Source organism: Hirundo rustica, chromosome 7 (genome assembly GCF_015227805.2).
Source record: "Hirundo rustica isolate bHirRus1 chromosome 7, bHirRus1.pri.v3, whole genome shotgun sequence".
NCBI classification, from domain to species: Eukaryota; Metazoa; Chordata; class Aves; order Passeriformes; family Hirundinidae; genus Hirundo; species Hirundo rustica.
Window position 1 is genome coordinate 28849779 of NC_053456.1, and position 60948 is coordinate 28910726.

Below are 60948 nucleotides of genomic sequence, written 5' to 3' on the forward strand. Positions count from 1 at the left end.
TTCCTCAGCAGATTGAAGCTCCCGTTTGCTTCAGGGTACCAAAGAGCTGGCAGCAGGTACTGCACTAGAACACCAGTGTCCACAAACTCAGTCAAGTTTGATTTTTGCCTGGATTTCTCTGAGAAATGATGACCCAGAAATAGCTATGAAGATTTCCTCTGTCCAGTGAATATTCCCTGTTCCTGTGAATATGTATTTTAAAGTCAGAAGTTAATAGGAAACTTTACAGCATTTTCCCTAAATGATCTTGTCTTAAAACCTGAAAGAATGCTTCTCCATTCGAGATACATTGCAAAACCACAGGCTTTTGCATGACATTGAGCGTCCTTTTTACTATCTGCTTTTGGATGATGGCATTCAGCTGCTTTTCTTTATGACTACTAGAAGGTTCAGACATTTTATCACTTCACTCCCAGTCTAAGATCCCCTTTTTTTTTCAGCTCATAGTAATTGTGTGAAACGGCTTTCCATTCACTTTTATCAAGAGATGGAGCCCTGCTGGGGCAGTAGCAGATCAGCAGCATGAGTGATCTCTCTGGGCTGGTAGGATGCACTCCCTGCTCCTCATGCCCTCATTCCTCAACTCAGTGAAAGGGGGACTACAGAAAACGCCACTAATACACAAATGCAGCTTGTTTGTCTGGGGGAGGGGAGCTTGCTTGTGGTTTGTTGTTGTCGTTTTGAAAGGAAAAACAAAGCAACACAGCCTGAGGGAGCACCAGAATTCAAACGCAGAATTTCTGACAATTAGCTCCCCCTTGGAGCAATACACAGCGGCTTGTTCCTTTATTGATATCCTACTAGTTTTGAGGAATCTTAACTAAGAGGATGGCCTCATTTTTCTGTACCAACACACCCAGGAAGGAAAGTTGGATTGCAAATACAGTAGAGTGACACCTCATGAGTGACAAGGAGCCTAGACAATCAGAATCTCTTCGTGAGAGAGGGAAAGATGAAGAGAGGGAAACCCAAATTCACCCTGAGCCTGCAGAAAGCTGGCTATAAGCATAACCTAGATATGATGGTCAGACAAGTCTGTGCATAGGTAGACAAATTTGGGCAGAAAAATTAATATACTTAATCTAAAGAGCAGGAGCCCTTAAAGAGAACTAGATATCTTTATCAGGGAAGAAAAACCTTCCTGAAAATGTTCAATGGGCACATTGAGAGACTGGAGTTATAAAACATTTCTGACTAACTCACCAGGATATTGAGAAGAATTTGTATTCTGCAACACATCTCAGGACAATTTGTGCTACTTTCTTGTAACAAGACACCATAAAGAAAGAAATGGTAATTATGTGCACTTTCTTTATATGCAGCTGATAGATACCTTTAAGTACTGCAACAGCTTGCTAATGTACCCCTAGTATTTGAATAAATACCTGAAGTAAATACGTTGTTGAAACCTCTCATAAACTGCCAGGTGGGTAAGGGGCTGTTATGAAAGTACCATAACTTGTACCATAACTTGCTCGGTTTTGTCTTTGCACCAGCTGTTCCCGTGCAGGTCTGTAGGTGACCGGGTCAGAGAACACAGACAGACACGGGGGTTCAAGGAAAACTGCATTAGTTTCATGATGAAAATCCACACAGGCTGCACCAGAATAGAAGACCAAATAGGCCAAGGTAAGTTCCTGTGAGTTGCAATTTAGTTTTCAGTATTTAAACTGGGACTATGAAAACTATAACCTTTCTCATCAATTTTCTTAGAGGTCCCTTGAAGGCCAACCTTAAGAACTATTTGCTGCCAACTCAAATATCTAAATGTGAAAGTCTTACCATTCAGTTTTACATGATTATGTATTTTAAAAGATACTGCTATCAATTAGAGGACAAATTTAATAATTAAAAAAACCTACAGTGAAACCTATGAATTATTTGTAATCACGTGTAGTAATTCTCAGAGCACATAGCATGTTAGAGCCAGACTATGCTGTATTTCTCCTTCCTGTCTCCTAAACGAACCAGCACTGAATCGAGTACCTTTTGTATTCTAGGTTTCTCAGAAATTCAATAATGATCCCAATCTGATTTGTTTTCTTCCTCTCCTCTCTACTCCCCCTCCCATCCCACCTCCCCCAAACATCATAACAATCTTACAATTTGACATCTCAAAGTCTCATTATTCTTCTGAGAGAGTGACTATTTTCCCATGTCATGGCAGCTTATAAGGCTGATTGTTTCCTTGGAGCAGGCTGCACGGGGCCAGGCATTCAGCCTTGGCACACAACACGCTTAGGTAACTTTGTCAGTGACAGGGTGGCTGCAGGAGCAAGAACCACATGGCAGCACAGCTTCTCCTTCTCCTGATGTGCCATCTCCAAGGTCTTTTCCCGTGGAACCAGCCCCAGCATCCTAAATCTGAGAGAACAGTCAAGATATTACTCAGTTTTCTTTCAGAGACATGATTTTCATTCCTCATCTGCTGATCAAACATTTTCATTTTTTTAATGTTATTTATTTAAAGCACTTTTCCTTGGCACGAGATGTGTGTTTGTTATCTAAATGTACGTGAGGCTATGGATGCTCTCAAAAGAACACTGACCTTTAAGCATATGTACAACATCTGTAGGAAACAGCTGGAGAATCCATCACGTGCTTTCTTAGGTAAAAATGCAAAGTAGGGCTCCTGCAAAGCTTTTTCAAACCCCTTCTTTTCACATCCTGCATTACACAGCAGTGCTATTCATTAAAAGCTGAAAAAAAAAAAATCCTCTGTTGGCCTGAATATTCTAACACAGCATATAAGGTTCCCATAGGTGGAATTGGTAGTGCAAAAAAGAAAACACCCAGTGAACAATTTTTCCCTACTACTTTTAGCTTCCAAGCACTCCTCTGCTAAATAACCTCCTTTTTAGCACCATTTTTCTCCCTGCTAAATATGTGCTACTAAAATGACTCCACCTGGCTAATCATTCCTCAAGCATTTAAACACCTTAGCTAATTGGTTTACAGGGGTCAAAGCAAGTGGTTGGTAAACCTCAGTTAATGCTGGCAACATTCAAAGATTCAGATGATTATCCAAAATTTACCCAAATTCATCTCAGCCTCCTCTGGCTAAAAGCTCAGTGAGGGTTGCCATTTTTTATCATTTCAAGTTGCCCATAAAAAGCAGCAGGTCTTTTGCTCATGCTGCTGCCTTCCAGTTTTTCCTAAGACATTTTCTATATAGACAAATGCTTTTTTGTACATTTCAGATTATGTGGGTGAAGAATCTACCTAAATGAATGGCAAACTGAGAATGGCTTTGGGTCCTGGGTTTAGGGCATCATTTTCTGGACTTTCTTATGCAACTGTGCCATGTGGCCACGGCAAGGCACCCATGGGTGTGCACACTGTCACTGGGTCCTGATCCCTTGAGTGCAGCAACGGTGAGAGCATCCACTCAATGCTGGCGCCCAGGCTAATGGATATTTTCCTTGCAGGATACAGCTTGTAACACATGAGACCTGCGTGGGGACTAAACCAAACCAGTCTTAGGCCAGGGGAAAGTTCTAAAGATTTGACCAAAAGAACAAGCCCTGAGCCTCTCCAGCCCCCATTTCCTCTGGTATGTTCCTTTGGCCGGACTGAATATCCAGAAAATCGTTCCAAATGATGTTTTGCTTCCTGAGGCGATGCTTTCTCCTTGCCTTATGAGAGTTTGCTTTCACCTCAGCCGACACTGAGTAAAACTGAGCCCAGTTTCGTGGGCTACAGAGGCATTTCTCTGCTCTCTGGGGCTCTTTGCGCGCTCCCTCCCTCAGCCCTCAGGGTCACTGTGGCAAGCAGTCCCCTTTTCCTCCCCCAGGACAGCTTCCCGTGTGTCCAGGGCCAGGCTGGCTCCTGGGAGGAGGCGTGGGTTAGCCGAGGGCTAACCGGGCTCCTGGAGCAGGTGCAGCCCAGCAGGAGCCCTGTTGGAACAAGGGCAGGAGAAGGCAGTGCCTGCTGGCCGCGCTGGGCGAGCACGGCCCGAAGCACAGAGCCTCCGCGTCTTGCGCTCACACCCTTCGCCCCTGCTGCTCCAGTGAGGGCAGAAGACACGGCGGGATTTGACTGTCCCCTTTGGAAATGCCTGGGCACTCTCGCCCCTTCTCCTCTCCCTGAGCTCTGGGACGGTATTTCGCTATCTGAGTGATCATAGAAAGTTTAACCTGCGAAATTATGCGCTGTAAGTGACAACCATTTTACTCTCAAGGTGAAAGACTTGGAGACAAAGAGAAAGAAAGAAAAAGAGAGAGCCAGTTTCCATGACAACCCAATGAAACTTATACACCACAAGAAAATGTCATTTTCCGAAAAAGACAGGACTTCATGGACAAGAGATACAGTACATCTGAAAGGAAATTGCAGTTTTAAATGAAAAGCTCATTTGCATTTATGGTTTTGAGTTTCATTCTCTAGTTACAAGACCCAATTGCAGACAATTTAGTAGTGAAAATGATATTCAATATTTCAGGTGAATAATGTAGATTACGATCTAGTTCAGCCAGAGGTTCGTCGTGGCAGACTTGGGTTCAGAGAACACAGGTGTGGATGGATTCTGCTTTAGCTGGGTTTGTGCCGCAGCATCAGAGAAGTTACTGACATTTTGCGCCCTCTAAGAGACCTTGCAAAGTCAGGATCTGTCCGTAGCTGTTGAGATTCCTGCCGCAGCTTGCAATTTCAGGGCCTAAAGTTATACCTTCTGGATTCCATGTTACCTGTGCTACCGTCAATCACCATCCATTGTAAGCCACACTGCATAGGAGAGCATTTTATGATGAGCATTAGCGTCGTAATACAGCAAAGAGCATTGTTAATGAAGCATGGAAAAAGCATAAATTCAGCTAATGGGTATATGTGTCAAATTTCAATTAGGGGTATGTTGGAAAGTGAAAGAGAGCGACAAGCATACAAATTAAACCTTTGACCTTCAGAGTAAAGGGAGAAAAGCCTGAGAGAAAAAGGAGATGTTCAGAGATGTTTGCCTAACTGAATGCTGAAAAGTCTGAGTACAAACTCTGAAGTACCCTTTTCTCTTTAATTACCATTATTTAAGAAGTGACTCAGAAAAATTCTGTTTTGATTCAGCTGGTTCGTTGACAACTGTATTACCATATGTGCTCTTTGCTGCGTGGGGGAGAGATAAAGATTGGGAGCAGTTTATGGTGATGGCAGACAAAATCTCACCTTTGAAGACTGGGCAGAGGATATTAAAGCTTATCTTTCCTTGCCAGTAAAGTGCTACTGGAAAGAACCTCCTTCTCACTCCTCTTAGGCCTTCAAACAGGTCTCAGTTGAGTCAAAGTGTGTTCAAATACATAATCTGATGTGCATGGCTTTTGAATGCAAATAAACAGTGCTGGGGGTGTTGCAGCAGGAGCAAAACTGAGCAAGCTGCAAGGGTTGGACACGGCTCAAGGCACCTGGCAATTGGTAGCTCACATTTGCCGTGATAGTGAAGGGAGCAATAGTTCACACACACAGCAGTGGGTTCATACAGGTGCTACTGCAGCCCTTCACACGTGATTTAGCATCAACTGCTCTACTAAAGCAGTGTAGGACACATTCAGCTTGAGTTTAATAAGCAAAACTGCCATAACATGTACATATGTCAGGGTTTAATTCAACTCGTTTTTCTGCATGAGGAGTGAGGGTCTGTTTCACAGAGCACTGAGGCTTGTGTGGAAACTGCCGAGACCTGAACTCACGTCCACTGCCCTGGCAAAAGCCAATGTGCTGATGCTTTTCTGACTTTTGGACTGCTAGAGAAATTTTCCTGGGATTTCTGCTTGTGTATGAAGCACACCTGAGGACAGTGCTGGGACAAACACCTCTGCCTGTGCCCTGTCAGATTAAAAACCACAGGCAGGAAGCCATCTCTCATTGCCAGCCTAGCAAGGAAAGAAAAACCTACTTCTATTATTTCCCCACAATCAATTGATACAATTAATACTTCAAGGTTCCAAAAATAGTTGAACATTTGGCCAGGAGATCAACCCTTGATAGATCTCAAAGTGGTGCCAGTGTGATTCTCGAGTGGTTGCTGTGGGATTTCATTTCCCACAAAAGTCCATCATTTTGAGGATCTCCCTTATCTTTATTTTGCCCTTTTCTAATCACAAAAGGATCCTCTGGATCCTTGACAGTGCAAGTTTTTCCTCTCATCTCTAGACATCCCTCCTGCCGTCTCCCTGCTCTGTGGGTGTGTGCAGCCAGCTGCAGGCTTAAACACAGTGCAGAGCTCTAGTTTGTGTCAAATTCAGCACAGAAGGCAAGACTACAGTTACCTGCTGCGTAGTAAAAACCCTGAAAGGGAAAGGAATCTCTGTGTCTCAGGGACAGTTCTGTTTCAGGCAACCCCAGACTCACCAGGAGGAGCCCACGTGGGCCTGGAAAGACCTGGATGCCCACTAGTCAGGCCTTTCACCTGCACATTTGGTCTCATCTACAAACATAGAGCAGATTTTTTCCAACATCACTATCACTCTTTGCCAAGCGCTTTTTGAGTTGCTGGCAAGCATATGTAAATGACTGCTATCAAAAGCATATATTACATAGAAAACTGTGTTTTGCTTCTTCAAAAGCTCATGTAAAGACTAGAGAAATGTTGAATTTATCCATCGTTCAGAATTACCAACATTTTTCTTTGTAAGTTTTCAGCTATGACAGGTATCTCAGAAATATTGCATGATTATTCTTGGCATCTGATAATGGATGTATGGATAGCTAATTATCCTGTTAAATCATATGACATCACTTTTGTTTCATGACTGAATGATGTATGTCCCTGTATGTAGGTAATACAGGAGTATTTCCAAAGGACAAAATTTGCTTTGACAAATCCTGCAGCCTGAAATCTTAAATTCTCCTAATTCTCCTATAGCAGCACATATTTAAGACTGGTTTTCCATCTTTTGTATTTACTTTCAGTAGCTAGAAAGAAAATACTTTCAGAAGAGTATCTTCTCCAGTCTAATGAACATCTACATGTTTATTTATGACTATATTGATTGGTTTTAATAGCATAAATAGGTAACATTACTGTTATTGGATAAATAGTACTCTGTGGAAACGTATTTCCAGTCTTAATATTCTCATTTGCAGGTTAGAGAAGGAGGAATCTTCTGTGAGTTTCCTGCAATATTTGTTTTCATCTTCTGTTTAAGTCAAAATCCTAGCCAGAAAACACATCAATAAAATATTCAGGGAAGTTTTATTTGCTCTAGTGTATTGAACCATAGGAAAGTATAATCCTATTTTTGGACTTTTTAAAGAGCAGCCTCTCAGTGAAGAGGGGCTTTCTTTAAAAACAAACCCCCCACACAAACTGATTTTCTCCAGGCACTGCAATGCTCAGACCGCAAAGGAGGTCAGATATCTGTGGGCAGATACAGCAGGTTGGCACAGAGGAATGAGATCCTCCAGTGTCTCATCTGGACCCGACACACAGATGGATCAAGGAAAGCAGGTGAGGGATGCAGCACTGTATTAACTCAGTTTTAACTGCCTGAGTTGGTGTTATCTGGGGGTAATTTTTCCTGTTTTGGCAGATTTTTTCCAAATACTTTCAAGCTTCATATAACTGCTTTTCCTCTCCACAAGCAGCAGAGATTGTCAGCTGAGGGCCACAGGTCCTGTCAGGTGGATTGCCCACAACTACACCACTTGTTGGTAAAGTCAAGGCTGGATATCCTGACCCAAAGCTACAGCTCATTTCCCTCTTGCTAACGAGGATGGAGACCTGACCTACTTGCCAGCTATGGATTTCCTCACTGATTAGAAACAATATCTACTGCAATTTAAATCTGACACTGGGGTGGTGTCACCAGACACAGAGACATTCCTCCGTACATTAGTAGGAGGAGTTGGGTGAGTCAGAGAAGAAATTAGCCTGCTTTAATTTAGGGCTGGGTATGCACACTGCACCAACAGCTCAGTACACTCAGAGTCAAATAGATTAAATGCAGAAATTTATTGCCAAGATGAAGGATTTAAGCATGGTGGATATGTGTTTATGTTTTACACCTCTAACCTTGCCTCTGTTGTGCAGATTTTAAAATTGCACCAGTGAGAAGAGGATGAGTATGGCTGTCTTCAGGTATAAAAGGGAGCGCTTAGGAAAATTTAAAGAAAGAAGAAATTGAGAGTATGGAGAGTCCTTCTACCACTCAGGGAATTTTTCAGGACCTTTCTACTATTTGATGTAATATAGATTTCTACAATACATTGTTAAGAGAAAGTCATAAAACATAGATTAATGATTGGATTTTCATCCTTTTGATGTGCCATTTTATGAGGTGTACTCCCTTTCATACTCGACATCAAACAGACAACCGCTGGAATTCTTCACATATGCATCAAATAAGTTTTTGTTTTAAGAGGTATAATCATCTAGGCAAGAGAATGCTGATTTTATATCCACTGTTTTGCAGCGGATTTGATACAGACAATCTAGTACTAGTGTTTATTCACTAGAGTAATTGGAAGTGTATGTGAAAGTACTGCAGCTCAAGCCCACTCTGCTTCCTAACCCCAAATGAAAGGGAACAAGGTCTCCTTCTCTCTAAGTTAGATTAAGTTTGCAATTTAAAGAGCTTTTAATCATGCCCAGCATACTTTACAGAATTTGTAGCTTTCATTTTAATCAATATTCTTTTTAAAGGGTCCTACTTTTAACACTTCCAGCTTTTACGTTTGCCTATGAAGTGAATACGATTATTCTGAAAGCACTTGCTAGGTGGTATGTTCAAAAGATGTCCAGCTTTTCATAACAGTGGATTTGCTTCTGCAGGTAACTGATTTTTACAAAGCAATCACACCACGGGTATCCTGTGCAAGTTTGGGCTTGCAGGAAGAGTTATCTCCTAGAAAGACTGAATTACCTCCTAGATATACCAAATCTGGCTCTGCTTTTGAAATGATTTCGTTTCACCCAAAACCCATGAGTGTATTAGATTTTCAGTTCAGACAGGTTTTACAACTTTTATCACTGACTGTGCCCTTGTGCTGGTCCAGTCACCTATCACTGTTGGTAAGCCATGGAGAAACCTCCTTCCTTCAAAATCTTTGTTTCCATTGCCTTCAAGCAGCTTTTTAGGTGTTGTTTGGCTACAAGTGCAAGGTTTGATTTTTTACATAATTTACTGGTGGGGGGTCTGGTGCACAACCCTCTGCGGGGTCAGATCTCACCCATCCAGGCACAGCCTTGGACTTGTTGCCATGTTTGCTGCCATGACAGTTTTATTCCCTGCCATTTCTGAGGGCTTCAATGTGGTTTGAACAAGTGTCCCAGCAGATAGCAGTGTTGCATAGAAGTGCCGGGAATTTGTATGAAGAAAGCTTCCTACTATATATTCCTAAAATTTATGCTATACCTTAAGACTATTCATTCAAACACAATATGGGCAAATTGCAGGATGTCTCCCAAAATATAAGCTGTAACAAATATGGATTTCGACATTCATTCCTACACATTTCTGCATTTAAGCAACCTGCTCTTCCCTACGCCACCCAGTCATTTAGTGCTTAAGTTCTAAAGACATTTTGCAAGACCTGTGGAATTATTTTTTAAAATATAATGAGAGAGAAAGCCCTGTTTTGTTTCAGGAAAAAAAACACCCAAATTCAAATTACACTCCCTAGGTCTTTTTGTAATGATTGGATATGCAAAAGCTGGTTTTAAATTCTGTTACTCATCACCAGCAGCAGGCTCAGCTGAAGGAACACAGGAGAGTTCTATACAGTGTTTTGCAGATACATCATTTTTCTGAACTAAGGTGAAGGTTGGTTTGCATAGAGCTGCATGCAAGTGAATAAGCACAGCCACCACTACTGCTGTGCAATTTGTTCTTTCTCTTGTTCCAGGAGACAGCACAAATGCTTTCCATTTTTCTAAACAAATATTGGGATTATGTTAACACATGCCTACTTGTCCCTGACTATTCGCTCACTTCTGACCATACCAAATTAACTATTGCTTTCCCAAGGTGGTAATGAAAAGGTGGTATATGTCCAAAAAACATTTCATGTCTATTTATGAGCAAACCATATTCATAAATAAGGTAGAGAATTGTTTACTCGTTGCTTTGGGAAACGTTCCCCAATTTTCTTAAGTTTATTATCAACAAGTCCTCTTGCCATGACAATATCTACCTATCTATCTATCTGCATCTATTATATGGGTATATCTATTTATACCTCTTATATGTATATATCTATATATACACATAAGTGTATATATCTGTACATATATATAAATGTAGTATATGAAAACCTGAGATATTGCACTGAGAATTAATGCTATCCACATTGTCTGAAGATTTGAGCTAGAAGTCCATTCTTCCCACAGACCTTAGAGTGACAGGTGGCTTTGAATGAGTTTTTAAATATATCTTTGGAGATTCAAAAATAGTTTTATACCAGAAGGCAAATATACAGTAGCTTCTCCTGTGAAGCTTATCTTTCAATTGGCGGTAAATAGTGTATGGCTCAGGGATTTTTGATCTAGTTTGGCCTATCCATTCTGTTAGACCTGAATGGATTGCTTTAATATGCTATTGAGATGAGCTCCCACTCTGGAAGGTCATTAAATGGTAATGAATTACCAGCTTTCCTTATCCTGAGCTGGAGCCAGCAGCTCTCTCAGACTGCAGTGCCATCACCAGGGGTGTGCAGGGAGAGGCTGGGGGAAGCATTTCAGGTGAGGGCTGTGATCTGTGAGCATGGGCAGCCAGGGAACCTTCCCTTTATCAGCCAGGCCACCTCTTCATCACACAATGGACTGCAAGACCGTATCTTTTCCCTGTGACCTTCTAATGCTGACTTCATTGAGAAGGGTGACATTTAAGCTCTCACATCTTTGTCTATAATTTTGCTTGAGGTACTTTCCTTCCCACACTCTCAAAATTTTATTTACTTTTTATCAAGCACCCTATGTGAATACCACCTGGGTAAAAGTGATTTAAGAGAGAAACAGAGTTTTGCTTTGTTGCCTTTTTTCCCCCTAGAAGATTATATTATATAACAATCATAAAGGACAAACAAATATGGTTGTTCTAAGCTGTACATAATGGCCTCTAACTTGTGTATCCCATGTCTCCCTTTCTAAGTGTAAATGGATACTTAGTGAACAGGATGTCTGACTTGAACTGAAATGAAAATTAAGGTAAACCTTGGTGAGCTGGACCCTGTATTGTATATTGATTGAAGTATTTCATTATTTGATGAAGGCAAACTAGCTTCTATTTCAGGTTAAATATTTATCCAGAAAAACATAAAATTACATATTTATTTATTCTTCAGGGTAATATGTGTTCTGAAGAAGAGAGTCTGCGGTGTTAAGAAATGCCAGCTAAGAGATAGAATAGGAGACTAAAGGTGAACTACATGTGAATTTCTTTTACACAGAATACTTCAAATGCTGGCAGTAACACAATCATTCTGAAAAATAAGCCAAAGAGTAATTACTGAACACTGGGATGGTTAGCTACCACCTGAAGGCATAATTCCACAAGACAAATGCACATGGACTTTGACAACAGATAAGATTTCTGATTTCCTTCACAGCAAAAAACTCTCCCCACCTTGCCACTTTACAATAACATTACTTGTTTGATTATTATCATTCGTCTTTTGCATTATACAGAAAAGTAGTTCCAGTGGAGGCAAAATACCTTCAAAATCACCCACTCTTTCTTTTTTACAAGTAAAAGCTATTTGTCCTTATACTCTGCTCTCATACAAAATCCTTTCAGCCTGAGACATGGGCCACATCCCAGCTGAGCCATAGGGCTCACTTTCAAGTCCAAAGGAAATTTCTGTGGGTGATCTCTCTTATTGCAAGAGAGAAACTCAACTGGCTGCAGATATCTCACCAAAGCTGAAATTCATCAGGTTTCTTATGTTCTGAGTTAAGCTGCTCTATCTGATCTCGGAAATAAGCTAAAATCGTGTTTTGCTCATTCAGATATCACCTATAAATATAGTTAATTTTATACAGGTTAAGCATGGTTGTAGGGTGAGAGGAAAGTACATGATGCAGAAAACAGACCTTCCAGAAAATAATTCTACGCTAAATTGTACTTTTTCTTTTAATCAATCTATATATAAGCTATACAATGAGGCAAGTCACGCCCATATTGAACTGTTGAGTAGCATGCCAAACCTGCGATTATTACTTCATTTTTCTTGATTCCCTTATTTCCCACATATTTCCCTTGTTTTCTGCTTTAAAAATGTTATTTTCTCTGCAAATCTCATGAAGGTCAAGAAAAATATTGCTATCAGTATACAATGTGAATAGTCTGAACTTTTTATTTTGCTCTTTCTTTCTTTCTTACAGGGCAGGATCAAGTTTTCAAGATCCACAGATCTTGAAACTGAGAGCACCCATTAAAGGCTTGGTGTGATAAGCAGGTAGGTCTGCAGTTTCTCTTCTGCTTCCTCTCTAGTGGTGGTAACTTTTAAAAAACTTGAATATGGGGTTTGTTATCTAACCTAAGGGGGTGAATGCATTGACATTCTCTGTTTCCATTCTGTCCCATTGCATGAGAATGAGTGAGGCCTTAACAAAAGGAGAGGGGAAAGGGCTGGTCGTTGCAGCCCCTTTGCAGCTATTCCTGGTAAACTCTGCTCCTCCTGGCAGATAAAAGTTTCGTTTTCATAATGCCATGTGCCTGTTTACGTAGCAAAGATTAAAGGCACATTTTAACAGACATTAGCTTTCTAAACTTGCTTATTAAAAGGAAACAATGACTTCCACCCCCACCCCCCCCCCCTTGATATTTTAACATAATGGGAAGCATCACGGTGAGCAATCACTTTCTGAGCAGGTGCTTAGATTCATTACCCTGTATTAGGAAATGTAAAGACACAATATATAAAAATGAATCTCTGGTTTCACGATATCTCTAGTAAATGAAAAAAGCTCCCCTCCTGTCAATTAAGCTTAACCAACATTAAATTAGCACAAATGAGGTCATAATCAGGCCTAGAGATTATTTAATATATTGAAGAAGAGATAAGAAAGTGTTTAAGTTATCTATTAATTTTGTGTTTCCCCGAACTACTCTTACTGGCATCAAGTACACTGAATATATTTTAAATATAAATACCAAATTATGAACATAAGTACATTTCACCTCTGTAAGTCATGAGCTAGATCTTGCTTTCACTGCTAGGATGGGAATTAGGAAGGTATATTTAAATAAAGGAAAAATGATTATAGTATAGGGTGACTATAGAAAACAGTAGCAAATATGTGGAAGAATACGCAAAATATCTAGAACACCCTACATTACGGAAAGAGTGTACAAAAGCAACAGGTAAAAAACCCCAAGTAATTGTTGTCAGAACAATGCACATGCTGAAGGGATGTTCTCTATGTAACACTATAAATCCAAAACCAAACTATTTTCTTGCTAAATTACCTTCAAAGACAATAACTCTTAAAATAATTTTGATGTAAAAACCAATCATAAAGTAGTTTATACACTTAGATTTGATCTTAGCCACAGTGTGTCTGTAGGGATCTTCTTGATTATTGCTTGCTTGCATTTAAATTTCTAGTAAACACAAGGACATAGCTGACACACAAAATTCACATTTATAAATAGTTTCTTATTCCCACAAACTCCAACATTCTTTGGGAGAACTCTGTCCTCAAACTGCTAGCCATGCAATTAATTGTTTTACTGTGCTGATTGGAAGCCTCAACACATTTTGCTATTTTTAAATAAGGAACTGTTTCCAAATTAAGGATTCCTGCTCAGAATTTGTGCCTGCACTTCGTGCTTTCCAAGGCATTAATCTTAATAGGAAACAATCAAGTAAGTGTACATGCATTTCAAAATCCATGTTGTTTAGGAGCTGTGGAGATTTCTCATGTGAAAAGCTGCAGCTTAAATTAATTTGATACATAAAAATGTTTCCCACCACTTTCCCTGTCCAGAACTCTTTGGGCAAGATGGTGTGGACAGAACAACATTTCTCTTAAAATGAGGTTTTGACTGCATAGATACCAGGGCAGCCTCACACAAGGCTGTTTTTATCTTTTACTTTGATGACAAGGTGCTAGCCTGACTGCTGTAATGGGGGGTTCAACACATTTTAATATTGGAAATAGCATTCTTAGTACAAACCTTTACTTGGGGAAAAAAAAACCCCAAAAAACAACAACAACAAACATACCACACTAAGCTATAATTCTCAGAAGTTTGAAAGAGAACATTTTAAAACTGGCAGAACAGAGATAAATGAAAAGAAAACACTCTGAAAGTACATTTCAAGCAAAACAACAGAAAACCAATAGACTTGCATTACCACATTACTCCACAGTTGTAAACCTGTGCATATAATTTTTCTTAAAAAACAATCAACCTCCACTGGGGAGTCACCACCCAAGCAGTCTCAGTAGCAGCTGCTTGGGAGTTCAAAAGTTTAGGTGACAAATAAAGGAAATCCTGCAGCTGCTGATTCACTTCACACAAAGGTAATTGCAGATCATCTGAGCAAGATCCTGTCTTGAAAAAAATCAGGGAAAGTCACAGAAATGCACTGAGGCAGGGTCCGTTTCTCGGTGTGACAGCTGGTAGAACAAAGGGAACTATTGGTTTTTAAACCATTGGTGGAAGGAAGAGCGTCCAGCAAAATATGTGCACCTCCAGCCAATCAGAAGTGAGAAGATGGTATCTGGAAATATGAGAGAGCAAGTCTAAAGAACAGTCTGCAAGGTGGGTGGAGGAAACTCCTTTAATTAGGGCAGACATGCTGACTTTTGGGAAAAAAATGGTCAGGTCCTATTTTGTCCTCAAATGTTGTGTCACCCTGTGCAATGGCAAGACCTTACAAGGAGATCAGTCAGCAACACAGAGGCTGCTAGGTTGGGGAATCATAAATATTGCAAAAAGCATTGCCAGGGAGCATTTATTTTTCATATGTTCCTACAACAGATAGGGTTATCTTCTCCAAGCCTACTTTCACAGTTAAGCACTAGATGTTCAAGAACAGCAGAGGAAAAGCAGCATACTTCACAAGATACACCTTCAGATTCTAACTACCCTCACTGTAAAACTTCATACACGTTAAAGTGGCACCATGCAAGTTGAAATGACATCAGCCAGGAATTCATTCTTCTATTTACTTAGAGAAAAAAATGAATTCAAAAGAGCTAGTTCAGCTAGGGTACTAATTGGGTGTTTTGGAACCTTTGAAGTGATAATTTAAAACCATCAGAAAATACAGGCTTCCTCTAAGAAAATAGTAGGATCACAACAATGCTAATGGTTTGGGGACTTGATAGGGGCAAAAAATAGCTGGATTCTGTAGAGGAGTGTAATTGTTGTGTGCGTTTTCCAGAGACCCTCTATCTTAGGCAAATGTCTTTGCAAAATCAAAATGAAATTAGGATTTTCCACGGCAGTTTAGAAGTTCTTGGAGCTACTACTTCCATTAGCACACAAAAGCTGAAAAAAGTAAAAGCAAGGGGTATAGTAAAATATTTCATGAATCAGACAGTTGTAAGCATTGCACAGGTGCCCCTGATGTTGCTTTCCAAACCCAGTTGTCTGCACGTGGTCCGGAATGTTGCAAAATATAGAATCCCACAACCGCCTGGGTTGGAAGGCACCTTAAAGGACATCTAATTCCAGCTCCTCATCCCTGGGCAGGGACGCCACCTTCTAGACCAGGTTACTCAGGGCTCCATTCAACCTGGCTTTGAACAAGTATTTGTGTATTAACAGGTTGCTTCCTCTTCCACGTGCGGGGAAAGCAAGGTACAAATCTCATTTTTATGGATCTTAGTTGTCACAATATTGAGGGCAACATCTCGAAAAGTCTGCCGAGACTGATGTCAATTCCTGATTTCCCCAAGGTGAAGACACACTGCACCTAAGGTGTTTATTGAGACTTTTTGCCTCAGGGTAGGATTTCGTACGATCGCTTTAAGGTGAAGGCAACTACATCAAGGTACATTTCCTCCCAGATTTAGAACTAGCTTAATGAAGGGATTATTGATTACTGATGAAATGCTAATACCATGGTAAATGTAATTTATTCAAGAGGGAGATATGCTGATGATAATGAACAGAAACATTACTATGCCTGAAATTTACAGGATGATGTAAAAAGTAAAGCCTATGCCCAAGGTGGTTTTACAAGGTATTTGAAGATAATTTTATTCAAAAGAGTAGATGAAAATTCAGGGCTGCCATTTTTAACACTCTGTCGTTCCAAATTCATTACTTGGTTGGAATGCAGGAAAGAAGTAGCATGGCAAACAGGCTGTTTAGTGATCAGCCTGCTGTGGGGCCATCCACAGAGCCTGGGGCAGGGGCTGGGGCCAGAGAGGTTGGGTTTGCACCAGAGAGGGATGCGATGGGATAGGGATGGGATGGGGAGCCGAAATCCTGGGATGTGAGCTCTGCCAGGGGATTAAGCCGGCCTTGAAAGGGAGAGAAGAGCAGCTGACTTGCTGACAATGTGGTTTTCAGGGAAATATGTAGGTTTTGTGAGAGCCACAAAACAGTCAAACAGAGCTCAGAAAGGTCGAGGAACTTGAGGCAGCAAAGTCAATCATTTTCTGTGGTACTAAAACTTTACATGGAAATTTTTGCAGATGACTTTTACCTCTCTGAAAATAGAAGCTGATAATGAAACTGTGGACTTGAATTTGATGATCCTAGTGTGAAAGGGCACCTATAAAATGATTTCTCCTTTTGTTGGCTGCTTGTAACCAATAGTTTAGGAAAACATAAACAATTTACAGCAACAAAAGGCATTTTTTTCCCCTGACCTGAATGCAGTAATTGCTACATTTATTTTATAATTCTCTTTTTGGAAAGAAATAAAATAAAATCCATGATGAGCAGAGCAGAAAGCATTTGGAGCCAAGCAAGATAAGTGACAGATGGTCCCTGAATGACCACACAAAGTCATAACATCAGAGATCCTGGAAAGGACTCTGGTCCAGGCAACAAATAGCGTGGCATAGTTTCCTAAACTTAAATAGGTACTTTTGAAGCATAACTCTAACATCACTCTGAAGTATTTTTAAAACTCCTCAATACTGTGCCTGTGGGGGGAAGCTATTTTTTGTGCGTTGGCGATGATTTCAGGAGTGAATTTTGGCAAGCTCAGCTGAGATCCCTCACTGCACAGTATATAGTAATGTTCATTATGATTATATCAAATACTATCCATTTTGTGCAGAATTAAATTTGGTCTAATTTTGAAATGAATTCAAACTCCTAATACCCAGGTGCATCCTGGAATCAGATTTTTCTTGGTAATTAGCCCATGACTCCGTGATGGTTAATTTTTTAAATTTTGTAAAAAAAAAAAAATCTTATTGCATTTTACATTTCTGCTTTTTTGTATGGAAAATATTTAACAGGGCAACAAACGGGTCCTCTGTTCTACCTTTTCTGTTAGAGACCAAGAAACCACAACAATGGACCACAAAGATTCCCCAAGCTAGCTCAGTGCTTTGCTCCTGAAGAGGCAAAATACCTTTCCAATCTCCAGGGCTGAAGCTCTGGAGAGTTTTGAGTGTTAAAAGTTTATAATCTTTTATTCTGCTTCACTTATCTGGTAATACATATTCATGAGGAAGGTCATTATAGCAGCACCCAGTAGTGTGGCTCCAGTTTAGAGCAGTGGCACTCAGCGCTCAACAGCCAAACTCAGAAGCTCAGCAGTCAGGAAAAAGCAACATTCTGAAACCTAATGAAACCAAAAAAGTTTTCACCTATGTCATTGGGCTACCAGGGGGAAAAGAGCTTTCAAACTCATTTGTGTCTGTCTTCCTAGAGATTTATAAAAGGCATTTTGCCTTGGGAGTGCTCTGGCAGGTGCTGCATACCTGTATTTTTCAACTGCCAGTGGAGTGCTGCACAGGGCAAATGGGGACATGGGGACAGATGTCACAGATTCAAAGAGCCTGGTCACCAAATTCCAGAGAAGAGTGGGCTGAAAAACGGCACAAGGATCAGGTTTGCTCTTCTACAGCTGTGGTCTGTGACCACTCCAGATGTTGGTAACCAGCTTGATGATACAAAAAAACTTTTGGTGTAAGACAAAGTAGCACCTAAATGAGACTTGAGATGCAGAGCTGAGATTTTAGAGGAAGCTCCCTCAGACTCCCTCAAGCCACCTGAGCTTGCAGGAGCTCTGCATATTCTGGGGTTGCCCCAATCCTGTCCACTGGCCCTAAATGCAAGCACATACAAATGCAACATTACAGCATCCCTCCTGTGAATGGCACTTCTCAAACACCCCCAAAACCCAGCTACCTTTCAGTTCCCTGCCTCACATCACTCTATTTATACCCTCAGTGCAATGTAGAACAATTTTTTGAGTGATTTATAGTTTTATGATAGTAAACTCTGCAGAATACTTAATGACTAATATATGCTAGATGAAATGTTTCTAACATTCAAACAGGTGTACTTTTTAACATTTCAATTAAGCATTTAATTCAAATTACTTTACCATGACTTATGTCAATGTCAACACATTTCAATGTATATAACTGTAGGTGTGTTTGGATGAGTGGGTGGCAGTAAATGCATAACCAGTGTATTTCAATACCACAAACTGAATATTAATTTCTTATCAGTTGTTTTGCCAAAGCATTAGTTTGACTCATTAGATTCAAGTGCCTGTGAATGTATGAGAGTCAAAGGACAACACAGTGAGACAAATTAGGGCATTCCTATCCCCCAGAACAGAGGAGGAAAGCCACTTCCTCCCATTCTCACGTATTTGTTCCTCAACAGGAGGAATATGTAATGCTGCAATACATGTTCCTGCACGTGGCTACAGAAGCATGTGAAAAGGGAAAAGAAAAATGGCAGTGGGTTCCTTATATTCAGTCTGGGGCTGCTAGGGTGTGAGTAGAGATCTCATTCCCTCTGCCTTCGTAGGACCTGGCAGGTTCTGGAGGAATCCTGCCTTGTGTTGGTATCAATCTCTCATTTTGGAATGAGGGATCGAGTGCCCTGGGTTTTTTCCTCTCTTTATTGTCAGCTTTTATCTCCTCTGCTCTGTGGGGCTGGCTGCCCCTGCACTGCATTCAGGGTCCCCCCACCTTGTATTTCAGTGATTTCAAGGTAAGACTTCATCGTATCCCTATCACAGCTGTGGTCCTGGAGACAGTTTCTGTACCTTCCCTGACTTACCTGCATTCTGCCTGGGATATCGATCTGAAAGATTGTTCCTTCTCCTCTGCACATCACCCTCCCTGCTCTTGGCTGTGCCAAGAGACTGTCTGACACATCTGCCCTTGGCCTCTGAACCCATCCTGGGCGTTGCCCAGCTCACTGCAGGTTTACCTGAACTGCATCTGGAGCGTCCCTACCAGCCTTCTGGCAACTTAATTTTAGGTGTTCTTGAAGGAAGAAGTGAGTGATTTTCCATAGCTCAGACAGCTTTTATCAGAATATTCTTAATATTAAACAACTATGTCATTCAATGAGTTAAAACTGCCACCCTCTAGAGACTATTCGAAATTCAGTAACCTTGGCAACAAAACAAAAAGCAATTCTGATTTAGTTGTTTAAAACGGGGAAAATACACCCTTACATATGTGAACATATTGTTAACAGATTGTGTTAAATTGTTCTTATTTTCCTAATTGTATGGCTTCCTTAAATGTTCTGGTATTAGAAAATACCACATTTTATTAGTGTAAGACTTGTCCTACATTATGGAACACCTGATCAGGAAAAATAAACAAACACATCTCTCTGAAACAGAGTCAGAAAATGGTGCAGGAGCCTACAGACATTCTTGTCAACTGACTGTGAGCAGAAAATAGCAGTATGCACTCAGGTGATTTTTCAAGGCAAACTGAGTAGTCACTCATTATTATTTTCATATTTTATCTTTTGGAGAGTCTCTAAAATTCCTCTAGCCCCTGAAGAGGTGTGCATTTCAGGGTAGGAACCAAAACAGGAACATGCCCTTCAAAGCTGAAGCCTCATATAGCTCCAGTTAATGAGCTGTGTGCTAAGAGACAAGTTGATGATTCTGGACAATGCTGCTACACGTGGAAATATCCGGGACTATTGGAAAAGGCTGGGTGGCTCTGTGCCCCGGCACCCAGCACCACTGAGGTCCCTGGTGCTCTGCACCCTCCACAGGGCTTCAAAACTGAATTTGTCTGCCTGAGATTTTCTCTCTGCTTTTGCAAATTATACCAAAGTATTGCCCCCATTCACTTACGAGGCTTGAGGCAGTAAGCTCAGGCCATCTAACAGCAAACTGCTAAAAGTGCTGTACGTTTTCTTTTTTTAAGTTTTCAAAATAATTTGTTTCCCCAAGCTAGTGATAATATGGATTTGGAGCACAGCTTTCCCAGATTTATTTAATAAAGGGTCACCATTTTTCTTCTAGCAGAAACAATCAGAGAAAAGAAAGCTATTCTCCTCCACACAATGGAAAGCAGGATTATAGAATAAACGCAAGGGAGATAAGAAAGGTGAATCAATTTAAATGACCTTTACTCAGGCTTCATTGAAACAAATGAATAAGAGGATTTATCTACCAGAAAATAAAGCGGAAATAAGAAAATAATGGCTAAACAGCAAACTTAAGGAAAAATTCTAATTATATTGAAAGAGATTTGCCAGGGTTTCTTAGTTTAAAATTAAAACCAGCTTAGAGTATGTTAAACCATGTATAGATTAAAGCTGAGCAAACATAATAAACCCACTTGGACAGCTAAGCTAGGAGTAGGATAGAATGCAGCGCTTGCAGCTCAGGAAGCCTCTTTGCACCATTAACTTTCTAAAATTTAGTCCTCCTGCCTTATGGATTGGATCAACTGTTTTAGAGATTAATTGGCTTGCTAATACCCTAAAATCCTACTTTTTTATTTCTCACTTAGGCAGAAGCCTAAATAGCCCATTACAAATCTAGGGGAAAAAAGCATTTAAGTGGAATATTAATGGTGCCACAAGCAATACTGTGGGGCTGAAGGTGCCAAGTGTTGGCTAAGCCTGGTCCCGGTGCACAGGGCCCTCAGCCTGACATTGGCCTGGCTGTGCCAAGCAGAGGCATCCCTGGGACAGGGGCCAAGGTGCAAATCCTTGCTGTCCAGAGCTGGCGGGTGCCAGACAGCACCAACAGCCCAGCAGCTCCTGGAGCCCACCCCAGAGCCTTTGTTGCCCACAGCCAGCTCAACACTGCTGCTGAGCACCCTGAACAGCATCTGCCTTCCAATGCTGGGCAGAACCTTATGTAGGTTGCTTTTTTCCCCATAAATATTTTTTATTTTTTTTTTAAACACCTTAAATAAGCAAACTTCACATGCAGTTCTTCTGGTGCCTTTTTTTGTTTGTTTAGCTTAAACCTTAAATCTTTGCCTCCTTTGGATATGACAATCAACCAACTAAGACCATTAATTACATGGTGATAAATTTCTTTCAGTGCATAGATATCAGGGTAATAGGTTTAAGCAAAGTCATGGAATTTGGCAGCTTTCCTTTCCTAGCAAGATTATGTCAGTGCTCCTAAATCCATCGATCCAGTGAGACAGTAATTAGTTAATTTAATGAGAATCAAAGGATTTTAGCCTGCAGAATTTACAGTACTAACAAGACAGGTTATTTTTGGAAGCTATTTCCAATAAAAACACTTCAATCAGCCAGACAGAATATTGTCTCTTGATTAAAAAAATGGAGCATCGTTTATCGCTATTGCCACAGGGTTCAGCTAATGCTGGAAAATATCCGGTGTTTACACTGGTTTTGGCTAGAGAGTGCCTGCTTTGTTTTAAGAACATTACTATGAATCACCTTTGTGAACATCTTTTTAGGGTGCAGCCATGTGCATGGATGGTTCTGCTTCTTCTTGTTAATTATTTTGCCCCCAGAGAGGAGATTTCTGCTGGTGCCTGATTGCCATGGCTGCCAGGCGCAATATAGCGGGCAGGCAAAACAAGGCTCAACTGCATAAGGTAGACTTGCTTCACAGCACGATCTGCCCAAGAAATATTGGTTCCAGCTGAGGGGCTCCACACAAGCCAAACATGCAGGAAAACCGTGTTGAGCCTGCACGATCCTGGAGACTGCCGTTGCCATATCGCTAAAGCACAATTAATTGTTCAGAAGAGACATCCTAAGCCTGGCATTTAACTTAACTCCACAGAGCTGCAGCACTTCTGCTGTTAGCACAAACAAGCAAAGAAACCTAAACCGTTCCACAAAAGAGCACACCAAATAAAGCCAACCAGGAGTCAACTAAAGGAAAAATGCAGCCCACTGTTCATTCACCTGCGCTAAGCAAACCCAGGTATAAAAGCATCTGAGACAGACAGACAGCTGGACATCCCCCACATCCCCATTCCCTCACTCCCCTCCCAGGTTTTTGCTGTGCAAGGGACCTCTGGTAAGAATGCATATTCTGTGAAGTGACTCCTGCAACTGCAAGAAGTCAGGCATAAGGTAGTCTCCACAAAATGTGAATTATTGGAAAGGCATACCTTCGTTTTCATGGACCATGCTTGCAACACATGAGCCGTGCACAACGGTGCTGTGGAAAGTGGAGATATTGCTCATCTCTGGAACTGCTTCCAATTCTGGCTTTCACCACAAACTTCATGGCTCCTTTCATGGGTGATTTTGCTTATTCTTCAGCACACACATTGCAAACAGCCAGAACACTTCAGATGGCTCTAAGGAAGAAAGGTGAAGATGAGAAATATTTTGTGGCAAAACTTTCCCTACAATATAATTATTTAGAGGGGCATGAGTTCCTGAGGTGTTTATTTAAAAGCATCTTCAATTTACAGTCAGCTCCAGAATCACTGCATAATATTCCTATCGTGAACCAGTCACTTTACACACAAATATAACAATTTCATTCTCTTGTATTCCTCTTTGCTTACATAAAATAGACATTTGAGTATAAAAATATTGTGATTAAACAGGAGAATTTGTTGGCTGAGTACAAAAACAATTCCCTTTCCAGAGAAATAAGAACTGTTTAAATAAAAGAGTCCATGTCTTCTCTGAGGATGCTTTAAAAGATTATTTAAATCTTATAAATATTTAAAGACCTGCATAGAAGTTAATGGATTTTTAAAGAAAAACAAAACAACAGCGTGTTTATGAGCAACAGCATCTTATCTTCTACTAAACCAATTAAACAAAAGAGTAAATCCTACATTGTGATTGTATTTTGAAAATTACCTTGGTTGAACTAGATTGCATCTCTGTTGAGATGCACTCAGGATTTTGCTGAAAATGACACTGATGTTTTTCAGCTTAAACAGGTAAAGCTCCTGCTACAGGAACATCACATGGCCTTCAAGAATCAATGTGACCATGCAGGTTTCCCATCCTTCCCTTTCTCTGTTGTAAATAGCAGGCCCTGGCCTGTGTCTGATTCCCATGCTCATTTTACGTGCCTGAAGACCATACTTTCATAATGTAAAAGACATAATTTAAAAGCAATAACATTTCTGAGGGGGTTGAAAAAGAAACTAAATCAATTAACTTTGTAAATAAAACTACTCAGTGCAATCCCTTGATGGCAGTGACTGAGTATGTTGAATACATAAAAGTTTGTTTTTACACAGATCCTTGGGTGTTTGAAGGTGAGCGCATATTCAAGCCTGTGGAGTGGTGATCGGTTAGATGGAGCCTCACATGGTGTATCTCGGTCACTTGAGAGGAAAGAGAGTTTCTACAAAATCTCAGCTCTGACAGAAGGAAAGTAAACCCAAACAGCACCAACTTTTATCATTCAAAACCACGGATTACTGCTCTCTGTGCTAAATAAACATTTTCCACTTGGTAATTAAGATTGATCATGAAGACAAAAACATCATTTGCCCATATTTTTAAGACAAAATAGTGGTCTGACTTTGTTTGCTTCACCAAAAAGCTGGTGTACGCCATGTCTTAGAGAGAGGATACCAGAGGCCTTTTTACCACTACCCTTGAATCCGTAGAAAGTTAAAAGTGATGTGAATAATGGAGAGGGGAGGGGGGGGGTTGGTTTTATTTTTTTTCCAATGCTCTGCTTTATTCTCACTGAACACACTGACAAATGTTAGGATGAAACCTCAGCTGAAGGAAGTTCTGCAGAAATACTGGGCCCCTAGCAACACTGTTACTATGCACGAGGAGTACATAAAACCTTATTCCCCCTAAAAGACGGCTTTTGAGGAGGGAATAAAATTTTATTTTCTTTTAAAATAAAGATAAGGGGCTCGCAAATGTTTCACTTACCTCTAAATATACTGTAAGCACAATTTGAATAGAGGCAGGATTCACAATGTAAACTCAGAAAGACGACCGTGGTACGGAAGCAGATAACTGGTGGAAGCAGAGATACAGATCTTTTCTGTGAAAGGCATGTTTCCACCACTATGAGCCAGGAGAAGCAGAGCATTTGATTTTGAGTCCAGAGAAACAGAAGTAAAGAGGACTAAAGCATCCACCAAGGGGAGCTGCTATAATAAGGGAGGGCACGTGAATGGGGAAGGTTTTGGCAGCCTGGTTATCGCCATGGAGGGGCCTCGGCCTGCACGGAGAGGTCCTCCACAAAAGGCAGTCCCGCAAGAAAGCAAAGGGAACAGGAGAGGAAAATGAATCTTTTAACTGGCCAGATGAAGGATGTGCTCAGAACAATGTGCCTCCAGGAATAAATCCTCTTTCTCCTCTCTCAGCAGCTTACCCAGCAGCCAGAGCCCACAGAGCGCTAACGATTGCAGCCAGTTAATGAATATGTGCTGTAGCAGTGCAGCTTATGAAGCATCCAGGAATTTTTTAAAACTATGATTTATCCTCCAAACTCTTGCTAAGGAAGGATCTCTATACATCTCTAAGCAAATTCTTTGAATGTGTTGCTTTTGGTGATTGCATATTATCTCTTTGACCCAAGCTTTTGTGAGCTGGTGCACAGCGCAGTACAGTCTCACCATGCACGTGAGAACAGCTTCACTAAGATGCATAGGGTTGTGTCCTTATACATTTAGTCACCTGAAACAAGGGGGTTCTTTCTCTTCCAACAGCACAAATGCACACAGAAAGCAGACAGCTGCTGAGGACTTGACTAAGGGTGCTCCATGCTGATCTCCCAGGAACAAAGGCCCAAGTTCTGCTGCCCTCCATCACTGTGAAACTGGCAGGGCTCTGGCACTGACCAGCTGTAGGGCACAGTGAGTCATTTCGATATTCAGAAATGGTGATTTCGCACCAATATTTACCATGGAAGCAGAGGTCTGAGTCCCAAATACCTGTACTGTAGAACCCCAATGCTGCTGCCATCACCACCTGACAGGGACATGTGCCCCACAGGCTCACCAGCTTCTGCCACATCCTGGCAGAAGGAATATGAACAAGCCTTAGGCAAAATCTGGGATTTTTTTTTCCTCTCTAAAAAAGGCCTTTTCCAGAGGCAGGCTTTCGAGCTTGTTTAACTTTTCCATTTGAGCACAGCCTGTGCAGATGCAGCCTAAGGTAGTGCTTTTCATTTTGTACACCCACATTCACAAGCCTCTCTCATTGTTCGTGCTTTCGACAGAGGTTACCAATTATACCCTGTGTCGTACATGGCAACTGTTTACAATAAAATTACACTGTTTATATATTTTTCCTACAGTTAACAAATTATCTTAAATGTCAAGTTGCTTGATGCAGGAATAAGGGAGCCTACTGTATGCTTTAAAGCATTGCAATTGTTGGTAAATTGTACTCAGCACAGAATTAGAGACATCATTCGGAAGGAAAATGCTTTCCCAAGGGATCCATCTGACATCATAAACTATGAAAATGAAGGCTTACCCATTTATAAATGTCAGCAGAACAAAACCACCCCGTTTTTTGAGCACAATTAGTCACGTGCAGTTAACTGTTTAACACTTGCACTGTACTGCTATTGATCTCTGATTGCTTTCATGAAATTAATTTGACAGCTGTTCATTTATCATTAATTGTGCTGCGAGCTTCAGAGGGGATTGAGAGCATGAAGAAGGTTGGCTCACAGACTGGACCCAGTAGTTTTTGGCACAAAGAGTAAAAGTGAGGCACATCTCTCATTCTGCACATACGAACCATCTATCACAATCATGCTTGTCCTCACCACTGTTTTCTGTGTCACTCTGGAAGTAGTTTTTATCAGCTAGGGCCATTAGGCATTGAAAAAACCCACTGCTTTGTGTTTTAATCCCGAGGTGTTGCAGTCAGGGGCTGTGGCTGCCTCGCAGGTGCCGTTCAGGGCAGCAGTGAGCCAGCACCCACTCCTCTGCTCAGCCTGCGTGCTAGGAGCATCAGCACAGCAAGTCCAGCTCTCTCAGCTCCACAGGCAGGCTGGTGAATCCCAGCAGCTTCAGATAACACTTACCACCCCAGGAAGCTGTTGTTGGTACACTGGTTTTGCTGACCAGCGCCTTTCCACAATTCCCTGTTGGAAGATGTTGTGGCCCATCTTGAAACCTGCCATACTACATTGCTGTATGTAGGGCTGCCACCTGCCCTCACTCTCCTAATAGTCGTCCATAAAAAGTCCAGCTCTGGTGGGCAAAAGTGCCTCATTTTAATGCCCTTGTGTTTTCATCCTGGAATCCCCCTTGCTCACATAATATACATGAGAAGAGATGGTCTCCTGCTTCCACGCTTTTCTTTCAGACACTGCCCTGCTCCATGTCAGCAGATGGAGAGTAAGGCCTCTTCCGTAAAGTAACAACTTGCTGGTACTTCTGATATAAATCCTTGCTTTTTCCAGAGTTGCAACGACAAATTATAAATATTTGCTCTGGTCTTAATAATGAGTATCATTCTAACATTTCAGAAGAGCCTCAGTGCTCTTGCCTGTATTCACCCCATTTCAATGGAGTAGCAAATGGGATAGACAATTCACACAGAATTACTCTGGCAAACCATAACCCGTCCCTGTACCATGCTTTAGTGGTCTCTTTCTGTGCCTTTCCAGCAGCAGATCATCAGCCACCACTGATGAAGGAGCATTACTATTAATTATGATGGTAATGTAGTATGATTTGCACTTGCTTCATACATATTGCATATTTCAGACAGATAATAAGGGGAATAAGTGAAAATACCCGAAGAAAAGGCATAATAGGTTATAATACCTAGACAGGGATTCCAGAAAGAGAGAGAAAAATATATCTGTTGAAAGATATTTTGGGGAAATCTGAACCAAAGAGCCTTAACAAAACTGACTGCAGAAAAAGGAATTAGAACAGCCCCAAGAAGCACGTCATTTCCAAGTATTTCCTTTCAACTAACCTGTAATTTAGAAGAGGAGCATCCTATGCAGGCTGGCTTCAGAAATGAGATTAAATTGAAAGGAGAAAGGAGGGAAAAAGTTCAAAATGAAGGAAAGGTGAAAGAGATGCATGCATTAAAAGCAGTAAATTGTCACTCAAGACACAGTGACAGGACTGTGACAGGTAAATAGAATGATTTTTTTTTTCCCAGCAACAGAACCATTTCAAGAATGTTTCACTGTCTCTTCATATTTACATTAATATGTATTTGATCATTACAAACTATGAAAAATGACAGTAACAATGTTCTTCAGCTACAAGGACAGTCAGTGTTTATGAAGGAGGATTGGGCTACAGCATCCCAAAGTCCACAAACAGCGGATGACAATTAGATGGTCCCAGTTAAGCCCCTGCACTCATGTGTGCCTTTTCTACAAAGTAAAGATTGTATTTGTTATAGCTTCTTTTCTCTGAGCGCTTTATACGGGATACCAGCTCATATATCAGATCACATTTCATTATCTTTTATGGTAATGCTTAGGCCATATATCATATTCTCTAATAAATCTTAGCTTTGCCAGCCCAGCAGAGTATCATAATGTTACCTTTCAAAGTACTGCTTTCAGCAGTGGATACATAAGGCTGCATCTTTCACAGGTTTTTTGGGTTTTTTTTCAGTTTATCAAAATGAAACATGACATCGACTGTAAATGATATTCCCATTTGGTGCTTAATGATACATCTGCTTCCTCTCATCCACAAATTCCGATGGTTTGCTAAACAGATATTTTGTTTAGTGACAACCTGTATGCCAAACTGAGGGTTCATTATCTTCAGCCTATCAGCAATGGAAACTGATGCAATTATGAGTTGGGACAATGAGTTAAAATTGCTCAGGTATTGCAACAAAAAAAAAAAAAAATGGCTTGCAAATACTGGATTTAACACGATGCTGACATCCAGAAAAAAAGATTAGCTTTAAAACTTTGGGTACCATCAAGCACTGCTATCGTTTTCCAATATAACAGTTTAAAAAAAAAAAAAAAAAAAAGCGCTCTGCCAAAAATAACCTGACCAAGAAGCAACCATTATTGGCATAGAAAATATGAGAGAGAACATAATAATATCTTTCCATTAGCTTCTGGTGTACTTGAACAGCCATGTGGCACATTGAGAATTTCATGGGATTTGGGGGCAATAGAGCATAAAAATCCTGTTGCTGCAGCCCCAATCTGTGCCCTGTTCCACAGAGTCCCTGGGCTGGTATCACTCTCTGCTGTCCAATGGGCACCAGGCAGGGCTCAGCATCCAACATTTTAGGCAATACTTTCCAAGATTTTTGACAGGCAGAACATGCAATTTACAGTAGACCTACAGCAAGATGTACTTTTTGCAAGTTAAGCTAAAAAGGACTAAATACAGTTCATTAATTTCTGTCTAAAATAACTTTATATCTCATATTTTTGTTTTTCTCTTTGACTCTATAATTTTTCAAGGAAATTTTCTGAACTTTGATAAAATCAGTGGAGTTAATCAAGGAGTTAAATATACATGGTTTTATTGTCAGAAATACTCAATAAAAACCCCCCTACATTTATTTTGCTATGGTATCGTGACAGTACATCAATAATAAAGAAAAAAGCTCCACTTTCATCACTGGCTTTTGGCCAGGCTGGTGTGTGGGAAGTGGGCACAGCCTCCTTTGTCCATTCCACTGGCTCTGGAGGTCATCCTAGGGAGCAGATGGCTCTCTAGCCATCACTCACAAACCTCACTCACACACCTCTCTGACAATGCATTTAGCTGTTACAGGCTGACCATGATCCCAAGCATCCCAGGGACGTCGCCTTGTCAAAATAAAGCTGAATTCTGGATGACACTCCAAATATTAGGATATCTGAGGTGCTACTGGAGGAAGGCAGAAAGTTTATTTAATGTGAGCCTTTCACCTGAATTTCCAACCATTGCCATGCTGACACTTGGTTAAATGAAGGAAAAAAATCATTATTATTTATCTTACCTATCACTCAGTACATTTCCTCCTTAGAAAGCAGATAGGTCAAGAGTCACACCCTTAGAACAATGTTTGGCGCCTGTTCCAATGAAGAAAGTACCAATCCATTTTTTTGAAAGATTGTTTGATACTTAAAGAGAAATCAATCATTTTTAAAATATTACATCTTTTAAGTGAAAACTCTATGGCCACTTGAGAACCCTGTATCTATACCCTTATCCAGTCTCTAGCTCTGCTAAATTCTCTTTCTGCCAGGATGGTCTCTTCCTTCCTGGCACCCCAGGAAGGCCGGGAATGAGGTGGTCATGATGAGTGCAGCACATTTTCTACACATCCCATCCTAGACTGGGGACTGAAAGATGTATCCTCTCTCCTCTCCCACCCAGGCCACCAAAATGCTGCTCATTTCCCTGTGCTGTGGCTGCCTGTGTCTCCACTGTGACACCAGTGCTTTAGCTGCCACCTGCCCGAATGCCATCCCTCAGCCCTCTGCCACCACTCCAGCCCCACTGCTGTGTGCCAGGCCACAGAGATGCTTCTTGGAGCTCAGTCACCATGCTAACGTTGCCTTCATTTTCCACCTGCTGTTCTCCAAACTGGTTTTACTTCTATCCCCCCAGTTCAGCTGGCAAATGAAGGAAAAAAGGAATAAAAACATCCATTACCTCAGATTTCCCACGTAACTCCAGTTCTTTGCTCCATTCTCAGGCCCATCCTGGGACTGCGTGAAAACCTCTGCAGTTATTAGTGGAAATTCACTTCACAGGGACAAAAATCTCCAACTCAGCAGCAGAAACTACATTAAAAAGAGTTTGTCTGTGTAAAGCTCTTGATGAAAGGAAAATGTGACAGCCAAATTGCCTTCTCTCCTCTGTGTTCCTACTTGGCCTGGCACAGACTTCAGGAGGTGAATGGAAGGGCTCCCATTGATGTCAGTAGGCTAGAGATCCAGACCTTGACGTCTGTGCTTTGAGGTTCAAGAGAGCAAAAGGAGCACCTTTGTACTGCCTCTATCTAGGTAATTTTAATTGTGGCAGTGGAGTGAAACAGCATCTGTACCTAAAGGATAGAAAAGAGAATGTTAAAAAGGGGCTGAGAAGTGCTGCAAGACAGGAGGAACTGCTTGTCAGTGAAAATAACGAGACTAGGAAGTGTGTTTGGCATGGTTTTTAGAGAATGTTTAAAGAGCTGCTGGCTCTTCTCTGTGTAAGCGTGGTGTTGATTTTAGCTAATGAGTCCAGTGGACATGTATGTCCTTCCTCACTGAGATGGAGACATTTGCTCCTCCCCAGCTCTCCTCCTCGTTGGCCAGCAGCTTCTGCTGGACACAGCTCCCAACCTCCCTGCTCCCGAGAGCAGGACCTGATCACCATCCATCTGCCAGACACATCTTTCCTCCTCTGAAAGACCTCTCCTGCCTTCTCCATACTGAGAGGTTCCTAGGGATGCAAGGCAATTTCCCTCTTTCCGTCTCCTACAGCAATTGCCCCACATAAATTATCTGCAGGACCAGCCTGAACATGCTGCATATATCCCAGACAATACAGGGGGCACATGCCTAGAGGATTAGCAAGGGCTTCATGCCACAGGGAGCTGCAACTACTGCAATTTTCCCTCAGGGCAGGGGATAGGGGATCCAGTCTATCCTGCTGCTTGATCCTTAAAATAGCCTCTATACTTTCCTGCTCGCAAACTAGTTCAATTTTCTGAAGATTAAATTCTCTCTATGTTAATGATGAAGGAAATCAGCCTTCTTGCAAGACTTTCCTTTAACATCTCCCTCAGCCTCAAAAAAACGTAAGCTTGAGAAGCTGTCTTTTATAGCAGGGATTCCTGTGACTTGGAAATGCTCATACTCTTACTGGTATTACAGGTCACCGCCCTTCTCAGCACTTGCCAGAGCTGAAACACTAAATAGCTTGTAATTTCTGTTTAGAAATTTGTCTGTGCTTGCACCTGTTAGCAACACTAGTGTAGCAAGGAAAGATTAAACATTCAAGCAATTTAGCTTAGTTCCAGTTCATTTTCAATTAACAGGAGAAAATCCTCTGACATAATAGGCTACGTCTGGTTGGAGGTTAGTTTATTTGTCTGACTAAAGTAAGTATTTAGGCTTACAAGTTAAACTCACTAATGTTGTTACGAATGTAGTTTATTAAATAAAAAGCATTCAGGAAAAGCACAGAAAATTAAAACACTGATTTCAAATGTATTTTCCCTTTTCAGGAGGTTTTAAACTCGTAAATACCCTTAAATGAAATCCATACCTGCCATTTCAGGGAATAAATTGTAGTACTGTTTTACAAGGTTTTATTTCCAAACCTCTAACCTTTCTATATGTTCATTTGCTTTACTTAGAGCATAAAACCTGCTATGGACCAGTTCAGCTTGCTTTTTCTGATACCATGACAAGCTGGGAAGGTTTATTCCAATTCCCATTTTCCCTGACCTATTAGGCAAGATGATGTCTTCTGAAGACATCTTCCTGACTTTATAGGAAAGACCAGTCCAAGGAAATTAAGGAGGTTGGCGGGCCACTTTCCATTGAGGTCTAATATTGGGTCATCAAACAAAAGCCAGAAATGAATCACTTCAAAAACTGATGTTAATTTGCTAGGGAAGGCAAAAATTCATCTTCATGTGGCAGATGAAATCAAGCAGTTTCCAAATGTAGAAGATCAGAAAGCATAATAACGACGGAGAGGAGAGAAGTTGCACATGAGGATTTTTGAGTAAAATCTCATATAAATACATGAACTGGAAAATACACATATCTCTGTTTAACTGATTTTTCTCTTAAGGAATCCTTTCCAAATGACCTTTCCCCAAAGCCAAAAGAACTCGGACTGGAACTTCCTGCTTCACCTATTCCCAAGCTGCTAACTTTTATGCTTTTATGTGTTTCTTGTGGTTTTCCCTTTCTTTGAAAATTTATAAAATCATCCTTTAAATTTTTTTCCCATGGAATCATAATGTCTTCTGCAAAAGACAAAAGCCAATGATAGGCACATCACAATGCAGTGAGCTGCATTTAGAAAGGAGCAATGAAAAATGAAAAAAAGGTAAGAAAAAGCAGGAAAAATGCAGAAAGTCCCAGAGCATTTATAAGCTGATACATTTCTGATTTACACATCTGGCAAGAACACTGGCAAGAAGTAATGAGAAAGTTACAGAGGTACGAGGAATCAGCAATGCAGCCGATATTTTGCAACTGCGAGAAAAACAGGAAAAAATCCCATAATTCTCATTCAAGCTGTTTTGACAGAATTAAAATGGAATACCTTCACAAAACAAGAAAGCATCATAGTCACCTTTCCTCCAGCAGTTCTCACTGACCAAGCATTTCCTCTTGCCTGGTGACAGAAGGAAAAACTGCTTATCCATCTCCTCAGAGACACAATATGCTCCAATTCCAGGTCAACCTGTGCTTAGGAAATCAATTGAAATGAGAACGATAGGTATTAGAGATCACTGGGGAGCTAATGATCCTCTTACAGCCCAAAGACACCACAATTATAGCAATCTTTACACAAGACTGAGGGCTGCAGCTCCTGAGCACACATGTGGGGACCCTCCTACGGGGCTGAGCGCTCCCAACAAGCCAAGGCGACACCAGGGAGCTGTGTCAGAGAGAAATGTAGGACAGCCACTCTTCTGGGGTGAAGGCGAGATCTGGTTGGTGCCATGTTTGTGATAAACAGACACATCTTGTTGTCTGGAAGGTATTTTTGTTATTTCTGACTCACCTGTACATTACTTTGGCATCTTTGTACTTTGCCATCCCCACTACAAAATGGAAAGATGAGGAGACAGGAGAATAACCGCTCTGGGACATGGCTGGCTGCATCTTGCCACAAAACCTTGTTGTGGAGGGAAGATTTTCTCCTATAGAAAACTGCTTCTTGGTGGTGGGGTTTCCCATGCACAGCTCCCTTAGTGCCCCAAGACCCAGCCTCTGCCATCACCTCCCCATGCCTGGCCATTTCTCAGACTCTAGTAAGGAAATGCTGAAAAGGTTCAGATATGGAGCTGGCAGCCATAAGTCCCAGTCATGCTCTGCCTGCCAGAAAGCTTCAGAAACCCAAACATACTGAGATTTAAAGGGTTCCCAGTGACAGAAGTTTGATTTCTCTTTCCTTTAGCAAATCTATTTAGTCTTTCTTAGTTGTTCTGGATAGATAAACACCAGTTAGAATCACAGACTTTTGGATTCACACCTGAGTCAGAAACGTTGCTCTGGTTTTCTAATTTTATCCTCTTGTCCTGCTTAGCTTGTTTATCTTCTGTATTCTCCCAGCCCACTTCTGTTTGCTTCGTGATTTGTCTCTTAGCACACTGCTATCCCACCTTCCTAAAAATAAAAACTCTTAATTTTCTTATGGAGTGCTCTGCCACCCACCACTGCAATTTATAAAGAGCTGTCACCACATTCAAGTGCCAATCTTCCTCAGTGAACAAGTGCTATACATCCTTCTGAAACTTCAGATCCTGCACCAGGTCTGACAGACACAGGCTAGGATAAGAACATTTGGAAGTCAAAACTGGATGGATTGGAATCTCTTTCTGGCAGAATCCATACGTCCCTTGGACTGATTTTTCTATCTGTCTGCTGTCCCATAATCCACATTCACCTTTTATACAAGAATTCATCTCTGTTTTGCATCTGCAGAAACAAAGTGCTATAAATAATTTACCACTTCCCTGTTTGCAACTCAGCCTCTTTCTGGAAATTTGTGCTATCAAGAGACATTTATCAGGTGCTTGATATATGTTTTCCTCCTTATTCTCCTTGTTCAGAGTCCGCCTCCTCCCTCCCAAGCAAAACCAAAAAAACAAGTGACATACTTAGTCCAACAGGCGATTTCTATTATCTACTTCAAAGAGAATCTAATATGATTTTGGAGCCTGAATAGTAAGGTGGCCCATTCTTGATGAAAATATTTCACTTGAGTAACTGTTTTACAGAGTTATTCTAAAAGAAATTAGCCAAAGCTTCCTCTCCCTCCCCTCTCCTTCAATGCCCAGATACAGAATCTCAATTTATGCTTTCTTGAAGACCTCCCAGCCTTCAAACCAGAGGACTAAACGGGTAGTTAATAAACTATCTCAATGTTGAAACCACCTCTTTGCTTTAATTACTGACTGAATAAAGAGAAATTTGTAGAAAGAGTTCTCTGCAAATTGGCAATTGCATTTAATAACATTTATTACTCTTTAAATACACAGATCATAGAAACTCTGGTTAAAATTATGGTGTCATACCGCTTTTGTCTCTATTTCTAATATAAGTTAAGGTTTGCACAGTAAGTTATTTTAAGCAATGAGCAGACTCAAGTCAAAGCTGATGCAGTTTGTCTTTCCTAATCAAAAAACCTCGCAAAAAATCCAATGACAATCACCACTGCAAAACCCCAGCACTACGCTTGTGAAAGGAAACCAAATGACTTCTCAGAAAAGAAGATGGGCATCTCGGCAGAACCATTTTAATCTGAAGAGTAGCAAATTGCGTGACTGAGTGATTCGACTCCAAAGCAAAATTTATGCAGTCAGGACTTCTGGAAACAGCTGGGAAATGCTCAGTCCAGAGCCCAACTACTGGGACTGAGGCAGTTTTTCCCCTTAGAGATTCTTTTGAAAAAAACACAAACCACTCCTCAATCTGAGATAGAAATCCTAATTTTTCATTTGTAAGAGGATTTTCTACAATTTTATGATTGGTTTTCTCAACTTTAACCTTGCTGTAGAGAATTTCCATCCTTTGACCTCTGTTATATTTTACACATGGGGTTTTCTTTATTGTAACTTTAAAATATTGAAATTCATGATGAATATTAGAAGAGGAGACTTGAAGTTTCCTTTTACGAAGTAAAAACTTTGAGATAGAAAGTTTCTCTGACTCAACCAGAGCTCTTTTACATGTGAAGAATTTGAGTCTGATATTACTCTCATGCTGGAGAAAGTGTAGCCTTTGAAGTCACTCCATCAAAGTCAAAAACTACACAGCAATAAAGAAAAAAAAGGGCTGTTTATGTCTTTTTGTTTGTTTGTTTCTTGCCTTAATCTGAAAAAAATAATAAAAACCACCTGATTTGTGTTTGTTCTTTGCACATATAAGGCATGACAAATACATTCAAATATGCAGACCAAATACAGTTCTGATAAAAAATTCAGGATTCTTTCCTTTCATTTTCATGGACTGAGTTTCAGCTTTCATTTTGATTTTTTTTTTTTTTTAATCCACATTTTCCAGTGTGGTCCTCTTTATCTGGTTTATTAATATTTCTCATGTCTTGAACAGAAATGACAAGTTCTCTTGCACTTTTGACACTGAGAATCAGAAACATATCTTGAATCAAAGTAAATGAAACACATGAATTTCTTTCCATCCTGTATCTTATGACATAAATGTGAGTCACAGCTTTGAAGCAATCTTGAAATTTGATGCAGAGACTGTAAGAAACACATAAATAAAGGGGGAAAATTAAACTCTGAAGAGGACTGAATTAACAAAAATGAATTAACAATTTTCCAAGAAATTAGATTAAATTAATTTTTACAGAAAGCATTGGCAAGTGCCTTGAAGTGTATAAATACAGTGGTAAAAGTGGAATATTGGTGTTTTACTCTAGGATGTTGATTCACTGGGAAAAAATCAGAGCATTTAAAATCTGAGTGTTTTGGTTTGATTTTTTTTTTAATTGTGTAAAATTAAATTACAATGATTATGTTGAGAAAAACAAGGAGATGAACAAGGCACACATTTTTGCAGGGGCTGAATGTAGCTGTGCCAAATTTTTCTGCACAGAAAGATCATACAAGCAAATTTTCAACTGAGAAAAATCGTTAGAGTGGGCTGCACGGGTCACCATGAACTTTGTTTCTCCTCACTTCGGGTTTGAGGCTCGGGCTGGCCTTTCCTTGCTTTGCTCTGTTATTTCTATGCTCACAGTTAAGCGTGCAGAAAGCACCTGGAATACTTGTCAGTGACTTCTGATGTTTTTGTGGAGGGTTCCCCAAACTTCCACTGGCTGAACCCAAATTTCCTTCCTCATGCTGTCCTGGAGACTTCCCTACCTTGCAGGGCTGGTTTAAGTTTTTAAATGTACCACCAGCAGCAAATTACCCTCAACACGTTGTTTTCAAGGCCTCATGGATGAAGGCATGTGTTTTCATTAACAAAGTGTCTTTCTCTGCAGAAGAGAGGCGTTCCAGGTACCCTGGGAGTTCAAATATGCACTGAGCAAGTGGTTTCCCATGGCCTCTCACACCTTTTGACCCTTATATGATGCCCTTGAGAGCAGCTTTCCCATTTCTGCCATGGCAGAGCACCAGCAAGGACACAAAAGTGCCGGCAGGAAGGTTACTGCAGCTGTACCCAGAGCAGCCAGGGACCTCATTTCATCCGCCTGCACAGCAGGAGAGCTGGCACCAGCCAAACACCAAGTGCCCGGGCTGTGCCTGGACTCAGGGCTGGTTTTGGGACATCAAGAGCAGCTGTGCAGCCAATGTGATGGAGGAAGGGTTGAGAGAGACTTACCCTGATTCAAATAGAAAAAATATTATTCATCTGAACAAACAGTAATTATACTCCTAGAGAAAGCATGGGGAAAAGTATCAGCTACACACCAGCTGTGTGCTCACAAGAAGAGAAGCAATGGAAACTGCGGTAGGCGATGTAATGGTTAAAATCATGAGGCACAAGCCGGTGGGATACCAGTAAGAACATTTACAGTGGACATACCTTCATTTCTGAGGAATCTGTCCCTCCTAAGGGCTCAGCAACACTTTAGAGTGCTTGGCATGCTGACCTAAATCAAACTGACTAGAGAAGTCAATTTGCTTTCATTTGGGTAGGGAGAAAGGACATGTTTTCATATTCCAAATCTCTCTGGGGACCCGAATTATCTTTTCTTCCTTGCAGTCTGAAGAGATATGTGTTCATTTCCTATGCCTGTGCGTGGTTAGTGGGTCCTGGGGGAAGGGAAAAGATGTTCTCCTTGTTGCCTGGCTAGCATTTGAGGAGTCCCCAGGGGTGTTGCACTCCTGTGCATCCTCAGGAGGGCAACTGGTGCTTGCAAGCACGAGCAGATCAGTGAAAAACGCTGTTCAGAGGGAGGGGAGCTCCGTAAATGATCTCTCATCATCACACACAGGACCTAGAGCTGCTTTTGCCAGCAAGATGCAAGCAGCGCGACTTCTGGAAGGCAACAGTCACGAAGCAGCCGTGCTGAAGACAAACACACCAGCCCGGCAATAGGGGTGGTGGCACAGCAGGAGCAGGAGGAAAAGTGCAGGTTTCATTACTTCTTCTAAAGCAATATTTAAAAGAAAAATAAGAGGCAGAAATGTCAAAGAAGTGCCTTTTAGTTATGATAGGCAAAAGGATTGTAGCTATATCAGCATGGAAGGTGTAAAACCTATTTTGCAAAAGTGATTATTAAAAATCTGACTTCATGTACAAAAACGCTAAAAAGCCTCTCCCATTTCAAGATTTTCTAAAAATAAGCTGAGAGGAAGCTTTGTTTAAGAGCATAAGGCTTAAGTGCAATATAATTGAAAGAAGATTTGATTGCTGAGACTATAAATGATAACCAAAACGGAAGAAAATCTAACAATCTTTTAACCCCAAACAGACTTAATAATTTCAAAATGTATCTTCCTACATCACCATTCTGGCCCATCCTCCAGTTCTGATATCAGTGGCATATTTGCAAAGGCTATGGAGGCTTCAGTGAAATTACTCCTCTGATCAAAACAAAGGTTTCCCACCCTTCCCATGTCTTGCTCCATCCATGGTGGTAAACAGACAATATAAATAGGCTGATCCCTTTCACTCTCCTCTCACTGAATAAAATGCAATCAATACCTCATCATCCTTTCTCGTGCACAGCAGCACACAGGTTATTTAGCTTCTAAACACAATTATTGAGAATGTCAGCATCAAAAGAAATGGCAGGATTGTCCTGCACTAATGTGATTCTGGCCCTAATGTGATGGTCTGTGAAAAAAAGTTGCCTCCATCCTTCTGATATCCAAAATGCATCAAAAGCCTTTATCAATTCCTTCCTTTCTGTCCTGCAATTGCTTTCTTCTCTTGTGGGAGCTGAAGAGGCTAAATACTTCTTTAATAATCCCTAACTGAAGACCTCCAACTCTTCCTTCAGCAGCTTGTGTCTGAGAGGATCTCCTGGTGGGATCCACTCAATACATCATTGCCAGAGCTGTGGGGCAAAAGAAAGAGGGATTCTGGGATCACATGCCCCCTCCACTGTGCCCAGAGGAGGTCTGGGGGAGAGGAGGGGATGGAGCTCAGGCTCCTTTTAGAAAGTTTTCTGTGAACTCCTTCCAATGCAGACAAAGTGTTAATATTTGTGGTGTGGGGACTGGCAGCACACAGATAATTGTATGTTCCTGGAAAAAAGAAGCCGCCCCCCCCCCCCCCCCCCCCCCACACACACTTCTGAATGGCTTACTCTTGCCTACACCTCAGTTTTAGAATGAAGAAGGAATTTAACAAGTGCACGCCTGCTTAATTTGATTCAAGCTTTGTTAATGCTGTGAGATTTTCACTAAAGAGCAGCTCTGTTGTGCTCCTCCTTCACCAAGAACACACACTTCTAGTGTTCAGTGCTATTACACTTCCAGGCAGTTCCTGTGTTCTCCAAAACATCTGCAGAACGGGTCAGGTGATCTTGTCCCACTGTGTGAAATATAATGGCAAGATGCACAACTCAGAAGCATAAATCCATGCTCAGAGGACCTCAAAGATTGTGTGATGGCGTTATCATACTCTGCAAAGCTGTTGACAACTGCCAAATACATTTCATTTATATTGAAGTCTGCGAAAAACATAATTAGCACCTCATATTAAAAAGAAAGCAGCATGCTGTTGACAGTAAGCCAGGAAGTTGATAAACACAACTTCCTCAAATTAAATTTTCCTGAAAAACCTAGATGAGCACATAAATTCTAAAGAGGCTGGTGTTAGCAGCTGTGCAGCACAATCACGATGAAGCTCCAAACCCTAACATTATCACTTTCTCTTATAACATATATTTTCAGAAGATTTTTCAAATTATATCAAGCAAATATAGTGTTTTGGGTTGGGGCCCTCTGAGTAAGGGATGGTTTGCTAAAATTAACACCACTTAAACAAGAAGCACATAGCTGCTGACAAACTCTTGTAATTCCGGATTTGGTTGCCATCAGAGTGCACTGCTCAATTCAACATCTGCTGTGACTTTTTGGAGCCGTGTGGAAGTGTAGCTTTTTCAAAATTGAGATTCCCTTAACAGGCACAGCTCATAAATCTGAGAGAAGATGAAGGGACTTAGCCCTACAAATACACCAGAGGGATGACTGTTTTATTTGACTTAGTCCCAAATGTTAGCTCCAGTTATACAAACATAAGGTTATAGTGGGTGCAAGTGCTTTCAGCAGTCACAACCATCCTGGCAGAATGTCACATTTCTTCTAAAACTGAGAGTTAAAAGGACTAAGGGAAACATTAAGAACAGGAATTCCCATTATCATTAATTCCAACAATTCTTGTGGATATCTAGGTATACACCTGATATCATGGTGCAGCTCAGCAGCGATTGCACAGAATTGTCTGTTGGCGGTTTGTGCCGAGGGTGAAGAAATATTTTTCATTTCATGCATCATTTGCAACTCCCTTCAATAATTCAGCAAAGTCAATACGCAGCCTCGATGCAGAGTTAGGAGAAAAAGCCTGAAGCAAACAAAAGTAAATAATGCAGAGAGTGACCAAGCATAGCTAAATCCTTTTCAGCTCTGTTCCCCTCTGCTTCCCTGCCCTTTTGCTACATACTACATGAGAGCATGTAGTTAAGTTCATTGCAGTCACGGAATTTCCTTGACATAAATACATAAGGAACAGGCTCCCCTGTATCCCACAGTGATTTTAAGGGATTTAGTAGTGCCTTTTTTTGCCCCGACCATTCAGGGTTCGGGCTGCTCATTCCCCCATGGCAGAGACCAGAGAGTAGTCTTGGGAGAGCATTTAACCCCCAAGAATAAGAGAGAACTGTCATCCAGACAAGTGTCTTTGCCCTGACCTCTGCTTCTCAAAATGGAGTGAGAGATGTCAGAAGAAAATGGAATAATAGAGAAACCAGGAATCACTGCAGAATGACCCCACAGCCCATGGTCCCCGGTCAAACAGGTCAGGACCAACTTCCACTGGATGACCAAAACCCCAAATTTGATACATATCCTACTTCCCAGGTGTGAAATTCCACCCTCAGGGCCGGGCATGCCATGTAGACATCCTAGAGCAGAACAAAGGGCTGCATCAACAAAGTCAGACTCCTGTGAGACAAAGCACTTCTTTATCCTCTGTGGATTACTTTTTTTTTAAATTCAGGAATGTGACATTAGACCTGCCATAGCATCAAGTACATGGATAAAGTTGTGTGACCTTGACAGCTGGCGTGACTACTGACAAAATTACTAATGCTTCAGATTTAAAAAGGGAGAAAATCATTCCATGAACATGACAAGCAGCTCTAGAAACCCTACAGAACAGACAAGAGGAGAAGTGAATCTGGGATACACACGAGGGTGCGTTTCTATGTGGAAAGGAGAGCAAACTTACTCATTACAACATTCAATTACTAATGGCTTTCTTTCATTCTCATCTTCTTTCCAGACACTGCTGGGACAACAGAAAGGACAGCATTGGTCAACCAGTGCAAGCAAGACGCAGGGCTGGCCTCAGACACTGCTCAAGAAAAGACTCCTGGACGAAAATGCAGGCAGTGATCTGGGGGTTAATTTTGCTCAAAGTTTTATTTTGAAAGAAGTTTTCTTTCCTGCTAAGAATTCAGTTTTTTTTTTTTTTTTTTTTTTTTTTGGCTCCTGCTCAGTTCTCTTGCTTCAGCAGAACACAGCAAAAACATTTCATTTCCTTTCCTGCCTAGTGGGATGCTGAGGAGATGTGATCTCTGAATTGGTATACGTTTCAGCTGGCCCACATTCGCAGCAAAATTTATGACACATGCCAGTGCCTCCAGTAGCTGATTGGATATGGCCAGGGAAATGGAGAAAGCCTCAACTCGCCAAGCTTCAAAAAATGAACTTCGCTTAAATGATGTATTGTTGTTTTGCAGGAAAAAGGAACACCTGGCTTGTACAGTGGGGAAAAAGAACAAAATGCAACATTCATAAAAATGACTGAAAAAGGACTGGAGAATAAGGTTATTTTTGCTTCCACATGAGAACACAAGCCACAAAACAGGGTTTGCAATTATAATCTGGCATATCTGTTGATTTTGTTTGATGTGATTGCATTGGTATGTCCACTAATTCAGTTTTAATCTCCATTAACATCTCCTGCATTTTTCAGAACAAATTCAGACTGTCTGATGCTTCCCATGTCACTTGGAAGAAGTATCAGGAAATTATTATTGCTTTTCTTATGACACTACATAATTACTTCTTCAGATAAAGGAGTCATTTATATTGTATGAGTGAGGTTTTGGATCTGCTTTTCCCACTGTACATTTTCAGTGCAGATGTACTGGCTATTTCCTCAACAAAGCGAGACCAAAACTGAATCAAGGAAGAAAAAATATTTTTACATGTACCTTCAGCACAAAAGATTTGCAAGTATTTTTAGGCAAGTTGGAGTTTAAGATGTTGAGTAAGGAGCACACTATTAATTCAGCTAAGATAGGAGTTAACCTAACTTGTAGCTGGGCAGAGAGAAGCAGAGAGGCATGAGAAGAGAGTGAACGAGAAGAGAGGTAACCCCTTATCTGTTGATCTCCAATCAGAATATCAAATGCAATGTCTGTGTGTGTGTGTATCTGCTGGAAGGACCTGTATTTATGCGTGCATACCCAGAAGAATATGTAAATCAAGGCATACATTTTTAGCAACAGGATATGCTGTGCTACAACATTCACTAATTTGCCTTTTCCTAAATGCTACAGAAAAGCAAATCCTGTGGCGAATTCAGCATGCAAATATAGATGCCATAGCATTCATTAAAGCCAGACCATCTCTTTGCTGGTAAGTAAATAAACACAGCTGACTCTGAGTCCTATTTACATGTAAACTCCTGCATTCTGCACTGAGCAGTAGAAAATTCGATTACTTTTAATGCTTGGTGAGTGTGTCAGGAGATCCTAACACCAACAGGAGTGATGTTCCTGGGAGGGCAGGGGGACCTTATGGCTGTCCATTACAAGCATGTCAATAAAGGGTTCTGGCACAGGATCTACTGCCTGGGAGCATTAATGGAGTTACTGCCTAGAAATCCTAATGGCAAATGAGCAGCTTCACCTAACTGGTCCAGCAGCACCAATACAATCAAAGTACACCCATCTTCACTGGGAAAATGTGATGCCCATTTTGGTCTGTGCTGTTCTTGGAGATAGAATTCGAGCCTTTTTTCTTGGGAAGCAGGATCCATTATGATGTCTATCTTATAAAGAATAATTGCTTGCCAGTAAGTGCTGGTCCTAAAAGAAATATATTCTGAATTGATTATTATTCAACCACCCATCCTTGCAGAGAGCTGGGGAGTTCAGTAATACCTTTCATAACTTTTCAATTAGATTTTGATTTGGGAGCATTTTTGCCTCCTGCCATGGAGGGAATTGTCTGGCAGAGTGCAGTGAGGAGCAGAAAGGAATTGTGAATCCTCCCAACCCACTGCTGTCTGGGGGGCTATGGCAGGCTGTAGTGCCCAACACCATGAGTTTAAAAACTAATAAAATGGTATTTAAAAAAAAAAAAAAAAAAAAAAAAAAAAAAAAAAAGGAAAAAAAGGGAATGAAATAGTGCTGCTAGATGCATGCCATTACATGTATCTTCAAACATTTGGTGCATGGGTTTCTCCACATTCTGGTGCTTGGGAGGACACTCTTGCTGAGATAATTCAGTGAGTGCAAGCATTGCTGCTCTCCTATTTCCCTGGCGACAGTGGAAAGATCTGCTAAGAACAATTCCTGAGACTTCTTTGGGAAATCCTGCTCTGTACATTAGTCTGTATAAACCAGGAGACATCCAAATTCCTGTCAGTCTGAGCTATGGGCCCAGTAATTTTAGGGAATTCCTAAGAATGAGCAAAATATTCCAATGCAGAAACCACAGTCAATTTCAAAATTACTCGCCAACCACAAAATGAAGTAAACTCGGCTGGATAATTTGTTCATAAAATGTAATTCCACTAATTTTACCACTTAATCTCCTGCCTCTCAAAAGGAGTCTGGAAAACTCAGTGCATCAATGTATACATTTTTTGGGGAAGTATTATATGAGGAAAAAAACCCCATCATAACACACCATCAACAATGTTATAAACGCACCTTGAATTTGTATCTCAATAGAGGAAAGGAGATGGTCATATGCAAATTACACAAAAATATAATGACAGTGATTTCTGTGTATTATAGAGAAAACAAGACGCTTTCAAGAGGAAATTGGAAAATAGGATGCCAGACACACTGCTTTCATCAAACCAAAGATGAATTTTTTGACAAAGGCCTGATGGACAGACAAAAAATTAGCCGCTGTTTCATCACAGTAATTACAGCGAAAATTTTTTAAAAAATAGACACTGATAAAAAAAATCAGTACAGTCAAAGAAAATTCCTGACCTGCTGATTCCAAAACAGTAGCCTATTTCAGTCTTTTTCAAACTGCAACATGGTATAGCAGTTTCAAGGCATTTTCAGGATAAAAGCCTGCTTCTTTCACAAGCAATTACAAATATTGCATTACCTTTGGGAGAGAAGGAAAATGAAGGACTACTATTTTACCTTTATTTCTACCTCTGTATTGATTATGACAGCTTTTAAAGCCCATTTCAAATGTGAATAAATTTTCCCAAACGGCCTGATTCCTTCTCACAGTCTCCCTATGGTGTGGACGTGCAAAGGGGTAACACAGTGTGGGAGGCTGGGAAAACACTTTCTGTGCAACCATCTCAGGATGCTCTTTCGCACAGATAAATTGTCCGTGGAGCACCTTTAGAAACAGCTTCCTAACTTAAGCCAGGGTAATTTTCCCTCTGATGTCCTTTATTGGCAATCTCCCAGCCCATCTGCATCGGAAGGCAGTTCTGGCAAGGGAAACACACAGAGCTGCAGGCTGGGCTCCAGGGAAGGCTTCAGCACTCGCTGATACCCAGGGGATGCTGGACCTGGTTTGCCTTCCTCCCTGCTAATTCAGACCTTACTTGTACAAATTCTCTCACGTTCTTCAGAAGAAAACAATTTCTGAGAAAAGTACGTGCAAACCGGCTTTTGACAAAGTCGGTCAGGACGGAGGAGATTTATAAAACGAGCAACAAATAAGAAAGAAATTCTGACTCTCCCATGCCTTTGCCCCTGAGGGGGAGTAACACCACGCTGCCTCCTCCTAAAAGCCACACCTCTGGCAGGGCCTGGCAGCACAGGAGTGTCCCCGAGGAAGGACACAGGCAGCTCACAGGTGAGCGCTGTCTGAGAAGCTGCAGCAGCGCCGGTGGGTGAGGACCCTGAGCTGGGGCAGGGCACCCTCCCCTTGGGCATGACTCATGTCTCCATGCCACTTGACAGGAAATTAATGCCACCAGGGCACAGACCAGGCTCTGACTTCACCGTCATTCCCATTTGATTTTCCCCTAAATGGAGCGGTTGCTTTTAGGAAAAAGCAAACTCCCTTTGGCTGCCTTCAGCAGCTCAGCTCTCAGGGAAGTGGCTTCACTGCCAGGTTCTCTCCCAGACTTCAAGCAGCCAGAGTGGGACATACCTTCTGAAGGACAGGGGGGTTGCCTTGGGTTGTTTGGTAGCCACAAAACACAGCACCCACATTACATTTAGCAAGCATCAGCTGTGCAAAGAAAAATATTTTATACAAACTGCAAACAGCATTACCAACCCCTGCAAAAGGGCTGAGCCTCTCTGGCCTGACAACAGTCTTGGCCACTCAATCTTCTTTCAAAAAGAGCTCGATTTATTGGCCAGGCTACAAGGTAGCTGCATAGATGTCTCTCAAAGCAGTTGTAAAGTTGCTTGGGTTTTTTAGTAGTGGGGTATCAAAGATGCATTTTACATTTGAGGAGGGATGAAAAGCTTGTAAAAATGATAACTTAAGGGGAAATTAGGGAAATAAACTCAGATTTTGTGCAGAATGAGAAATATAGTGCTCCACTTCTGTCACTTAAATAAAAGCCAAATCCTGGAATAAAGACACTTCCCTTCATTCTAAGCACTAAAGCCACAAGAGGTTGCTCCAGCCTTAGAATCAGCACATCCTTGGATTTTTTGTGGCAATTGTCCCCCCCCCGCCCAGTCCCTGCTGTGCTCTGTGCAATTGAATTGTTCCTTACATTTGCTCGTGCTTTCCCAAGGAAAATACTAAAAGTGCATTAATCAAGATAACTTTTTCTACAAGCAGTGAAAACAAGACTTTTCCTCTATTTGGCATTCAGCTTCACAGCCTAATTAATTAGCATTTGTAGAGCCCTTTGAAAATATGAGATGCAATTGAAGGGCTAAGTATTATTATTAATATTAGCAGCCACCACCATTTTGCTCAGCTGAATGCATTTTCCAACAGATCTGCCACAGAACTGACATGCTATAGACTTGAAATGCACTTAGAGCTCCTTCACCGTGTTTGATTACAGTAAGCCAAGTGGCTGCCACATCTGCACGGCTGTGCAATTTTTTTTTTAATTTTTTTTTCCCCTCTATTAAAAAAAATAAATCTCATCTAGCACAATTTGCTCTGAATCTGTCAGCAAAGTAGATAGATATTGCTTCGTAGGGCAGTTTTGGGATTGTTTATGAAAAGGACGCCGAGGTGCTTGACTGCCGTAGGCTACCTCTCATTTGTATGTACCCAAATATGCCATCCAGAGGAAAACCTGCTCCGTGAGCTCTTGTAATTGTATCTCTCTCATTTAGCACAGGAACTGCTGGTAGTTAAAAGGCACAAACACTTCTAAATAGGTGTCTGATCCCCGTTGCCCTCAATTTAAAACATAGCTGTAACTTGTAAACTCAAGAGCTCCCAGGACACTTCTTTCTTGATTTCCATTTTGGTAGCTGCTGTTCTCGGCCGTGCCAAGAGGATATCTGGCCTTAACCTTCTGAATCAGTTTTGTTTCAAAATCAATGACTTTTACCCCATGCTGGCTATTTGCTGCTCTCACGCTTGCTAACACATGCCCAGGGAAGTGGCTGCAGTCATCGTTTCCTCACCCAGCTGCTTACACCCACCACATTTATGTTTCTGAGCGAGCCAACCTGTTCTGCTCGAGGTAATTTGCAGCAGCCGAGAGCTGAGTAGCTCTCGGCTGCCTTAGGCCAAAGAGAGGCTGCAAATGACTGGGAGACGAAATCATTAATTCCCCGTGGTTTGCTCGGTGTGGCGGTCCCAGAGGCTGTCACAGCACGGGGCACACACCCAGGCTGAGCTGGGGCAAACCTGACTGCAGAGGAGGTGAGCTGCAGCTGCCAGGCTCCGTGCAGGAGCATCCCAGGAGCGCTCTGGGGATCTCTGCTGACAGCCCTGCCCACCTCAAGGGACAGAGCTGACTGGTGGCAGCAGTGGGGGTCTGCTTTGGCACCCATTCCTGCCTGGGTTTCGCAGTGGGAAGTGGAAGCCCTGGACTTGCAGGAGATGGAGCTCCGTAAGCCTTACCCAGGCTCATGTGTGCTACTGCAGGAGAAGGCATGAGAAGAGAGAGCAGGGTCTGAACAGACACTTTTTTTGGATATCTAGGGCATGACTAAATCTAAATATTTTGCTTATTACATTGTGAGAATTTCTACACTCATTGATGCCAACTCCATTCCATATGTTCTTGCCTCTCAGAACCTGCCTGATCATGGCAATTGTTATTGCCATGGTGGTAGGGGAGGGGATTTTCACAGCTGGAAGAAAACAAGAGAGGGAGTTTCATAGTTGCAAGGAAGTAAAATGCAATTTAATTCAGTAAAAATGAGGCACCAAGGCAGAAAAATGAGTAATAAAACTGGAAATCCTGGTGCCAGAGAAGTTGTGGGGCCCAAGATTGCACCCCAGACTGTGGAAACTGCTCGTTGTAATTAACAGGCAGACACATACCCACAGCACAGCCAGGAGATGGGCCAAAGAAAAGTCAGATTTTTTGGGATTCGTTAATGGACAGGAGTCCAGGAAACCTGACAGGTGTTATCTCTCTGAAAGTCTTGAGCAGCTGATAGATCGCTATAGACAGATAATGTTCCTCACAGCAATAGCATAACAGAGCAACCTTGAACGAGGGGAAGCTGACAATTGTCATTTAAAACATGGTATTCAATCATAAAAATATCTTGTGGTTTTAGTTCTTGTGAGTACTTCACCCTCCTCTCTCAGATCCCCTGACACTGAGACAGCACATCCCTTCAAGATGCATAAGAGTGAAATACAAAGACTTTTCAAATATCAAAGCGGTGTGGTGCAGCATGCAGCCAGCGCCAAAGTGCTGATGAAGATTTGTTTGATAGCCTTCTGAATTCTGGGGATATATCCAGAGCCAGAAGACATATTAGAGAGGCTGAATCATAAAGCAAAACCCAGATACTTCATTCATTTCATGTGCAGGGTTCAAAGGAAAGACCCCGGGAAAATGTTACAAAGCACTAATAATACAAACCTCATGAAAATGAGGGAAAAAAGAGAAAATACCCAAGAAACAAAAAGCCTCCAGAAAAACACATAATAGAACATAAACCCTGCAAAGCTGGTCTTTGAATACAAGATTGGCATAATGCATTTTGAATCTTCAGTGTACAAAAATGTCTTTTTGCATATGAAAGGTCTTTGTAATTTTTGCTATCATCACTATAAGCCTCAGATGCATTTGCTTTGATTTAGTAAACAATAAAAAAGAAAGAAAGAATCCTAAGTGCTTTTCTATAGATGTGTAAAGATGCATTTAAAAATGTTATTGCTTCTCCCCCCCATACCAGTTGCAGAGGGAACTGCCATCCATGACCGGGTTTTGATTGTTCTTTTTATTTTTCTTCAAAAAACTCCCACAAGCCCGAAACTCTCAGCCTTGATGACTGAGCTTTTCTGGGGAGAAAAGGAAGGGAGTAAGGAAGGACAGACAGAAGTGACAAGAAGTTAAAAAACTCCCTAAAAAAAGGAAGAGTGGGGTGGGTATATTTAATAGCAGAATACGAAACAATTAAAAATTAATAAAACAAAGTATATATGTCACTTCCAAATTCAGCCAGGAGTAACTATTAATCATATTTTTAAAGGCACTGTGTTTTGAAACCAGTGGAGAAAGTGAGTTTTGTAGGCTGTTTCCCATTTGAAAATCCCTGGTCTTTGTAGCTGTTCAATAATTGTATTCCAATTAATTATTTTCTCACCTATTTGTATTCAGTTAGTGTTTGAAAGAGGCATGAAAATGCTGCCCAGGAGAAAGACTGCTCGGTTTTCCACTCCTTTAAAGAAAAATCTATAAAACGACAGCCTGGACTTTAAGTGCCAGCAGAATCCCACACCAGGTGCCAGCAGCCAAGGGCAGATCCAGGATGCTCCCATCAGCGGCACCCTGCAGCTTCCTCCTGCTCCTCAGGCCCCAAATGATTGAGCAAGAGAAGCACGGAGGGCTGGAATGGAGGAGAGCAGCAAATGGACCCCATGCTCTCAATTTGCCCAAATGCCACATTCCCCTCCCAAGGAACTTTGCCTGGGCTGTGACAGAAAGGCTGGAGCACAACTGTTTTATGGTCAGCCACACAAAATATCTATCATGCTTCTTCAATGTGTTTTCATTCCTTGATATGATATCTTAAAGCCTACGCAGAGTTCAAGAGGGTCATTTAATTTTAATGTATTTTACCCCTCTAACCAGAACAATTTTTTCTTCAATTACCTTAAACAGAAATCTAATCTAACAAACAAGAACAGCCACAAAATATGTCATTACAAATGATTTTTACAATTTTGTTGTTGCTCTGATTTATTATGGTGTCAAGTTTCTCTAATTTTGTTTGCTGATCGCACTTTTAGGAAAAAAGTGTCTTTGATTTGCAACAATTGCCAGCATCACCTATGTAAATATTCAGATGTAAAGAGGCAATTTCAATGGACATTTAAACAGGGTAAAACACCTGCTTAGATACACAGAGTAATGAACTCAGGTCTGTTTACCAATGGCTTACAAAAAATAATACGGTGTTCTACAAGGCTGTTACAATGTACAGCTGATAGCCAGAATTTAAAGTGGGATAAACGCTTTCTGGCAAGGTCATAAAAGGAATCAATGCTGGAAATGTAGTCTTTCATCACAGAACTATGCAGATAATTGCCAGGCAACAAACAATATGCTGGCAATGACCATTTTTTCTGTCCTTAAGAGATACAGGTGTATCTACCCTTGCAAATGCTGTAGTGCACGAGCAAAGGGTCTACGGAGGCAAAGAGTTCGAGGGCCTGGGATTTATATTTGGGTTGTGCATTTCTGCTGGGGTTCATCCAGTCCTTGGATGCGGATGAATGCTCTTCAGGAGTGGGAGGGCTTCAGGACCCTACCTGCAGGAGATCTCCAAGGTCAGCTCCCCCCAAAAGGCACCTGGGGACTGCAGCCCTGACTGGCTGGCTGAGGCAAGAGGGAGTGAGCCCATAAATCCCTTCACAAGCACTGTCCTGATCCAAAAGCAGAGGTGGAGGAAAGTTCTCCTGCCTCCAGAGCCAGCCCTGCAGCGCCCAGGTGTGACGGCCAGGTCACCTCTGTGGGGGTCAGCAGCACCACAGTCGTGCCTGGCCCATCCTGGAGGGACCAAACCCCCAGGACTCGAGCAGGACTTTCCTTCCTTGATCACTCCTTCCACACACAGGCAGGGGTGGAGGCTCTCAGGCACCTCCAGCATATTTCCCCTCTGTATTTTCTCACATACAGCCCCCACTGAACATTTTAGGGGCTCTCAGTGGATGAGTTAACCATGCTGGCACTAAACTCCTATTGCCCCCACTGTGACCAACAGACTCTCTCCTCCAGCCAAACAAACATTTAATTAAAAGGAAGAGCCTAAAGGTTCCAGTTGCTGGAGACCATCTACTAGAGGTGTACACACAACTTTGCCAGTTGTTTTCCTGGCCTTGATTTCTGTTACTCTGTCTCAGCTGTGCAATAAAAATAATATATTGACTTTCATTCCAAACCCTGAAGAAACACAGAATGCAAAAAACAGGATAAATTACTTTTTCTTCAGACGTAAATTTTGGTTCCAAAAATGGATATTGAAGAAAATATTTCATTTCCTGGTGGTGACTGCTTTCAAATCTTACCTCACAGGAAATGCTACTTTAAATATAGCATGGAAGATACAGTATGGAAAGAAAGGGAGAAGGAAAAGCCATGGGAAGGCTTCAGGAACCTCCTGCTTCCTCTGAGGGTGACACCACACAGCAAGCACCAGCCCTGGAGGACATGCAACACTTACTGGAAAATGCTATTCTAAAATACATTGGGCACACTGGGGCTTCCCATCCCTTCCAATACCCAGCTCCAGCTCCCTCCAGTTAACTGCTCAACTCAGATAAAACCAAACAAAAAAAAGCACCATAGTTTCTTTAGGGTTTTAAAACATTTAATTTGCATGATGGCCAAAGACAATGATGAGGAATGCTGTGTGGATTGCCAAAATAACTGTGCAATGCTTGCAGTGAATAGTCAATTAAGAGCAACTTGACTAAATTAATCAAAGTCTGCTAATCACTTTTTGGTGACTTTGTCAAGCTTGGTTTGTATCAAATTGATGATTTTTGTTTTGAAAGATTGAGGGAAATGATTAATAACATCAGCTGGAGCTTGAATTTCTTTAATTTTTGTCAGGGCTAAAAAATCAAAGCTGAAATCCTATTTCAGAGGGGTCTTTGTTTTCTACTTATAGACTTAAATTGAAATACTGGTTATCAAAATTTTACTTCAACAACTCGTCAGCAATTTTCTTTGTTCTTCCCCAAACCTCCAGAGTCTGTTTCTAACTATCCACATTTGGTAAGTAACTTATATAAACAGTTTCCAGATGAATATAAATATTTTACATTCAGACAGCTTCTTTTATTTCTACCGAGGAATATCAATGTTGTTTTATTTGGTATTTATTCATAAAGCAATCATTACTAGTCCCATGGGAGGAGCACCAGACAGGCCATCCTAGAGGCTTCCCAGCAGAAGGAAAAAAAGAAACCAAACCATAATGCATCTCAAAGGTCTCTGCTGTGTTTATTCCCTAAGTGAAAATGTGGGGCTAGAAACCACGTTTTTGAACGATACCAATTTTCCTTAAATCAGATGAATGCAAAGGCTTTAGAAAATACTCTTGAGGAAAACAATTCATCTACAGTCTCCCTGCACTCTCTGAAAATTGAAACACAGGAGAGAAGAAGGGTGACAGAAGGCCAGTGGATACTTTTAGTTTCTCTTTCAGATTCAGAAAAAGCCTAAACCCAGCTTCTCCAGGAAAAGGAAGGAAAATGTTTATTACCATGTAAAATGGGGTAAGAGTTGTGTTTCTTAGAATCTCCACAACCACCTGGAAAGATTACCGCACATTTGGTAAAGTGAAAGGGTCTTTCATGTCCCACTTAGAGGTAAGCCAGATTTCCTACACACATCCTTAAATAGGCAAAGTTTTCCACTTTGTATGCAGAGACCCTGCACACGAGGTATGACATCACCCAAGGTTCACACAGGCAAAAACAATTTAGTAGCTCTTCATATTCATTAAAGACCACCTTCAAATACTTTTTCATGGATATGTGGATTTGTTACTCACATCAGTATATCACACTGATGATTTTTAAACCTTCACAGAGCAAAAAGCAATAGGAAAGGCTATTTAGAAAGCAACCAGAAAATCTGTCAAAATCATAAGCCATGGATTTTTGCTGCTGGCTTTTAACTGCAAAGCAGCAGGAGGGAATTTTCTGTTTGCAAGCCAAAAGCCAGCTGTCCTTCTCAGTCCCTCAATCTAGGGAAATGCAAAGCCCTGGGATAGAGCATCATGCCCTTTTGCAGCTAAAATTAACACGAAAGAGAACCAAGCTTCCGGTTACATTCTGCTTAAGCTCGTCAGTGGATGGAAGTTTCTACCCACTTTCGAACTTGCTATTCAGCTTCCCAAAAGGAGGTTCAGCATCCCCAGTATTTATTGCCCTCAAGGCAGGGAGGCCCCTGGGTGCCTTCTGTCCCTTCCAAGTGAGTCACCTGCTGTGCTCCCCACACAGGGGAATCGGAGAGTGCCGCCCCTCCTCTGCTCCGCTTTGACGCCACCCTCCGAGCAGGCAGCACGCAGAGAGGGCCATATGTTGGCCCTTCTTCCCTAAGCTCAGTTTAGTGCTCCCAGGCTTTTCCTAAAATACACTGAGCACAGATAGCGCAGAGGACATTTGGAAACGCCTGATGGCGAAGCGGGAGCGTTCGAGCCTTTTCGGCTTCACGCTGTGTGCGTGAAACTGATGCCGCTCTATATTGCAGACTTCTTTTAAGGCCAGCTTTTTTTGGAGGGGAGGTCACATTTCCCTTCCCCTAGTAGTGGTGTTCTTGTAAAACAAAAACAGATGACATATACAAGCTCTGAAATGTAACAGCACTGCCCCTGGTCTGGACGCTGTTGCACAGAAGAGAGCGGGTTGAGGCACTGAGCCTGGGACGACTTAGGTATTTTGCCCTCCAGAAAGTGATCAGACCTTTAAACAAATTATCACTCATAACATTTTCAGCCACACTTTGTAGCCACTGATGATGAGTTCTACTTCTCCATTTTGCTTAAAGAGAAACAGAATGTTCGCATGTATTTGAACATATTGTATGAAAATAATTAGGATGACCTGACACGTTGTTCTTCTCTGAACGAGAGGATCTAAGATCCGGTGAGTTTATACAATGCCTAACTTGATGGGCTGATGATTTGAGTTTTTTAGTCACAATTCCACAACTCACAGTGAGATGAACTTGGAAAAAATGGTTTCATTCTGAAATTATATCAAGAATTTGTGGGTTTGAGGGAGAAAAAGCAAAAGAAAGCATAATTACTATGACATAATGAGACCCAGCGTATCATAAATTGTGTAATCATGACATGGGGCTACAAATTGGATGCTGCATTTGAAGAAAGCACTCAATCAGACCTGCCCTGCAAGACCATATTAGCAAGGCAAAAATTCTGGAAAAACTGAGATTCAAATTTACTGAGAAACCACTGCATCGTGTCTCAGCAACATTTTTGTTTCCCCCCCTAAGCTAGATTATAGACAGGCTGTAATAGTGGTTTTTAATGCCATCATTTGAACTTGACAGGCAACTGCCAGGTAAAATGAAAGGAGATTATCTTTTGGCAACTGCCCTCTCCATTTCCCAAAGTAAATGACCTTCAACCAGAGCAGCAGTGAAAATCAGAGCAATCTAATCTTAAATGTGAACCCTGTGCTGAAAGAGCAGTGGTTCATATAAGTAGGATGCAAAAATGCTTTGAATCATCATGAGATTAGATGAAAAACAGCATTGTGTTCAAAAAGAACAGCTACTACACAAAGAAATGTAATAGAAAAAGGCTTAACAATGTCATAGAGACAAGCTAATGGGCTTCCCCATTTCTCTCAGATTCATGAAGATATTGTTTCCCTTGTTCACTTTTTCAATGCAGATAAATTTCCATACATTAGCTTTTGATCTACTTTAATTGAAAAAAAAAATAAAAAAGAGAGGCACACATAAAAGCAACTGTAATTTCTGCATGTTCTCTTTGCCCCCCTCTCCAACCATCACCTGTACCTCTTTTATGACCTACCTCATACAACTTGAAATAATTCCCTCGACATCCTGCTTCCAGTTCTCCTGAGTGTCAATGTCAGACATCAGTCACCCATTTTCACCTGCTTGCAAATTAGTTTTTGGGCTTTCATCAATTGTTTCTCTGTCCAGACCAGAGGACTCATCCTCTCAGTCCTTCAATCTCTACTGCATTTTGGGGCACTTGTGCCCTTCCTACTTGCTGGAATGTCACTGTCAACTAGAAACCACTTCTTATTTTACCAAAGGACAATCCATCCTGAGTGCAAGTGAGGCAGCAGTTGATGATGTTTGTTGCAGTCACTACAAAAATGCCCCACACTATTTGTGGAGACCAAGCCTCTGTGATTTTCTCTCTGCAGCCACTGTTAATGAGGTTGGTGATTCTCTGTCCCTCACCAGGTGACAGTTATGCATTCTGTATGACAGCTTGAACTAGCAGAGATGATCCCAGCTGGACAAGCAGAAGTCTTGACCCTACAGCCAACCCTGAGGAGTTACCTGGCTAGCCACATGCATCACTGCTTTTACGGGAACACTCCATTCTTTTTCCAAGTTCAACGATCCCTGTACCTTTGGGAAGGCAGAGCAGAAATCAGCGCTGCGTTCTGTGCTGCATCCCAAATCATCCTGGCAGCTGGTGTGCAGCAGGATCTCTCTTCCCCGCCCTCCCTGCTCAGATGTGTGCCTGCTAAACCCTGCAGCAAGGAAAGGGGTCATTCCCTGTGCCAGGGGAGCAGACATCCTTGTGCATCCCTCTGAACACACTGACATCCCATCTTTAAGCCAGAGACTGAGCAGGTTTCCTGTGTCAAGGGCTACAGTGGTACCTGCAGCAAGAGAAACACAGAGCTCCTGTCTGCCCCCAACTCTCTGCTGAATGCCAGCACAGTAAAAAACCTAAAAGATGGGAAAGGGTTTACTCCAAAGCTTTACTTCCAACAGCACATTAATGATCAAATTAAGACTGAACAGAGAACACGGCAAATCATTAAAATGCAAATGACATCACCGAAAGACATAAAAGATAAAGGATGCCCGTTTTGTGCGTGGTTCAGTGATAGACACTTTGACAGAAGCGATACTAAGCACAGACTGGTGGAGTCTTTCTAATGTGATTTTAAATGCCTGGCTTTTGGTAGGAGTTTTCTGCCTCTGCTCTATGAAATATGATCTTTGTTGTTGCTATATAACTTAATTGCCTTTATGTTCTCTGGCACAGAAGACAAAACTTTGGTGAAGGCAAGCACAGCCTAGCAAGAGATGTTATTAAAGCCTGAACTGCCCTGAGGAACTTCCAATACTGACAGTATTTCTGGGGAAGGATCCTTGCTTGGAAAGGGGTGATGGGAGCTGGGGAGCTCCTCACACTTCCTGCCCCACTCTGTCACTCCCTGGAACATGAGCCACAGATCTGAGCCAAGGCAGGTTTGAAATGGGGTGTAAATTCCTGGAGTGGAAGCATCACCACAAGCACAATACAGGGTGGAAGTGCCAGTGCAGGGTTGTTCAAAGCACTCCTGCAGGTGGCTGAGAACCCACATCCACCAAATGTTCTTCCACATCACAAAAATAACACTCTGCTTTGATTTTGCACCACTAGCAACTGAGATCACAGCTACTTTTCTCTGCACCATCAAGCAGTTCGAGTTAATGCCGTAACACCTTATACTGGGCACCTGACCCGATGCCACACTGCCTGTACTGCAGAGATGAAAGCTCCGTCCATGAGATTGCTGATTTCTTTAATGCAGGTTAATTTGTCATAGCCAGCCAGTACATCACTTTCTAATCTTCTGGACAGGGTCCCTTTCTCTAGTAATTCAGAGCAGCCCTTGCTCAGGAGCTGCTGAATGCTTGGAGGAATGCAAGTCAGAGTAGTCATAAACAGGCATCACACAGCAGAAAATGCTATCCTGTCTGGTACCTCGAGCACAGCAGCACTCAAATATCAGCTGCAGCACTTTTTGCTTGGAATGTGGTGAAGCATAAGGGCATCAGTGTAGAAAGGAATAAAGAGCCAGGGGAAAAGGTGTTTAGGCTATTTGTGTACCTACAGCTGCCCTGCTTGTGTGTGGGGTGATGGATGACGTGTGATGTGTGTGCCTGAGACCCTGCTTCCCCACAGCATCACCCACCTTCTCCAGACCTGAGCAGTGACAGTCCCTGCCACTTGTGCTGACACTCATTAGATTGTCTAATTAGGATTATTTCACCAATTTGACTCAGACTGGAGGGATTCAGGAGTTTTGGTGTCTCTCAGACCCCACTGGATTAAGAGCAGCAACCTGGTGTCAGGCAAAAACCCCTTTGGCTGCACATAATCACAGGACTCGCTTTGCACCAAGACACATAAGTGCTCTATTTGCAGGACAAGGTGGGAAAGCAAAAGACATTACTTCCACATACTGATTCCCTGAAAAAAAAAAAAATTACCTCCTAGTACTGCTTTATCTTCTTTGAAAAGAATTACACATATTTTTCTTCATTACAAAAAGCTAAATCTTTGTATCCTCCCAGCTTTAAACTCTCCCATGCAGCAACAGATAAAGGACATTCAGAAATTAAAATATGTGACTTGTATAAATACATAATGAAACAATTGGCAAAACATTACAAAAACTAATATCCTTACTGATAGAATACAGAATTTGAAGTCCCCTTTAATAAAACTAAACATTTGGTTTCTTCAGAAGAAAAAGATTCTAAGAGGCTTAACAGCATTAGGAGAAGAGAATAAACTATTCTTAACTTAATTTACTTTATAAAGAAAGTTAATCCTGCAAGAGTCATTTATATTTTTCTGACTCGAAGGTGCTACTATGATTCACTTTCATTCCCAACTTCATTTCAGAATAATGGAGTTTAGATGTGCCTGTGAGACTGTTGATTTATCAAGCTGTAAGTCGCACATTCTACATTTCTAGACCAGTCACTCAAAATCCTTGCAATGGTACCTTGTTCTGGGAACGAGTTTATTTTTTTTCTCTTTTTGGAAAGACGTAAGAAACCATATGGCAAAATTACATACGTGCCTTCCATAACTGCTCCAAAAAGCATAGGGACTTCTCTTGTGATATTTTTAGGTTTTTACTAATTGTAAAAGTGTTCTCAAATCCACTTTTCCAGTGTTGTTGTTGAAAGAATTGCTAGCTTTTCCAAGGGTACTTCAGCTAAGCAGTGATTTTTGGCTTGAATTTTTTCAGCTTACAAAGAGCCACCACCTACCAAATGTCAATTTTTTAGTTTTCCACAAAAAAAAAAAAAAAAAAAAAAAAAAAAAAAAAAAAAAAAAAAAAAAAAATCAAAACCAATGGCTATGGACCTTATCATATTTCAAAGTATGAAGCATCATTACAAGATGGATATTCAAACCTGGTGTGGCAAGAGGCTTCAAGGAGTAGAAAATAATTTTTTGTTCCGTTGGCTTCACTGCTGCTCCTCACTTTCAGACTGGCTGGAATAAACATCCAGCTTTTTCACGGCAAGAATTGAAATTGCAAATTAAATTGCTTCATCTTAAACTACCCATACACACCCAGAGACTTATTGCACTTAAACACAAATTTCTCAAGGCATCCACGATAGCTTTTAAGAGACACAAAGAGATATTTTACAAATGTCATGTTACTTTTGAGAGATGAAAGAAATACCCTCAGTAGGATAATTTGAGACTCCACACAAATCCCATCCACACTGCCGGCGCTGGGATGCGATGTCGCTTTTCTGAACTCTGCGTGGCCATCCCAAAGGTCCTCATTTGCTAACTTATTCCATTCCACAGGGAAAATGCACTCGGCAAAGCGTCTAGCTCTCATCTCACCATTTCAATTCTTCTCTTGCTCTTATCTCACAGAAAGTATCCTACAACTTAGGTCCCTCAGCAACACTTTCGCAGCAAGTGTAAGACAGAGGCAGAGGGGGGGAGTGAAGCTTATTACAGTCTAAGTACCACAAAACCTGGTTTTGATTTATTTTTACACTTCTGCAGCAGAAGCCAGAAAAAGGGGAAAAGCTTGGGAAAAAAGATTTTTTGGTACAGAATATTTCAAAATACAATTTAGACATAATCTACATAAAAATTAAAAATAAAGCAAAGAAAAAACCATTGACTCTGAGAAGCATAATCCTCTCTCCCAATAGAGACATTACTGTGTCACATTTGAAATATATATAAATAGGCAGTTTCTTGAACAAGTTGATATTATTAAAGCCTTTCCCTCACCCCTAAACAGGTGCAGTTTCAGGAATTAACATGCTAGGGCTTCTTCTCATTTGCACAATGACTCCAACACTTTCCCCTGCAACTTATTTCTTTCACATAAAGAGAGAAATGTGATCTGTCTGCCAGTCTGTGTCTAGCCAAGACCAGGATGAGGAAATCTCAACTTTGTTTCGGAAATTGCCGGTATCAATGATCAAAGAAGTATTTTTTATTCCTCTTTAATACTTAGCCTACAGTGAAGAACCTGAAATAACCACTGGCCAATCAAGAAGGGATTGAAAAATCCACATTGCTTAATATTTCACCTGATCAATTTAATCAGTTGCAAAGTTACAACATTTCTTCCTCCCTGACAAGAGAGGGAACAAATTTCTAGCTCTCCTAGAGGCCATATAAAAAATTAATATGACTGCTTCCTGAGCACCCATCTGCCTCAGTACAAACAGCAAAAATGTGAACAGGAAAAACCAGAAAAACAAAAAAACAACCAAGCTGTAATGTTGCTCCTGTTTTGATTTAAGTGTGACACTTATAAAAATAATGAGAAAATCAGCTGAAAATTATATGGGCCTCTGTCTGCAGTTTTTTTGTTTCACCTTCTGAACAGATGTGCCACTTTTGCATATTAAGCAGAGACCAAAAATCTTCAAACCTTTCACTAGAAAAAAGATTTTTCTTCAATTAGGATTCCATATGTTTCCACTTCCAATAACCCATGCAGCTGTATGCTAAACAAAAAGCTGTGAAACCCTCGACTAGCTCAGACTAAGACGTTTCATTTTGTAGGTCCTAATTATCTGCCTGTAAATCTTCAACTCTCAGATTTCACTGAATTCAGCTATTAAAAGTTAGAGAAGACAGAAAAGTCTCTCTCTGCACTCCCAGACTTGCTGATGTCCTGCTTCCAGAAGGATTTCTGAATTACTGTCCACATTGAAAATTTTTTCCTTCAGCGGAGGAAAAGTTGAGATTAACCTTAAGTTTTACAGCTTTTCTAAGACAATAAATGAGACAATCTACATAATAATTTTGTAGGACATCAATCTACTGTAAACGCTCCAAGAAAATTAAAACTCTTGTACTTCCCACATTAGAGTTCCCTTTGTGCTTTGGATTCAGAGAATGCCTAAAGCCTTTAACCCAGAAAGTCTTAAATGAAGATAAAAACCACTACTGCCCCTGATAAACAACACTTAAAAGACTTTGTGCGGTTTTAGTTGTTTTCTGAAGGAAGAAAGATTAACACAGTAATTTAGTTGGTGCATGAACATGAGAAGAACATCCAAACCCAGGAAAAAGCAGACAGAGAGAAGTTTATCTTCTAAACACATAAGCTTTAGGCCACTATTAAACTGTAAATGCAAAACTCACAGGAAAAAGAAGAGACCTTCAGTCAGGGAGAGCCATTCCAGCCTACATTTCCAGCACAAAGTCTCCATCTTCCCTTCTCTCAGCCCTCACTGGCTCTGGGACTCTCCTTTATAGCCCCCATCGTTCACATACTCATCTTTTGCACCTGGTCTCCCTCCTCCCTGCCAACCAGCAGCAGTGATGTGCCCACAGGTGCATGTATTTCTTGTTTGGGCTTTGCCTGTTTTCTAGGCTCCATCACCTTGGCAAGTCAATTCACCTGTGTTAAGAATTTTTCCTTTTTTAAAATCTAATTGTTTAATTTTTTTTTTTTTTTTTTTAAACAATATTTTTAAATCTAATTTTTACTGGCTTTTGTGTGTTTCGTATTTAACTTGTGACAATTTCTTGCGGAATGCACTTTTCTTTCCCCGCGCTCCAGAAACGCATTTCCCATCTCCCACACAGATAAGTGCTCTTCTGCTCCAGCGTTCTTGGCACGCTTGCTGAAAACTTTGGAATGAAAAATAAATGAATATGAGAGAGCATAACGCTCTGTTTCTGACACGCTTCAGCAGTTTTTCCCCACAAGCCCTCGTGTGCTGGCCCCAGGCTAAGGCCACACGCCAGGCTAAAGCCACCTCGATTCCTTTTCCCTGGAACAGCACATTCTTCACACACTGAAAAGTTCATTTTGTTTTACAGGCCCCTCCCCTGCACCAGCCTCCAGAGAAGATAAGTTTTATCAGTCCAGCGTCAGCGAAGTGATAAATAAGGGCACAGCCTGTTCCAGCACGAGGCAGATGCAGAGGCTTGCTCAGCAGCACAGCCAAGTGCTTCAGCAGCTGATGATTGAAAGTGGAAGCTTAATGGAGTGAATGCGAACAAAGAGTTAGAATAAACACCACCTTTTGAAATAGCAAGCAAGCAGCTAAATGGCTGGGGTGAGACAGGAAAGCAGATGCAGAGCAGAGAAGCGGCTCTGCAAAGCCAGCCCGGGTTCCAGATTCCAGCTGGGTCATTTTTGTCATCCAGAACAGTGACAGCCTCTGTCTGGGTGGCCTCCCCTGTGTCAGCAGGTGATGGGGGAAACACACGCTCCTCTTGCTGGAGCTGATCTACTACAGGAGATGGCTGTTTTCTGCTCTCCTGCAGAAATCTTCTAATTGAGCATTTCCTGTTAGAACCCGTCACCCCAATTACCTGTAGGCACACACTGATCTTCAGATTGATGGATCTTCAGGCTCCAGCAGGGTAAGAGTAATCATCTGTGAAAGCTGCTCCCAGATAAAGGAGAAGGGAAGGATTTTGTCCTTCCACAATTAAAGCAGCTACAAAGGCTGGGAAGAGATTTT

The 60948-nt window shown here is 41.3% G+C and overlaps 1 long non-coding RNA gene across 3 annotated transcripts; it reads right to left on the bottom strand.

The window, feature by feature from the left end:
- Positions 1 to 29225: 29225 nt before the first annotated feature.
- LOC120755213 (uncharacterized) lies at positions 29226 to 59687 on the bottom strand. 3 transcript variants are annotated; one of them, XR_005701684.2, is made up of 4 exons: positions 59615 to 59687; positions 30103 to 30278; positions 29885 to 30015; positions 29226 to 29298 (listed from the first exon to the last, which is right to left on the bottom strand). It is a non-coding gene; the product is annotated as an uncharacterized LOC120755213 (long non-coding RNA). The 3 variants fall into 3 exon arrangements; XR_009208042.1 differs by adding an exon at positions 32531 to 32641 and having other exon boundaries at positions 29885 to 30278; positions 59615 to 59681; XR_005701681.2 differs by having other exon boundaries at positions 29885 to 30278.
- Positions 59688 to 60948: the final 1261 nt, after the last annotated feature.